The 59,169-nt window shown below is 38.4% G+C and overlaps 1 protein-coding gene across 1 annotated transcript; it reads right to left on the reverse strand.

Annotated features, from left to right (window-relative positions):
- Positions 1 to 24,676: 24,676 nt before the first annotated feature.
- Positions 24,677 to 31,397, reverse strand: spon1a (spondin 1a; the record flags this gene model as incomplete). Its single annotated transcript, XM_037693429.1, has 8 exons — positions 24,677 to 24,987; positions 25,112 to 25,378; positions 25,897 to 26,061; positions 26,266 to 26,433; positions 26,546 to 26,716; positions 28,316 to 28,498; positions 28,586 to 28,661; positions 31,332 to 31,397. Coding segments are annotated over 8 exons (1,260 nt in total), but the record flags the coding sequence as incomplete, so codon positions are not given.
- Positions 31,398 to 59,169: the final 27,772 nt, after the last annotated feature.

The following is a 59,169-nucleotide window of genomic DNA, read 5'->3' on the forward strand; positions in this document are numbered from 1 at the left end:
CTGTCTGTCTGTCTGTCTGTCTGTCTGTCTGTCTGTCTGTCTGTCTGGATGGATGGATGGATGGATGGATGGATGGATGGATGGATGGATGGATGGATGGATGGATGGATGGATGGATGGATGGATAGATTACAATAATAGTAATAATAACAAGGTGTTGTTGCATTTTATTGTTTTCAAGTAAAAAGGCTAGGTGCCGTTTTGAAGTTGAGACACTAGTGGATCTTAGGCAGTTATACTGCTTTCAGGTAAATTAGGAGGTTAAGGAGCATCAAATGTAGAACCACTAGGCTGAGGAAACAACTTCTACCCTGAGGATGTTAGACTCATAAATCTCTAACCAGAATAATCACTGTGAAAAACACATCATGTTGCTGATCTGTGTCATGTTGCTGTGTTCATGTTCGCTCATCTTCTCACACAGACTCATGTATGTGCTGCTGTTCAGCGTATTGTTATTGCTTTTATGATATTGGTGCTTAGTGTATATTTAGTTGATGTTTTTCTTAGTTCATAGTCTTAGATCTTATTACCGTTTTTCTTTTACATTTTATTGTTGGCTGTAACTGGGACCCTGTGTACATAATTTCGCTCCACCACATGTACCACATGAGGTGGGAACGACAATAAAGAATGTCTGAATCTGAGTTAGCTTTAAAAAGTTGAATGAAACTAAGCTTGAACATCAAATTTGCAGCATTCACAAATGAAATTGATGAGTATTAGTATTAATATGATGTATATAATATAATAAAATATTTTAAGGGAGTGGTGGAAAGAGGTTAGAGAAGGTGGGACTGTACTCCCAGTACCGAAAACATCAAAACGTGGGTGGGATAGGTGAAGCACCCAAATCTGTCTCCACCCACTGTGGGACCTTGAGCAAGACCCTTAACCCCCACCATCTGCTCATTCGGGCACCCTAGATAGCAGCTCTCTGCTCCACACAGAGGGCTGTGGTAGCTCGGTGGTCTGTGGTTGTGTCAGGAAGGGCATCTGGCGTAAATTAAAAAAAGATTGCTAGGTCATCATGCGAATTGGTTAACTGTGATGACCCCTGAAGAAGGGAGCAGCAGAAAGAAGAAGAAAATAATAATAATAATAATTATTATTATTATTATTATATATGCATTATTTTTCATGTTTGGTCAGTTATGACTGCTCACATTTCTGTGGGCTTATGTTGCAAAACATTGTGTGTGCATTCACATCCATCCATTATCTTTTACCCACTTCTTCCTCTTTTGGGGCACAGGGATCACTGGTGCCCATGTCCAGCCATCACTGTGTGAGAGGTGGGGGACACCATGGACAGGTTGCAAGTCCATCATAGGGACACATATAGACAAAACAACCACTAAAACTCTCACTCACACCTAGAGAGGATTCAGAGTTTCCAATCAGCTTAACATGCATGTTTTTGGTCTGTGGGAGGAAACCGGAGTACCTGGAGAAATCCCACGCATGCACAGAGAGAACATGCAAACTTCACCCAGAAGCTGCTTTCTGAGGAAGAAGTGGATAAAAGATAATGGATGGATGGACGGATGGGTGTGAATGCACACATAAAGTTTTGCAACATAAGCAGCTTTTACAATGTGTTGTACTTGTCACGATTTTTTATACATGTTCCATTTTATATCAACATTAATATTGTTTTTATTATGATAATGTTTAGGATAAAAAGCCTGTTTTTAATACACCATACATTGTGTGTACCGGTTTTTCCATAGTTAAAGAATAGCAAACATTTAAATGTTTTCTATTTTATTTGTATATTGCATTTTTTTTATCATGTACACTTGGTCTGATGTTTGTTTAAAATCAGACAAAAACTAGACATTTTATAACATAATTAAAAAAAAAGTTTCAATCTCAAAGGACGCCAAAGCATAATGAATGAATTATAGTGGAGCCTCCTTGTTTTGGAAAAAGATGCTAATTGTTGTTTATTACTTTGCATAAAACATGTTTTTTTTCTTCAGAAAAACAAATCAAACTATGTACAAAAGTGATAAAAATGTTACAACTTTGTTCAAGCTTGCAGGAAAATTGATGCATTATTTCCTGATCTCATGCAGAAAGTGATATTTTCCGGGGTTGAGTGAGACTCATTTGCCTGCCAATCATCTTCAGCTGCATTGATTGGCAGAGCTGCTACAGGATTGAGAGGCATTACTCAGATAGATTTAGTCTTCCCTCAGGAGGGAGCATCCCAAAGAGAGGTTAATACCTGCTAAAACTTCAGACTCATGGGAGAATGCATCCGCATGAAGCTCTCTATTGGTGAAATAGAAAGATGTGTGTACACGCACACACCAACACACACATACACACTGACTGTGCAAGATTACTAAAGTGCCAGCCAAAAACTAATTATAAGGAATACATATGAGACCAGAACATAAACATTAGGTTAGGCAGATTTTTAAATCTGTGCTTTTATTACCAAGGGTAACAATACACTGCAAACAATAAGCAAATTTATTTTGCATAATTTTGTCAATACATCTCTTTAGTTGGTCGGCTGTGGCTGAGTGGTTAGAGCAGTTTTCCTCCAATGCAAGAGTTGGAGGTTTGATTCTACCAGCAGTCACATGTCGAAGTGTCCCTGGGCAAGACACTGAACCCCTCATTTCCTCCAGTGTGTGTCCCATCGGTGTAAAGCACTGATTATTCTTTATATAGATCTAGTAGAGTGCTGTATGAATGGGTAAATGAAGGCACAGATTATAGTGTAAAGTGCTTTGAGTATCTTGATTAGATAGAAAAGTGCTACATAAGTGCAGTCCATTTACCATTAGTTGTATGTGAAAGTCAAATTTTGACAGCTTTCTTCTTTCAAGAGCAACAGTGTGAGCCTCAGAGTAATAAATATTGGATAATGCCTGTCAACAGTGTCAAGAAACTTAAACAAACACGGAAGCTTTCTAATCATTGCAAATAACTTAAACACCTAGAATCACCAATATGTTTGGTAGTCCTATAGTTTTTATTTTCATTCGGTAAATACATTTTGTTTAAAAGTAAGACAAAAAATGGTTTTAAAACCCGCTTGTAAACAATTTGGTCATAACTGCTGTGATTATCGTACCCATCATTGCACCCTGTTTTCACTGGTTAACTGGACATCATTAACTTCACGCAGACTCTTTCGCTGATACATTTTCATCTTTAAATCACTTCTTGGTCTGCTGCCTTCATACATCTCCTCCTATATGTCTCTGCGTGAGTGCAGCTACAGCGTGCGCTCTCGGGACATTATTACCTGCAGTGTTCCCTCAGTGCGGACTGAACTAGGCAAAAGGGCCTTCTCCTATGCCGCTCTTGTTTCCTGAAATATCTTACAAAAAGACCGGAAGCTCTCGACCTTGACCTCTCTAAGTGGCTTTAAAAATCTGTTGGACTCCTGGCAAGGACCAATACAGACATGTTCCTGTTTTTAGTTTTTTACATTTGCCTTAGAATCCAGCTGTTTTTGTTACTCTTTTTGACATCTTATTTGTAAAAAAAAAAAAATAATAATAATAATAATAATAATCTGTATGCCTTTTTATAACTGTCTATTGTTGTTGCTGTTGTCCATTGTTGTCATCATTCTTTGTTATAATCAGGTCTCTCTTGTAAATGAGTTCTCAAAGCTCAATGGGATTTACCTGTCTAAGTAAAGGTTGAATGTAAAAGAAGCAAGCAAGAATGTATAAAAAATTACAACAAATGGAAACTGTTGGATCTGATACGAGGGTGAATTGTTTATGAGCAAAGAAGCACGTCCATAAAACTCACTTAAAATGGTAATGATGCTGATTGTGTGTTGAAGCTTTGGGATGATTATGTTTGTGTGAGATGCTCCTGATGATGGCAATGGGAATGATGTCAGAGTTCAACATGTGTGTAGAACATCAGCAGCATCAATGCAGTGAGCTCTTTGAGAGAAAGCTGTACAGTAAGTAGACTCCGAAGAGCGGAGCGAGGCCAAGGTTTGCAATGCTTTGAACATATGTGTGTGTGTCAAGGTGACCACTTCCATGTTGCTGCATATTGCATGGTTTCTGAACTTGTTTGATATTGAGCACACAGTAGAGGTGCTTAGGGACCGGGAGAATGTTGTGCTTCTGAAAATACTTCAGTAATAATTTATCAGATAGACTCAATGAGGCTGAGCATGTATGTTACACATATTTTCTCTGGGGACGTTATCTTCAGTCTGTTCTACACATAGCTGTGAAAACAGAAGGCGCTCAACATCACATGACTGGTTTTAAAACACTTGAATGAATGTTACTGTTGAGGCTGTCATAAACTGTTTTATTTTTTTGTGCATGTTATGCTTAACTTGATAAACAAAAAAAAACATTAGATTTTTACACTGAAAGATTAGAAGGATGCTTTTTTTAACAAAACATTCTGACAGTTATAATGCAGCCTGATTAAAAAAAAAAATCAGTCTCTAAGTCATTTACAAGGCTTCAGTTAGTCATATCTACATTTTTCTTCCATTCTTGCATCATTAATCTGCTCAGTTTTCATTAGATCAAGGTACACTGGAAATTCAGAGTGAACCGTTGCACCAAAAGCACCAACAACCAATCTCAGCGAGCCAGCGCTGAAGCCTTCCCTACTGCTGCTACCCCCCTCCCCACACAGCCTGTTGCCATAGTAACAGTACAGCAAGTTCCTCTATAGCTCCTATATTCCTGGTTATGGCTGTCCATTTCCATTCTTAGGCAAGGGGATTGATCACTATTCTGCTCAAGTGTCGAATCATAGTGGCACTGGTGCAGAACAGTTAAAAATGGCCTCAACGGAGACTGACTACCTGCTTCTTACTCTTCAAACCACTTGGGAGGGGAGACCTTATACAACCGGGGTGTATTTGTTCTAGCCACCACTGATTCACTGAATATGCCTCTGATTGATGGCTTTATATGCGCACACAAATTAAAAAGAAATTTCATTTTAGATGCAAATGTATTTCCCTAATAAATACAGTAGCAGGAAATAAGTGCATCCTGAAGCATTTCACTGAATTTACTTGTTGCCATCTATTCTAACCAAAGAGTGAAAGGATTTGTTCTATGATTACAATGATTGCTTTGGCTTCTTCTCCTGCTGCTACAGTTGAAATTGCTTAGCAACACTGAAGCAAGCTAATTAAGAAATGATGTGTTTGGGGTATGGCTGTGAAGCACAATGTTATCATGTGATAACAGTGTTAGTCACAAGGGCAGCAGAACCTGCTAAAATGCAAATAGCTGTGGTAATCTGATATCAAAGAAAAATATATCTTACCAAGGGGGAAAAAAGAAGTAGTAATTTATCAATTTGTCCTTATGTCACATTCACAGAGCTGTGTTAACAACAGAGAAAATTATCTATTTATCAGTTCATTACAATATTGTTTTACAGAACTCTCAACCATCTGCAACTGACAGCAAATGAACACAGAAACATTTGGTGTGAAATTAAAAAAAAATGTTTTGTTGTTGTTTTAGTGATGCCCAACTGCTTTTTATTAAAATAAAATAAAATAAATAAAAAAAACCTAGAAAATATTTTTTAAACACCACTTACAGTCAAAACAATCTGTTGTTTGATTTGAGAATCATACTTCGTGGGGTCAGAAGATGTTTTGTTTCTAAATACAGTAATGTTCCACCAAGTCAGTTGAAACATGAAGATCTAAAATGCTGGTTTGCATCTGCACAATATTTTCTTTGGACTTTATTTACAAATGCACACTTATTAGTATCATCACTTTTTTTTCTTTTTTTTTCGAATATGTGAAATTTCAGAGGAAAAAAATAAAATTTAAGGAAAAATGGGTAAAGCAAGTGTCATTTATGAACAATAGCTTCTTACCTGTTGTCGGCAGCACACTGAACAAGTTCAATAAATATAATTAGAGTTTAAATCTGACTGAATTGATGTGGTAATAGCTAATCTAAAGTGAAGCCAAGAGCTGGATTGCTGATGTTTAAAACAAATCCAGTGAACACTGAACTGTAAAGCTTTACACTAAAATTGATTTCATCTTGTTAATATGGTATGAAAATTAAAAAAAAAAAACGGTTTCAGGCTGCAGCAAAAATAAAACAGCTAGCTGCAGACACAGCAATTTAAACTTCCAAGTATCAAACGTGTCTATCTTTCATTCAAAGAGATAATAAGAGATAATTATAGCTCGTACATTTTTTCACTAAACCCCACTTCAAACATTTTGAACTATTCCTTTAACCCCCACCCACCTCTCTTTAAATTTAACAGTAGTTTATCCCAAACACTGATGTGCGTCTCTCTCATTCAGTTCAAGAGAATTGGCATAACTATAAACAACAGACTTCTGTCATTCGACTGACATTTAATTTATTTTTTCATTTTTATTGAGTGTAGGGGGCGGATGTTTTATTGGACGGTTTAGAGGTTACAGATTTACTAGGGCTTGCTTGTTAATGAGTTTGTATTCCCCAGCTGCTTCTTCTATGTACATTAATTCAACCTTCAACAAATGCAGTGGTGTAAGACACATTCCCATCCAATAATTGACTAAAAGTATCAATGCATAGGTTCAAAAATGCATTTCAAAAAATGAACACTTGTATGTAAAAATCCTTAAAAAAATAAAGAAACGTTTTAGTTCCACTGAATGTTTGTAGGACCTAGAATGTAGAAATGTAATGAAAAATAATAATATGGATTTATATTCTTAGAACAGATGATATCCGAGAGCCCTGTGTAAAAGAGGGAAGAAGATAAATCAACATTCTCAATGACATAAACCTTGATTTTACACATGATCAAGCCATTCAAGCAAAGAACTTGGACTTCGGGAATTGCCATCATGGCATGGAGATTATCTTGAAAAATCTAAGACGGTGGTTTATGCTAATCAGGAGCCTGTTAGTGAACATCAGGAAGACAGTACGCAAACAAGTTAGAAAATTCCCTTACCTTGGGTGTTTGTTTATGTCAGAAGGCAACTCAGTTAAAGAGGTCAAGACAAGGATAGCCAAAGATGCCAGTACCTAAGCAAAACCTAAACTTGTTTGGAAGGACAGATCAGTGTTGCTGGCTACCACAGTTAAACTCCTATGCCCAATTTTTGTCAGTCCTTCTCTATGCTGCAGAACCATGGACTCTGAATGCTGAGATAGAGAAAAGTATATGCACATTTGAAATGACTGACATTTGCTTCAGGTCCACTTGTACTCATACTCCACCGCCAGAGTCCATGTCCTCATCGCAGATCATGCCTCTTTCTTAATGAAGATCAAGGAGAAGGAACTGAAATGGTTTGCCCACATAGTGAGGGCCAAAAGAACTCTATCCAATGTGATCTGGCAAGCCAAAGCTGAAAGAAGGATATCGCAAAAGGAAGTGCCCCCATTGTCAATGGGCAGATGGCTTCCATTGCTGAACAGGGCTCCTTTTCCATGTCCTCACCAGTTTCGCTGACTGGCTGAGGTGGAGGTTTCTGGTGAATGATGTTTGCACTGCTCCCATGACTCTAGGCTAACTGATGATGATGATTTTCATCTGTAAAACAGAATGTATACAAAGACAACTCCCGTAACATCAAAAGATACATCAAAATCATAGTGCTGTTTTTTTTTTTTCTTGCATTTGAATATACTGGTGTGTTAGAGAATTATTTTTCCTCTTGTGCAATAAAATGTTTCATGACTTTTCATCTCTAGTATGCTTGTTTTTTTGCGCCTGACACAAATCATTCAATCCATTAAAATAATCAATAAACACAATCATCACTGCAAATGCAAGAATATTTCATTGCCATCCATGGATTCATTAAAATGATGAAGAGGGTGTCAGAGTTTGCATTCAAGCTCTAGATTAGTTTTGCATAATGCCACTGCCTACACAAGCTGTAAGCCATGCTTCCCACATGCTGTGCTGGTCTAAATTGTAAAGACAAAACCAAGTCAATGACTGAGAAGGAGCCTTAAAGCTCTCAGTCATGATACCTGTTTTAAGATAAATAGGATTTGAAGGCGCAAGACTGATATTGCATGTGATAAAGAATTCCTTTAGAGAAAAGAAGGTGCTGGAAGAAAATCAGAGTGAGGAACAGATATTGAGATGGTTTAACTGATGCGAGCAAACATTAGTAAGAACCATTTCAAGCTCCGGCACTGCTCTGGGAGCCATTAACTTGTTTAAACAGATCGTTCTTCCTCAACACTCTCCTCCTTGGTTTACAGTCTCCCTTTGCTCTTTGTATTTTTACCAAAGTTGTGTGGCCGGTTTAAAGCTGAGGTTAAAATTAATCCCGGCAAATATGCTGTAGCTCACCTCCAGACAGTTTTAGTAGAACATAAGCAAGATACAAGTACAATTGCTCTTTTTTCTTGTATGACAGAAAGTCTGATGCTTATTTGTACTTCCATTACCATTTAAAAGGATGCATCGGACATTTCTATGATATTTATAAGACAATTTCCCCTTGCTACGCCAGTGCAACCCTTCTATTCCCAATTATTCATAACAGCTAGCTGTGTGATGCCTTTGTGCAGCTTTTCTTATTATAAGTGATGTAATGTGTCAAAACCAGTGCTTTAATCCACCTATCTCTTGCAAATCAGCAGAGACCGAAACAACAGTTAACAGGAGCTTATTTAAGGCTTTGTGTTGAGAGGTATAATCCAGGGCAAAATCATTTTATTCACTCAGGGAATGACACCGATAAACATGAGTTTATATTGATGCATATTATCATGTTGTATATATTCTGAAAGAAGAGAGGAAAGATGGGGCATTCCAGCAGCTACAATAACTAATCATACAAAAACATGAATTATTTTGATCAGTATGTTTTTTTTTTAGTAAGTCTCCAAATGCCTGCAAACTACAAGGCTTTTGAATTAAAACCTTACATAAACATCCATCCATCCATGCATCCATCTATGCTTCCATCCATCCATCTATCTATCCATCCATATATACATACATACTTACATAGATACATACATACGTGCATACATATTTACATACATGCATTTTCTTTAACTTGTTTTATTTCCTGGGTCACAGGGAGCTGGTGTCTATCTCCAGCTGTCACTGTTCAGGTCACTGGACAGAGAACACGTTCATCACAAGGCTACATTGAGGCAAATGAGACAAACAACCAATAACACTCTCACTCTACGGACAAGTTTTAGTTACCAATAAACCAACAAGGCTTTTTTAAAGCTAGGAGGAAAACTTACACGTGAACGGGGAAAGCGTTCAAACTTGACTCAGAAAGACAGGAGGCAAACCTGCAACCTATTTTGCTGTGAATTGACTGTGATAAACACTGCATCAACATGCCATCCTTTTACATTCCCTTATAATTATTAAACAAAATAAAATTGGCAAAATTATATTGCACAGTTGCTAGACTGGCATTGTTAGTTATCAAAGGGATGAGTTTGTTCCTACTGCAATATTTTAGTTTAATCAGCTCTGGAAACAATGCATAAATTATTACCAGACAAAATCATTCATATATAACTTGTAGCAACAGTTGAAAGTCTGAAGCGATGTTGTGAATAACCCTATGGAAAGGATTGTGATACTGTAAAGTGAATTACAGTATGCTGTATTTTTTTTCCTTCAAATTATATGTAATGAAAACCATTTAAGTTACTGAACTTTATCATTATTCTTTTTACCTGGAATTTTCTGAAGGATAGTGACATATTTTCTGCTTTTCAATCTTACATTCTTAAATAGACTAACAATTGTAACAGTGCCTTCAAACAAGGTTTTCCATCAAAGTAACACATTTTACTTAATAGTTTTCATTAATCATTGTTAAGTTTAAAATTTGAACCAAATCAACAGGGTTTTATTTTATCTTCAATTTGTTTAAACTTTAATCAGTTACTTCTTGTAACCCAAAACTATTTCAAAATTCAAAATCTAAAAAAAAAAAAACAGCAACCAAAAAAGCCAGTTCCCAGTGTAAGCAATTTAAAATAAAATAAAAAATAAAAAGTTTTCTTAAATAGAAATACTGATCACATGTTCTAGAGTCCATTTGCTGGTCTCACATTTTATAAAGCCAGAGTATTTTTGTTGTAATTTCTGGCTGACAAAATTGAGAAGAAAAATGAGAACAGATGGATGTCAGATAGATTTTTTTCTGTCTCCCTCTGAGTCACTGTGACCTGCAGCAATCTGGATGGAAAGGAAGAAAAATAGCTCAACAGACATACGGAGGTTCAATGTCTCTCACAAGGTAGAAACATATTGTAAACACACCTAGATATGGAAACACAAGCAATGACAATACTACCATTCAGAAGCAACATGTGAAGAGTAAATCAAAACAAATTAGGACCTATTATTAAATTCAATTGTGAATGTATTTATTTATTTTATTTTATTTTATGGTACTTATTAGTTTTTGTTTGTTTGTTTGTTTGTTTGTTTGAATCAGTCCATTTTGTTAGAACATACACAAATGTGATAACATCAAAACAATAATTTTTATTAGGTAAATTGACACTGTGAGCTCAGTTTAAAGATTGCCTGGAAATTTGCTTCTCTGTGTTTTATCTATGGAGATAGGTGTATGATTACATTAACAATGAGACGTACATTTGAAAATATTCTGGGAGCAGTATTGTAACAAGCAAACATTTTAAAGTAACAGACGGAATATTTTCTTGTTTAAAATGTGAATAATTGATCTTTAAAGAGGCAGCCGGCAGAGGAATAGAATTAAACAACTTCTGATTTATTTAAGTATGCATTACATGTGAGCGTATGAATACTGAAATACTCCAGTATACAAATGTACATAAGTAGAGTGACAAAACACACATTAATTTAGTCAGTGTGAAAAATACTGTAAAAAACATGTTTTACAATAAAGTATTTTATATAACATGGGGTTTCTGTGTTTTTTTTTTCTCCTGCACTCCCCTGTGTTTCTCTTCCTTGTGTTCTGCTCCTGTCTCACCTGTCTTCACTTCTAATCACCCCAGGTGTTTGTCATCATGTCTCGTCAGTGTCTGAATAAAGTCAGCATCTTTCTTGTCCTTCTGTGTCTGGCCATTATCCTTCCCAGGCTTCATGTTTCTGCTCCTCTGTCCTAAATGTAAATTTTGCTGTCCCATCAGCAGTGTGCTTTGTTTTGTAAAAACAAATGTCATTACTTCTATTTACCTTGGAGTCTCCAATGTCTGCTTGTACATGGGCATGTGGGTTCAACACTTTAAAGCTGAATTATGTCACTTGTGTAGTGATATGGTGTGTAAATATACTGATAATTATCAGTTATGAGTTGAGCTCATAAGACATGCATGCATTATGCAAATAACCTCGTTGTTTGGGCACCACCTCTCTTAGAGAGGGAAATCAGTCTCTATTTACCACAAAATAATGTGAATTGAACGTGAGCTCTTTTCTCGTGTTTAAAGAACATCCAATCAATTAATACATGCAGATATGCCAAAATAATCACAAAATCAGTTATGTATTTTATTATAAAAAATAATAATAATCTGTGACATACCTGTGTATATATGATGAAAATTATGCATGACAAAAGTTAACTGAACATCAAATGGCTTTGAATCAAAGGTTTAATTGAGGAGTAAAATTAGTGAAACTTAAAAGGCAGACTTAGGACTGGTTTATTTCTAAGCTGAACTCTGTTTAAGTTTTAATGTGCAATTACTGAGATGTAAGGTCACCAGCAAACAAATGGAACCACGAGAGTTATCCCCTGAACAGCCTGCAGAGATCCTAGGCAGGTGGGTGCAGATGGTAGCTCGTATGTTGAGAAATCTCCCAAGTTACTTTGACTGTAGTCCTCCTCTGGACTTGGTTCGATGGATAACTGTTCTAGATTGATTTACTCATAGTTCACTCTGGGAAGGTGCTGGATTTTGTGTCTTTTTGTTCCCTTCTCTCGTCTTGAGACGTCTGCAGAAAGGTGTTTTTCTCGCTCTGGGGTCAAGTGCTGAAGCTGTGTCTCTTCTCTCTCCAGTTCCGAGCTCCAGTGTGACGTCTCTGGAGTTTTTCTTAAAAGAGAAACTTAACTTTGTGTTAGAACATAGATGAAGGTCCACCTCTCAGGAAGAGGTGGTTCTAATCTTGGCTTTGTTTTATAAATCTAAAGTCCCTTTTTCTGCCCTAAAAGTTTTCTTTAAAAAGAGAAAATAAGACAAATGTATTATCTTAAAGAAAGATTACTTAACATACACATTTTCATGAATAAGCATTCAGTTATGACATATTTAAGATTAAACTTAAAACAATCAACGTTTTAACAGAGGTGTTGCTGCTGACTGTCCATCTCCTGGAAAAAGAATCACAAAGGAATGTGGAAAAAAAGGGGCAGATATAATAAGATTTTTTTTCTTCTTCTGCTGCCTTTCATTTTAAATATCTTGTATTTTTTATATTGTTATGAAATTGTTTTGTATTTTTTAAAATGAATAAACTTTATACCATACCATAGCATACAATTTGAACAAACAAAGGGTCTTTCTTATCATCTTCATGGGAGAAAGTCTGAGAAGTACTCTTTTTCAAAAAAGGGGAGATAACGTAGCAAGTTTGGATGTTTTAAAAACTCCGAGGTCAGTTGAACAAAAGCTTTCATTAAACAATCTGTCAGTTTCATGGGAAATGAGCTCATGTTGGTAATGAGGTAAACACAGTGACAGTTTTTTTTTTATTACACTATTGTCAACTTAAGTAGTTGGTGAGCTAAGCTGAATATTTGTAAAATGTGGTTTGTTTGTTTGTTTGTTCCCAAGGGAATAGAATAAAGTTATTTTAAACCGTTTAAAAAACAAAACACAGGACTGATGTATGTTTGAGTTGAGATTCAACCTTTTATTTAGACAGGTAAATCCCACTGAGCCTCGAGGACTCATTTACAAGAGAGACCTGATGATAAAGACGAGGTCACACCGAGAAACTACTCTTGGGATGAGGTGTTCCCTCTCTGAGGTGGTGTTCCCTTACACTTGTGAAACAAGTGTGTTTTTTTTTTTGTTTGTTTGTTTGTTTTTTTCCCTCTCTCAAAAGAAATGTTATTAAAAAAAAAAAAAAAAAATTATAGGTGCTGGTCATAAGATTAGAACGTCATGAAAAAGTTGTTTTTATTTCAATAATTCCATTTAAAAAGTGAAACTTGTATATTATATTAATTCATTGCGCACACACATATATTTCAAATGTTTTGTTTATTTTAATGTTGATGATTATAACTGGGGCAGCACGATGGCACAACTGGTAGAGCTGCTGCCTCTCAGTGAGCAGGTCCCTGGTTCAATTCCCGGTCCGGGGGCCTTTCTGGGTGGAGTTTGCAGGTTCTCTCCGTGCATGCGTGGGTTTCCTCTGGGTACTTCGGTTTCCTCCCACAGACCAAAAACATGCATGTTATGCTGATTGGTAACTCTAACATTGTCCCTAGGTGTGAGTGAATAGTAGTTGTCACCTTTGTGGCCCTGTGATGGACTTGCGACCCGTCCAGGGTGTACCCCGCCCCTCGCACAGTGATTGCCGGTACCGGCAACCCCCGTGATCAAAAAAATGGAAGAAGCGGGCAAAAGATAATGGATAGATGATTATAACTGACAACTACTGTAATGAAAACCCCAAATCCATCCATTTTCTTCCACTTTTCCGGGGTCGGGTTGCGGGGATAGCAGCCTAAGTAGGGAGGCCCAGACTTCCCTCTCCCCAGCCACTTGGTCCAGCTCCTCCGGGGGAAACCCGAGGCGTTCCCAGGCCAGCCGAGAAACATAGTCCCTTCAGCATGTCCTGGGTCTTCGTCTGGGTCTCCTCCTGGTGGGACGTGTCTGGAACACCTCACCAGGGAGGCGTCCAAGAGGCATCCTAACTATAAATTAGGGTAGGAACATAGATTGATCGGTAAATTGAGAGCTTCACCTTTTGATACAGCTCTCTCTTCACCATGACAGACCTGTACAGCGCCTGCTTCACTGCAGACGCTGCACCTATCCGCCTATCGATCTCACGTTCCATTTTTCCCTCATTCGTGAACAAGACACCAAGATACTTGAACTCCTCCACTTGGGGCAGGGCCTCCTCCCTAACCCGGAGAGGGCACTCTAACCTTTTCCGGCTCAAAACCATGGCCTCGGATTTGGAGGAACTGATCTTCATCCTGGCCGTGTCACACTCGACTGCAAACCACTCCAGCGAAAGCTGTAGATCACGATCTGATGAAGCCAACAGGACCATATCATCTGCGAAAAGCATAGACGCATTCCTAAGGTCACCAAAATGGATCCCCTCAACACCTTGGCTGCGCCTAGAAATTCTGTCCATAAAAGTTATGAACAGAATCGTTGACAAAGGACAACCTTGGCGGAGTCCAACTATCACCGGGAACAATCCCGACACTGCCGGTGATGCAGACCAGGCTCTGACACCGGTCATACAGGGACCTAATAGCCCGTATCAAAGGGCCCTGTACCCCCTCACAGGGTTCCCCAAGGGCTGCGGTCGAAAGCCTTCTCCAAGTCCACAAAGCACATGTAGACCGGTTGGGCAAACTCCCACGCACCCTCCAGGACCCTGTTGAGAGTGTAGAGCTGGTCCAGTGTTCCATGACCAGGATGAAAACCACACTGCTCTTCCTGAATCTGAGGTTCGACTATCCGACCAACCCTCCTCTCCAGAACCCCCAAATAGACCTTAGCAGGGAGGCTTAAGAGCGTGATTCCCCTGTAGTTGGAACACACTCTACGGTCCCCCTTTTTGAACAGGGGGACCAAAACCCCGGTCTGCCAATCCAAGGGAACTTCCCCCGATGTCCTCACAATATTGCAGAGTCGCATAAGCAAACACAACACTACAACATCCAGAGCCTTAAGGAACTCTGGGTGAATCTAATCCACCCCTGGGGCCCTGCCACCGAGGAGCTTTTTAACCACCTCGGTGACCTCAGCACCAGAGATTGAAGGGCCCGACCCAGAGACCCCAGGCTCCGCTTCCTTAGTGGAAGACTTGCCGGTGGGATTGAGGAGGTCTTCAAAGTATTCTGCCCACCGACCCATGACATCCCGAGTTGAGGTCAGCAGCACACCACCCCCACTATAAACAGTGTTGGTGGCATACCGCTTTCCCCCCTAGATGCCGGATGGTAGATCAGAATCATCTCGAAGCCGTGCGGAAGTCATTCTCCATGGCCTCTACAAACTCCTCCCATGCCCAAGTTTTTGCCTCAGCAACCACCCGAGCCACACGCCGCTTAGACTGCTGGTACTGCTTCAGGGGTCCCACAGGCCAAAAAGGCCCAATAGGACTCCTTCTTCAGCCTGACAGCATCCCTCACCAACAGTCTCCACCACCGGGTTTGAGGGTTGCCGCCGCGACAGGCACCAACAACCTTGCAGCCTCAGCTCCGGTAAACTACCTCGACAATAGAGGCATGGAACATGGCCCACTCAGACTCAATGTCCCCCACCTCCCCCGGAACATGTTTGAAGTTCTCCCGGAAGTGGGAGTTAAAGCTCTGTCTCACAGGAGACTCTGCCAGACGTTCCCAGAAAACACTCACAATACGTTTGGGCCTGCCAGGTCTGACCGGCATCCTCCCCCACCATCGGAGCAAACTCACCACCAGGTATTGGACAGCTCCGCCCTTCTCTTTACCCCAGTGTCCATGACATGTGGCCGCAGATCAGATGAGACAACGACAAAGTGGATCATTGAACTGCTGCCTTGTGTGTCCTGGTGCCAAGAGCACATATGGACACCCTTATGCTTGAACATGGTGTTTGTTATGGACAATCCATGACGAGCACAGAAGTCCAACAACAGAACGCCACTCGGGTTCAGATCAAGAGGGCTGTTCCTCCCAAACACACCCCTCCAGGTCTCACTGTCATTGCCCTTGTGAGCATTGAAGTCCCCCATCAGAACAAGGGAGTCCCCAGGAGGTGTACTTTCCAGTACCCCCTCCAAGGACTCCAAAAAGGGCGGCTAATCTGAACTGCCGTTTGGTGCATAAGCACAAACGACAGTCATAACCTGTCCCCCCACACGTAGGCAGAGGGAGGCCACCCTCTCATTCACTGGGGTGAACCCCAACACACAGGCACCAAGATGGGGGGCAATAAGTATGCACACTCCTGCTCGGCGCCTCTCACCAGGGGCAACTCCAGAGTGGAAGAGTGTCCAACCCCTCTCAAGGAAACTGGTTCCAGAGCCATGAGTAGAGGTGAGTCTGACTATTTCCAGCCGGAACCTCTCAACCTCACACACCAGCTCAGGCTCCTTCCCCACCAGTGAGATGGCATTCAACGTCCCAATAGCCAGCTTCTGTAGCCGAGGATCAGACCACCAGGGTCCTTGGCCACCACCCATCCCACATTGCACCCAACCCCTCGCCCACGTGCCCCACCTCCAGGCCTGGCTGCAGAGTGGGGCCCTGGTGACCCACATTCGGGCGAGGGAACATCAAGTCCATTTCTTTTACTCATCATAGGGGTGTTTGGATTCAGTATCTCAGAAAAATACAATATTGTGGAAAAGGTTCAATGTTGAAGACACCAGGTGCCACCCTCAAATCAGCTAATTAACTCAAAACACTTGCAGAGGCATTTAAATGGTAACAGTCTAATTATGTAGGCTACATGGAGAAGATTGCTGACTTGACAGTTCTCCAAAAGATGACCAGTAGCACTTTGCACAAGGAGGGCAAAACACAACAGGTCATTGTAAAAAAAAGCTGGCTGTTCACAGAGCTCTGTGTCCAAGCACAATAATAGATAGGCTAAGGGAAGGTGTGATGTAGTAGAAAAAAGTGTACAAGCAATAGGGATAACCACACCCTTGAGAGAATTGTGAAAAAAAAAAAAAAAAATTCCAAAATGTGGGGGGGATTCACAAACGGTGAACTGCAACTGACGTCAGTGCTTCAAGAACCACCACGCACAGACGTATGCAAGACAAGGAGTTCAGCTGTCACAGTCCTTGTGTAAAGCCACTGTTGAACAAGAGACAGTGTCAGAAGCGTCTCGCCTGGGCTAAAGACAGAAAGGACTGGGCTGCTGCTGAGAGGTCCAAATGTATGTTTTCTGATTAAAATAAATGTTGTGTTCCCTTTTGAAATCAAGGTCCCAGAGTCTGGAGGAAAAAAAGAGAAGCACAGAATCCACATTACTTGAGGTCCAGTGTCAAGTTTCCACAGTCAGTGATAGTTTGGGATGCCATGCCATCTGCTGGTGTTGGTCCATTGTATTTTCTGAGGTCCAAGGTCAATGCAGCCATTTACCAGGAAGTTTTAGAGCACTTCATGCTTTCTGCTGCTGACCAACTTTACAGAGATGCAGATTTAACTTTCTAGAAGGACTTGGCACCTGCACAGAGTGCCAAAGCTACCGTTACCTGATTTAAGGACAATGGTGTCCCTGTTCTTAATTGGACAGCAAACTCACCTGATATTAACCCCATAGAAAGTATAGGGGGTATTGTGAAGAGGAAGATGTGATACACCAGGCCCAACAATTCAAAAGAGCTCAAGGTCACTATCAGAGCAACCTGGGCTCTCACAACACCTGAGCAGTGCCACAGACTGATCGACTCCATGCCACACCACATTGCTACAGTAATCCAGTCAAAAGGAGCCCAAACTAAGTATTGAGTGCTGTACATGCTCATACTGTTCGTGTTCATACTTTTCAGTTGGCCAGCATTTCTAAAATATTTTTCTTTAATTGGTCTTAAGCAATATTCTAATTTTTTTGAGATACTGACTTTGAGGTTTTCATTAGTTGTCAGTTTTAATCATTAACATTAAAAAAATGAACATTTGAAATACATCAGTATGTGTATTGAATGAATTAATAAATGAATGAATGAATATAATATACAAGTTTCACCTTTGAATGGAATTGCTGAAATAAATTAACTTTTTCATGATATTCTAATTTTATGACCAGCACCTGTAATTGGGGGATAATAACATTTAACATATTAAGCATGAATAAATTGATAATACAACGTTCCCAGTTGTGTCTGTTTAGTCATATTCTAAAGTTTGAATTTACAATGACAATCAGAAATTACAGAAGCCTCAAGGGGAAGCTACAGCTTCAACATGAAATGTAAGACAATTTCACATTGTTGCTATGAGTCCTCGCAAAATGTGTTTCCCCAGCAACAGAATGATAACATGTCAGTGAAATCATTTTGTGCTATCTCTGAAAGTGTTTTTCTAGCCTTTGCTGGCATTACAGAGGTGACAGCGTTGAAAAAGAGGAGGGGTTGGGGGGTGGCGGGGAATGAGTGGGGCAATAAGGGGTATAGCCGTTTCAATTTTCAAATTAAACATGCATAACATTAGAGACAGATAATGAGCCAAACCCTGAGGGAGATTATCACTAGCCTGTGGCTGCAACTTCATACACCAAGGCCCTCATTTTGCCTCACTGACTATAATTATTTATTAAATGAAAGAATATGAATATGCACTAATGCTAATGGACATTTCTGACTTTCTGTTCCAATCTAACGAGTCATAAACTCAGAGTCTGTTGATTGTTGCAGAGCTCTATAAATCTGTAGAAAGGAGGCTTTGCGGGTTCACCACCTTATTGACTTTGCGTCCAAGGTTTATTAGTTTATGAAATTTTATATTTCCAGTGTGTCGACGAGGACACAAGTGGAACAGTTATGTTGTATCTCAGATTCCTTTTTCACTTAAAAAAGCAAAGCCTCTGTGGATGCTATCTTTTAACTATCTTTTTTGTATGTTTTTCAAGGAGTAAATGATGTAACCTTAACCAAAGTATTTACAAAGTAAATCAAATTAAAACAATCTGGCTGAAACAGTCACACACTATCCAGGTTTCACACTTTTTATTAATTCAATGAGTTCCTCCTGAATACAAAGCATTCCTAATAAAACAAGGAGTGTAATATATCCAAGAGATGGATGGATGGATGGATAGATTTGTTTTGATCATGTTACACAAATAGGAAACCAAAATCAGTGGGAAAAAATAAGAACACTGAAAAACTCTGTATAGTACGAATCATAAATAGGACATCTACTAAAAAGACTGTAGTGTTCAAATACAAGCTATTCTGATGGGGAAACACTCCAAGTGTCTGATCAAAATCTCATACTACAAGAGAAAAAGATCAGGAAAAAAAACAATTTTCTTCACAAGACATCAGAGCGTAATGTAAGTGAAATATCAAATCAAGTAGAACGCAGATATACCAAAATGATTTAGCTGTCGTGGTATGATGCATACCTCTCAGTTTAAAACAAGAGCATAAGCCTCTCAGAAAACGTGAACTTTTTTACATTTTATTTGTATTTATAAACCAACAAAACAGCGAGAAATGACATCAAATTCCTGTACAAAACTCCACATGTTTCCATGAAAACTCTAATAAAACTATCATAAATTTTCAGACATACACACATTAGAGAGACTGCACTGTCTAAGCAACTAGGTTTGAAAATGTATTTTAAAATGCATGTTATTTATAAAGGGCAGCACAGTGGCATAGTTGTTAGAGCTGTCACCTCTCAGCAAGCAGGTCATCCCGGTTCAAATCTCAGCCGAGGACCTTTCTGGGTGGAGTTTGCATGTTATCTCCATGCATGCGTGGGTTTTCCCCGAGTACTATGGTTTCCTCCCACAGACCAAAAACATGCATGTGAGGTTGATTGGTAACTCTAAATTGTCCCTAGGTGTGAGTGAGAGAGTGAATGGTTGTTTGTCTCTATGTGGCCCTGTAATGGACGTGCGACCTGTCCAGGTTGTACCCCACCTCTCGCACAGTGATAGCTGGACATGGGCACTAGTGACCTCCACGACCCAAAATGAATGAAGCAGGTAAAGATAATGGATGGATGGATGGATGTTATTTGTAAGTAATGTTGTCTCAAAGTTGTTAAACCTTCAAACAGAGATGTAAAAAATGCAATAAAATCAAAGAAACTGCACATGTTGAAAGGTCATAGACAGATGAGTAGGCAGCACAGGCACAGCTAATCCTGTTAGGGACTCTCTTGGGTTTGGCTACCAGGGGCAATCTGATGTGTAACAGAGTCATAAAGTCATTACAGTATTTTTTGTTTTCCTGTAGCAAACAAACCACAGCTGAATTAACTGTCTGTTGAAATCTAACATCAGCACTGGGGTAAAGCTGACAACAAGCTGAGAGGAAAGACGTGGACTTGGCTGGACACAGGTGGACATACGAGAAGCTCAGAAGGCAAATAGACACATGCACTGTGCATGTATGGGTTGTGTCTTGTTTATAGACCGTGTTGTGTTTTTTTTTTGTTTGTTTTTTTCCCCTCAGGACTAAAACATACATGCATAATGCCACTGATGCAGCATTGTGTTGTGGTATTAGGGTTATTTGCATCATGAGTCAAGATGTCTTGAATTTATACCCTAACACTCTACAGTGCCACATATGACACTGGTGTTGTGTTTCCAGAACATTGGTCCTTTCACAGTGTTCATCAGTGATAATGCAGATGGACCATTTATTACTGAGCAAGTCCAATAAGTGTGTGTGGATGGCAGATTTAAATGTCATACAGTTGCGTAATGCTTGGCGAACAATATAGTGATGCTTCATTTGCACGGTACATCCCTCATGCCAAGTAAAAGTACAATAAAACCGCTTGGTTTAAAAAAAATAAAAATCTACAAAACATCCCTTATTAAATTTTAGGTTCTGGTATTACCTGTACCTTTGATAGGAATAATAATAAAAAACATTCACCTCAGATAATTTTTTCAGGCGTTTACTCTTGTTGATTGACATAGTACTTACCTTGTTGCTGTATGTTCAACTGTTAAAATTTCTCATTTTTTTTAGCTTTAGTTAGGTATGGCATACCTAAAGGAAAAGTCATAAAAACATGATTGTGTGTGGGGTAGTAGAACTGGTAAAACACTACATCCCTACTGCACAGACTTTGGTTCCAAATATTCAAGGATTCAAGGCTCTTTATTTGTCATACGTACATGTGGTGGAATGAAATTGTGTACACGAGGTCCCAGTTACATCCAACAAAAGTATAAAACGTAAAAGAAAAACAGTAACACGATCTAAGATATGAACTAAGAAAAATGTTAACTAGAAATACGCTAAGCACTAGTAGTACAAAAATATGCCCAACAGCAGCACATATTGTTTTTGTATAATAATATACTGTACAACATAAAACAAGATGTCCTTGCTTTAATTATCAAAATTGAAAGAATGTACAATAGAAATAGGGTATATTATAGTCAAACACAGTCATTGTTTTAAAGCCATACACCTTTTGTCATCCTGTGGTCCCCCAGGCAATTTTGTTTAAACATCCCATTTGTGCTTATATTAGTTTCTCTCTATGCTTCCATGCTTGTGGAATGTGTAGGACTTCCCTGTGTGTGGTTGTGTTGGCATGGAAACAGGAATGGTATTGTTATGTGTGTTTTGAATTTTTTCACCTCGGTCCCTGAAGCTCCACAGTAAGGAAAGCCTAACACCACCCCTCCCCCCTTACTACACACGAGAGGAGAGGGGTAGAATCTCTCCAGAGCTCAGAAAACGCATGCACATAAAACTCTTCAACTTTATTGCTGCTGTAAAATGAAAATAAACTATATGCTAAAAAAATCACACACTAAATATTACTAAACCCTCAAAACATGTTCTCGTCACTTTACAGTACACACGTACCCCCTACCCCCCACATGCATGCATATATGTATATATAAAAATATATATATATATATACATACACACAGAGTGTGTGTGTATACGTATGTATGTATGTACACATTCATACAGTATATATACATACATACACACATGCATACAGTATATATACATACATATACACATGCATACAGTTTATATACATACATACACACATGCATACAGTATATATACATACATACATACATACATACATACATACATACATACATACATACATACATTTCCAGCTTTTGCAATGAACTTTTGACAATATCCCGTCAGATTTGTTCTGTCTCAAACTTGTCCTAAACACCAACAAAACCAAAGGGATGTTATTTTCAAACAGGAAGTTGGTGTTAGGATAATTTAATATTATCCCTTCCACTGATTAAATAAATATGCCACACAAGAAGGAGCAGATATTTTTCTTTACCCCAGGTTTAATCTTGAAAGATGGAACAGCGTTGAAAAACAAGCAGGCAATATGTTTACATGTCTCTTCTTCTCCAAGTCTGCTCAAAGAGAGCATAAAGAAATGTCTTTTTATAATGTTATCAGAGGTGCTGCCTTCCAGAGGGCCTTGAGTTTATCAGTTGAAAAGCTCCATGCTTCAGCTTCACTCTGTCCAGACAAAACATCTCTTAACACACACACACATGGTAATCAGATAAATAACATTGGACTTCAGTAGGTGAAAAACATCTGTGACCTTTCAAATCTCCATCAGTCGTCCCATCAGTTCTTCCCTTGATTTTATCTTCGAATGGTGCTCCTATTGAGTTTGTCAATTCTTACAAATATTGGGGTATCTTGGTCGATTCGCATCTCTCTTTTAAGCTCCACGTGGAAAACTTGGTAAGGAAACTGAAAGTTAATTTTTATTTATTTTTTTGTAACTGCAACTTTCCTTCCCTCCATTGACTACGGTGACATTATTTACATTGATAGATCATTTCTACCTTAAATAACCAAACAGACAACACAGTGTAAGGTCACAACCAAGCTTTTGCAAAAGGGGAGCCACAGCTTAAAACTAAAAGAGCTGACAGCTGAAGACTCCGAAGACCTCTTGTTTGGGCTTGCTTTTTTTATTGACAGCAGGGATGGGGGGTTGAGGAGTGTGAAAAACAAGATAAGACAAAGGCTTGTTCACGAAACTTGGCAGGTTCCCCTTTAATCATGGAGGAGCATCTTGACCTGGAACATTCTGTGGTTTTACAAAAATCAGTTCTCAGAAACTGCTGCATGGGTAAACTTTATCAGTTCCTGTCAGTTGGTTTAACTTAGCAAGTGCACAACTTTAAGGTCAAACAGGCACTCTAAGACAAAGAGTGATAAAGTTTATGATACGAAAACCCTAACATACATGAACGCCCCTACAAGCACCCTGCAGATGTTGGACGTTGTCTATCATGGTGCACTAAGATTTATAACTGGCTGTAACTACCGTACCTACCACTGCACCCTGTATTCACTGGTTAAGTGGTCATCATTAACTTTACGTAGACTCTTTCACTTGTACATTTTCATCTTTTTCATCTGTTGCCTTCTTATATCTCCTCCTACATGTCACTGTGTGAGTGCAGCTACAGCGTGCGCTCTCAGGACATTATCACCTGCAGTGTTCCCTCAGTGAGGACTGAACTAGGCAAAAGGGACTTCTACTCCGCCCGTTTCCTGGAATATCTTACAAAAAGATCTGAAGCTCTCGACCTTGACCTCTCCAAGTGGCTTCAAACAGCTGCTAAGTTCATGGCAAAAACCAATGCAGACATGTTCCTGTTTTAGTTTTCTACAATCTGTTTTTGTTTAGTTTTTTTTTTTTAATTATCATTTTCTTTCATTTATTCTTCTCAATTTATATGCTTTCTTTTATGATTGTCTACTGTTGTCATCACTCTTTGTTAAAAACAGGTCTTTCGTAAATGAGTCCCTGAGGCTGAATGAGATGAACCTGTATAAATAAAGGTTGAATAAATATGATTTTTTTGTTTGATTTGTTTAACTGGGTTCTTTTATCTACCTTGAGTCCTTTATGAAAATCTGATGATGTTTTAGGTCATTTATGCAGAAATAAAGAAAAAATAAAGAAAATTATAAAGTGTTCACAAACTTTAAAGCACCTGTGTGTGTGGGGGTGTGGGGGGGGGGGGGTGCATTTGTATGTTTTTCATAAACAGATATAGCCAGAAGTCAGCAATCGGTGAATAAAGCAGTTTTTTTTTTCTTTTTTTATATATAATATCAGCTTGATATCTCCATCTAGTGGTATCACAAGTATACACCAAAAGCCACCTGCATTTCATTTTCATCTTAATAAAATGACAAATCCATGTGACAAGTTGTCACATTTACTTTTATTGTAAAGGTAATATTCAAAATATTAATATGTTAGAGGGTCAGCAATGAAGAAACAGACAAACATACATCTAGAAAACGGTTACACAAGACTTTGGTAAGAATTTGAGCACATTCTAAAAAATATATATAAAATAGAAACACACAAAAACAACACTTTTTTTTTTTTGTTTAACAATGTTTCAAACCATAAAGATGTCAGTCTTGTTGCATTTATCTGGTCAATATTTTAGTGGCATACAAAAAGATAACAGAACATTACTCTATGATTCCTACAAACAACTGAAAGTGAAGGCATATAAAACATTGGAATTGTTGGCCCCCTGTGCTTCAAGGTCTGGAATATATTTAACAAATTATAGACAACACAAGATTTAATAGTTCTTTTTCTGATCAGTTTATCAGTTCATCATTCATAATTACATTTCTCAACACTTATTATACAACAAGTTTACAGTAACATTGCAAAAGATTTATATGTTGGTCAGCGCTAGATTAAAAGCACAGCAGGTTCAACCAAATTCGAATCCAGAGTTTTTCAAAGAGATTAAAAAGTTCATTTTCTTTTAACAGCTGACCTGAGCTCTGGATTTGCCCCATGATGATAAAAAAAAGGTATAATTTCAGCCCTAAACAGAGTGCATTGGATCATTGTGCGACAGTATGCCTTGTTCTGTTCCCAGTCCCACTGTCAATTCAACTTCCAGCTCTCTTCTTGTCAACCACCCTGTTTGCTATCGACTTCCTAGCAGGGGTGGACGTTACATGCCCTGATCTCCTTTCTGTCCTTGCAGCTGGACAGCTGGACAGTCTTAAACTTCTGCTTTACTGACATGAGTCGTTCTTGAATACCTCCACCGCATAGTTTGGTGCAATCTGTCCAGCTTGACCATGGTCTCATTCTACACCCTGAAGGTACAAAGAAAACAAAGAAAAAAGGTTTACAATAAGGACTATCTGTATTTCTTAAGGCAGCTGTGTGTTTTGAACTTCTGCTGTACAGTATTTCACTTGCAGGAGTGTCGATACCAACCTGGGTGCTCAGTGTTGCCCTCAGCCCTGCCTTGTTTGCTCCTTCGTTTTTCACGCTGTTCCTTGCGTCGTCTCTTCTCTTCACTATTGCCTTGCCCTCTACTGCACTTTCTAATCTTACATTTCTTCCTCTGGATAGTTTCCAAACAGGGGTCTCCTCCAAACTGGGGCTCCATCATCACAATGCGAGTCCGAATTGTGTGACCTTTCCCACAGGATTTGTTGCACTCAGACCACTCCGTCCACTCAGACATGTCACAGTCTACGGCTGAGGACAGAGACGGGTACAAAGGAAGACAAGAAACAATGACGTGTGTTTTCAAGTAATTTATAGCACAGAATCATAAACATTTTAATCTTGTTTTTTAATAATATACAGTATATTTGGTACTCCGGTTTCCTCACACAGACCAAAAACATGCATGTTAGGCTGCCTTCAGGCCCAGGCCTCCCTTGCAAAAGAGATCTGTGATCTCAGTGGCATTTGCCTTGTAAAGGTTAATAAATAAACAATATTTGAAGCAATTCAAACCAGATCATATATCCTAGAAATGGTTTTATTTTATTAATAATGACACCAATATTTACCAAATTGCAAAGAGGCAGGATTTGATAGAGGAGCTATCTAAACAAAATAGAGGGCTTGTAAGCAGACTACAAAACATGCATAAAGAAAACGGGTTTCATAACAAAAGTTCAAATTACTTTTAAGTACCAAACATTTTTTTGTGCATATAATTAATTGTTTTAATTGTGGGTTTGCAGATGAGAAAATGTCTAACTTACGACACTCAGGCAGCATGCACTTCTCCACCTGTTCCACATCTTCATTACAGTCTCCCAGCTCTGCAGGTGATTTGAACATGCGCTGTCGTGTCCTCAGACCCTTCCCGCATGTCACGCTGCAGTCACTCCACTCTGACCATGGAGTCAGCAAGCATGGGATTGTATCTGCTCATAACAGAATTCACCCAGTAAGATGTACGTCTGTTGTTAAGATTTGTAACTAATACAGTAATACAAAAATAAAATAAGTATCACGGAGAAAATATACAATAATCAGTTGCTGTATTTTCTTCCTGGGCCTTATTTTCTCCAGATGTATAGTATAAAATAATTTGAGACCGTTAAAGTACATAAACCATTGTTACTCACGACATTCCGGCATCATGCACTTCTCCACTTGTAAAACCTCTGTGCCACAAATGGAGCCATCTGCAGGAGGCATCTTCACCAAGCGCTCTCTCCTCTTCATGCCAAGACCACAAGTAGCACTACACGGGTCCCATTCACCCCACTCTGTAACCAGACAACTGCTGGGAGCTACGGTCAAGAAGAGAACACAAAGTAAAGTTAAAAGTAATTAAATAAAAACATACAAACTATGCATTTTTTATTAATGGAAGCGTTGTAAATAGACAAGCCCAAAACTCACAGCAGTCCTCGTTAACCACACAGTCTTCAGTCTCTTGGGTGGGCACAGTGCACACTGAACCTTCATCAGGGAACTGTTTCACATAACGTTCCCTGGAACGAGTGCCTGCCCCACAGGAAATACTACACGGCGACCATGTAATCCACTCTGACATCATGCAGGTGGAAGGATCTTAATAGAACAAGAAGAAACACAAAAATGTCACCAAATCCATACAACATTTTGGAATAAGAAACAATATTTGTTGACGGGGATAGAATAAAACATATTGTACTGAAATAACACTAAAAGCATACAAAATATATATTTTTTAATACAGTGTATTTAAAAAGAACAATCAAAGCTTTTTAACTGAATCTTATTAAAACGGATAATTACCTCCGAGTACAAATTAGTACTGTCATTATTTTTTTTCCTGCAGTTCTACGTTAAAACATCTGGCAAAATTAAAGATGCTGTTTCGATTTGCATGGTTTGAATGAGTTTAGGTGCATTTAAAGCTATGAAAACATATAATGTGTGCATGTCATAAGGTTAAAAATCCCCTATTACTATTCAACTCAGAAATGTTTATATCAGACAATAAAAAATCTAAATAAACTGGCGCATAAGGGCAATGTCATGTTTGTGGAATGGATAGAAACAACTTTGTACAGTTATCTGAACCATCCCAACATTTACATATGACAGCCATGTAATATATGTCACTCATTCATATAATAATTTTTCCTCAATCTACAAAGTAATAGATTAGAGGTTAAGCTTAGTTTCTTGTTCAGGCTTGAACATGTATTGTACTCTTGTGCTCTGAAAGGCATGTATAAAACTGTACATATTTTTAATTAAAATTTTATGTTAAATGTAGTAGATTAACCTTGGTAAAAGCTTTGAAACATGTTATAAAAAAACTTCATGCATAAAAGAGGATTAATAGAAAAGCATGTATGGGCAACAAAATAAAGTCACCATTGTTTTGAATGCTGCAAGTTTTTGTTATTGATTAATTGTGGTCTGTACATGTGGGACAGAAAAAAATGCTCACAAAACTATTGAAAACAAACAAAACAAACCTTTTGACTTTATTGTTAATTAAAACTGCACATATAATGACTCTATTTTTATTTAAATCATACTTAAATGTCATTCTCATTTTATTTAACTGCATTGTTTAAATAACTGTGTGTGGGGGTGTGGGGGGGGTTAACATTTGGGTATAGAATAATGAAAAATAAAATGCGTATTTAAATGCCAGATGTAAATTTAGAAAGCAAATATGCTCTGAAAATTGATACTGATGGTTTTCTCTGTCAACAAAATGTGCTTTTGTTTTTTTATAAACAACACACAGATGATTTATAACACACAGGTGATTTATGAGAAGACATTCTGTACACATTTCATCAGAGGGTTAAATTAGTCTTAGTTCAAAACAAAGAAACGCTTTGTTGGTACTTAGAATGAAGATTCTGTTTAAGTCAACCATGTTCACTGAGTTCTTGGAAATCAATAAAACACCATCTGTAAACTGTATTTAAAACAACATAATGTCACTGGCAACATGACATTGATGCTAAATGCTGTCACCAATGGACTACTTTAAGATGTTCAAGCTGAAGAGTTTAATGTTCAACACTGAATAACAGTTATTGAAAACAAATACACTTTCACCATTGATATTTGTCAAAAATGCTGAGTTTTTCAATTATCATCATATAGCACGTCTGTTTTTCAGCTAACAAACTGCCCTTTAGTTTTTAGAAAGATACCCACCTTCATCACTGCAGCCAGGCCCCATGCACGGCTCAAAGTCCTGAGTATGTGGACAGGGAACACTCAGGTCCAACTGAGCTTTCAGCATCCTCTGTCTCATTCGCTTACCCTTCTCACAAGTGGCTGAACTGCAGGCAGACCACGGAGACCAGTTGGAGTAGATACATGTTTCAGGAGTGTCATCTGCAACATGACAGAGAGAAGGGATGTTCTATGATGGTCTGCCACTAGTACGCATGATTTTAGAGAAAATAAGTACAAGGTTCTTACCTTCCTCCTTCTCCTCCTGGGCAATATCTGCTACAATGTCATCTACATTATCTGGCACAATGTTGCACTGTTCACCCTGAGGACACACAGAAACAGCAATTTTTGTACAGTAGTAAAAATGCTCTGTATGTTCCTGTACTGAATCCCAGTGTCATGCTCCCATAGCTGCCTCTAGATGCCACTGCAGGACTGCAACCTTTTTTATTTTGTTCTGTTTTGCCACTGGATTTCCTAAACTGTTTTACATCCCCATTAAAAAAGTCTAATTCAAAAACAGTTTGAATAAATGTATTTTGTATGACTTAATTTATGTACTTTATTACTTTGGAGTTCCTGGAAAAGTCATATCATGAGACATTTGAGGTATTTTATCATTTGCCATGCTTAATGTAGTGTGTCCCCCAAAAGTATTAAAGTGCAGTAGACTGAAACTATAATCACTTCAGGGTTTAAAATTTTACTTTTTAAAATGATAGCAATAAGAAAAACTGTAGAATAATTTCAGCTTTTGCTTTATGTATGCCTCCAAAACAATATATAAATACAGATTTTTAAATAGTTTGATCCTGGCAAAGATATTCATTTTACGCCCATTTGAATCCTTTGTGTATGCCACATCCTTCTCATCTTGCAGTAAGAAAGTTACACGTTTGGCACAGTTCCCATAGGTCAAAAACATGCATGTTAGTGTAACTAGTGACCCTAAATTGTCTGTGCTCTGTTGATTTTTATGAGGGTCTTAAATTTGTCATCATTTAAAATATTGTACTTTGATTGTACAAAGATCTAGTGAGTGAGTGATCCACTGAAAGATAGTCAACAAATGTACTTTAAAAAGCCTCTGAGCAAGTTTGAATGATGCTTTGAATCAATTACAGTCTGCACCATTTAATGTACCTCGAGTCAGTTTTGCTATATGTTGCTACATGTAAGCCAACATTACATCTGTACACGGAAGAATTTGTCACTTTTAAATAAACACTTGTGACCCAGTGGAACTGGAGGCTAAGTGATCAGTGCCATCACTCTGTCTCTGCAGGTTTTATAGAAAAGGAAGAAGTGGGTAAAGATAATGGATGAATGGATGGATGAATGTTGAATTTTGTGAATCATGAGGCATTTTGTGTTTTTTCCATGTTATTTATTGTTCCTTTGATCAATTTGAACTGACTTGGATCTTAGGTCTATCTGTCAAAATGTTTTTTATGGAACTGGTACATGTTATAAAAGTGGTATTTGGTTTAATTTTATCTGACCCTTTGGCTCATAAATTTTGAAACTGTGTGCATTTTGTGGCATACCTAACTTATTATTATTATTAATATTATTATTATTATTAGAGTCCATCCGATATGGAAATTTTGGCTATCATCCGATAATGGGAGGTGCAGGTTGGTGCCAACGAGTGATATAATGGCTGGAAATTTTTGAGCATTGTCCACCCCCAAGAATCTAAGTAAACAGCTACTTTTAAACCTGTTTTAACACTTGAAGTTATGAGTCTTCCTAACATGCATTCACATTTTCTATCGTCCACGCTTCACTATTAAGTGTGTCACAAAAATATAAATTAAACAAAAAAGTCCTTCCCTGTTCATTGTTTAAACAGTCAGCCACGTATGGTGAAGTCCTAATAAGTATTGACCGCAGCAGTGTTTATATATATATTTTTTTCTTTGCAGAGAAGCAAAGCTTTCAGATAAACAATGCATTTTATTGAGGATGACAAAGATAACATTACGAACTATATTTTACCTCTATGTTAAATTTATTGTTCTGGGTAATGCTTTACAAAGCAATAGCCTATGCTAGGTTATATAAATATTAGCTTGCTAATTTGAGAGGCTAATGACAAGCAGGTTGGAGGATTGAAGATAATTTATTATTGTTGTTGTTTTACAGATCAGTTACAATAAACTTACCTTGCTTTGTTCAGCTAAATATGCTACACAGTATTGTTCCCTGCTTTGGCTGTGCTGAAAGTGAAACTGAAACTTAATGTAGAAGGCCATGACTTGAAAGTAGTCTTCATGCGCCCTTTGCTGAATACATTGTACATTTACGGCTCGTTCCATACATTTTAGGAGTAAAAATTAGAAGTGTTTATATCGGCGCATAATGGGCCAATTATCACTGATACCGATATGTCCCCAAATGCCTATGTCTAAAATAATGGCCCCGCCAATATATCGGTTGGGATGTACTTATTATTGTATTTTTGCAGCATGATGATGTTTTGTTGTTTGATATCTGCTGAGACCTCATTTGTCTTTATGTTCAGAGTATGAAGCAATGACTTCAAAATTTGAACACAATAGATGTGTGTGATAACCTGGAGATAGTCTAAAAAATTATGTGTGGCAGCAAGCTTTTTTCTCATACTGTAATAACTTGTCAAGTGTTATTGAGATAATTTGAGTTAAAAATGTTCACAATTGCACATCCAAAAGGATACATCCTGCAAAATAAATTAATAAATGAATGAATAAAATCCAGCTTTGTTAAAAAAAAAAAAAAAAAAAAGAATATGTAACAAAAACATGTGCAGGGCCTCATTGGAAAACTTAGCTTTAGTACTGAAACGGTGGTATTTTGATGAAAGGATATTTATTTCTAAATAGAAGAAATGCATGAATCCTTACCATATGTAATTAAATATAGTATGTTGTTGCAACGTAACAAGTCGGCAATTACAAATAACCATTTTAATTTAGAATATTTTTTGCTGGTGGGAAGTCAAACACACCTTTCTGGCAATGCGTTCCACCACAACCCTGGCCACAGGAGTGATGGCGCCTCCCTCAGGGTCATAAAATGGGCTTTGAGGATGATCCAGACTGGTCAAGGGATGGATCTTGTCCTGGGGCACTGAAGGCTTGTTGGGAGACTAAAGCAAACAAAAATAAAGTTATTAACACAATAAGTATTTATTTTTACTGTGCTTTAAGTATTACTTTTTGCTCTTTATATTGTTGCTATTGTTGGGTGTAACTGGGACCCTGCGAACATAATTTCGTTCCACCTCATGTACCACATGTGATGAGAATGACAACAAAATTGACTTGAACTTGAAGTATGAAAATGTTAGAAAACGTGTGCAGCATGAAGCAATGGATCACACAGTCCGATTTTTGTTTTGTTTGGTTGTTTATTAGTTTTTAACAGACTTGTACCAGATATTCAAAATGACAAAACATATGTCCTGCTAAGTAGAGTTTTCAAAGTCAAAGAACGGCTGCAGAGAAGTTCTGTACTTTACAGGGGAGATTTTCTTATTAGTCAACAGTAAAGGTCTACCAGCATGGGGCTGATAGAAGCAATGCCAGAGGCAATCCAGAGGCAGAAGACCAGCCCATTCTTCACCCCCCAACCGAGACCACTCAGAGAGGAAAAAAAAAAGAGAGAAACTGCAGCATGTTTTCACTGTGTGTAACAGGGAAAGATAGAGAGCAAGGACAGTGAGTGGCCACTGACTAAATGAAACAGTACAAGTAATGGCACAAAGGGTAGATCTCATTACTCTGTTACAGGCCTGTGCTTTTAATGACTTTGTCCCTGAGAGTCAACGTCTCCACACTTTGTAATGACGAGTTTCCTTGTCTTCTGCTTTATTCAACAATTTTTGGATACAAGTTATTTTATTTTATTAATTTATTTTATTTTAAATTGTATGTATGGATATGAGTGATGTTAATCAGACAATCAAAGCAGAAACATAAGGGAGTACAGACAGGAGAAGGTCCACTAGATGGCGCCATCCCTACAGTGCCCCTCCCCCATCAAGGATGCCCCCTGGAGTCCCCAAGAACAACCCCCCCCCCCCCCCATTCACTCTCTCACTCACACCTAGGGACAATTTAGAGTTATCAGTCAGCCTAACATGCATGTTTTTGGTCTGTGGGAGGAAACCGGAGTACCCGGAGAAAACCCACGCATGCACAGAGAGAACATGCAGGCTCCACCCAGAGGGGCCCCCGGACCGGGGTTTGAGCCAGGGACCTGCTTGCTGAGAGGCAGCAGCTCTACCAGTTGTGCCACCGTGCTGCCTGACAGCTAGTGAAACTAATTTATCATTTAGCGGATTATCGTTGTTGCTGACTTTGGAAACCTAGTGAAATTAGCTTCCACTAAATTAGCGTTCACCATCTTTAAATCCACTTAACTTTCACAAGCTTGTTATTGTCTGTCGTGGACATGTCTCGAAGAGTCCGTTAGGCACACTGTTGGCTTACTGTGTGTACATGTGACAAGATGTGATTTGTCGAATATGGGTTAGCACAGGTGACATTTTGGTTAGCTGTACCCGCCACTGCTATGTATTATAGACACAATTCAATGCAGTTATTTTTCAGTTTATTTATTTAGCGCCAAGTCACAACAGAGGTTATCTCAGGGCACTGAACAAAAACATTCACTTACATTATAGATGCCATTTAGTAAAGTTATCTACCAAAGGAAGAAAGGATGCCAGCAGGCATGCTGAGTCATGGAGCTGAATATGCTTGTCAGTCCAAAGAGCCAGAGTGATTTAATTGTGTAAATGTAAAAGTCTTGAAGGACACCACAATGAAGGTGTTGACCCCTTCAAAAGAGATTCTAACAATGTTAAGTATCATTATTAGGGGTGTACTGGTACACGTGGATGTATTGAACCGCTTCGGTACGGCATGTTCGGTTCGGTCCACGTGTATACCGTTTCGGTTATTTTTTCACTCATTAAATTGTATTAACGAGAGATTATGTGCCACGGAACTAAAGTTCCTAAGCGTGTTTCATCATGGCACTATAGTCTTGCAGCATGCGTAGCATTAGCATTCTAGCATCTCGTTGATGTCTCTTGTTTGGGAACATTATGGGAACTGAGGAACAGCTTCTACCCTGAGGCTGTTAGACTCATGAATCTCTAACTAGAATAATCACTGTGAAAAACCATATCATGTTGCTGCTGATCTGTTTCATGTTGCTGCTGATCTGTTTCAATGTTGATGTGTTCATGCGTGCACATCTGCTCACAGACTCATGTTCATGTTTGTGGTGTTGTTCAATGTTTTATGTTATGAGTGCTTAGTGTATATTTAGTTGATGTTTTTCTTAGTTCATATCTTAGATGTTATTACTGTTTTTCTTATACATTTTATTGTTGGATGTAACTGGGACCCTGCGTACATAATTTCGCTCCACCACATGTACCACATGAGGTGCGAATGACAATAAAGAAACTCTGACTCTGACTCTGATTATGGCTTTCTTGTTAAAAGACAAGTGAACAAATCCAAAGCTGTGTGTCAACGTTGTTTCACAGAGATTGGATCTGCAGCAGGCAACACGTCTAACTTGTTAACGCGCTTGAAACAACAAAATCCGAATGTGAACATCTCTTCTACAGAATAGCTGCCCTGGTGCAATGACTGATAACAGCAGCATTTAAACAACCTTTATCAGGTAATTCAGATTGGTCCAAAGCAATAACACAATCTGTAGGAGTTTTTAAAGCTATGGATTTATGTCCATATTCTGTTGTTGCTGCACCGGTTTTAAAGTTATTGAACCCCGCTACAACATCATAGCAACACTTCAGCCAAAAAGTTGAAGCAGCACTTTATGAAAAAGCTAAAACTGATATTGTCAACAAGCCCTGGAGCCCAGATTTAAAACTCTGCCACATGATGATGAGTGAGAGCATATTCAACCACCTCATAACAAATGATGACCGTTCAAGAATAGGTATTGTCATTTTATTATTATTATCTAGTTAACTTTTTTTTTTTTTTTTTTTTTTTAATTATAGTCTCATTAACTCTTTTTTTTTTTTTTTTGACCTTTTTGTGTTTTATTTTCAGTCTGGGATAGAGATAGCAGCTGAGTCTTGTTCCTATTCAGGGAAATCCACCAGAGATCACCTCCAGTTAAGAAGTCTGTGATGACTGAACTCTGAACTTTTCCAGGGACAGATGGGAGCAGGTCCAAGAGGTTGTGAGTAATGAGGCCAAATACAGCCACACTGCAAAATTAGCAAAGCTCTACCTCTTTATTCCTGCTACCTGTTGCTAGTGAGAGGATTTTCTCAACCGCTGAGATAATGTCACTGCAACTAGATCTGAGCTTTTGGCAGAAAATGTGGACAAGTTGGTCTTTTTGGCCAAAAACTTAAAACTTTATTAGTTAGATTGTAAACGGTCTGATGCTCTTATTGTTCTGGTTCTGACTGTTATTGTATTTATTAAGATTTTTATTATTGTTAGTATAGTTCATTTATTGTAAAGAGTGCCATTTGTTTAAAATATCATCCAAATGGGTTGCTGTCATTTATTTTTATACAAACGTATTGTTTACTTAGTATATTTTCTAAATAAACATTTTGTAAGTTTTCATTTTGGTCTTTTTTGTACCGAAAATTAACCGGACCGAGTCCTCCTTGAAATTGAACTGAAACAAAAAGTGATTTTAGCGTTCCGTTACACCCCACATTATCATACATCTGACAATAGAAAAATTAGGTTCAAAATTAGTTTGATTCTGAGACTGTAAATTTGTGAATGAATCACTATTTATTTATTGTTTTACATGGTTTATTTATTTTTTTAACATTGATAAATGGCTAAATGAAGACATGTGCGCAAGTCACAATTTAACAGTTCTTCATTAAGTACAACTAGAACCAAGGACCACAAATACTGATTCATTAAAAAAAAAAAAAAAATCTAAATGAGAGTCTAAATAAATTTGTGTAAATTTCACAAAACACACAGGCTCATCTGTTAGTGCTGACTGGAGTTTAGAAATAGGTGCATGTGAGGGAGGGCAGTGGGGCAAAATTGTTGCTCATAGGAATGCACACGACAGTGACACTTTAGTTTTTGTAGCCTTGAAAGTTTACAAAAAGAAGAGGCAGTGGATCTAGTCAGGCAAGCTGAACAAAAAGAGTGGCAAATTTGTATTTAAAATTTGTATTTATATGTACGTGTGTATGTATGTATGTATGTATGTATGTATGTATGTATGTATGTATGTATGTATGTATGTATGTATGTATGTATGTATATATTAGCTTTTATGTATGTATTTACTTATTTAATGGGGGTGGGGGGTTACTCCAAAATTTACAGAGAATAGTCAAGTCTTACCCTAGTAAGGTTCTTGTCTCGTGATTTCAATTGTTTTCACATGCAAACATCACTCAGTTTTTTTTTTTTAACACTACCCTGCACAGCATCTGCCTGGCTAACAAGAACCATGTGGCATATTACAAACACCCCACGCAGGGATGTTCCAGTTTTTATTGCTTCCTGCTACCGATTTCACAGAACAGAAGCTGAGATCCGCCTACTGTGAAGAGGAAATAATTAATTTTACAATGTGGCACTGCCAAGTGTGTGTCCTCAAAGTCACTAGATTTCTTCCTAGGTGTGTTTAAAAAATTAAAGCCCATATTGGAGTTAAAAAAACAAACAACTCTAAATCCATGGAATCAAAGTTGAAAGCTCACAAGCACAGATCATGTCTACTACTTTAAACTAAAATACAAAAGAAAACACGCAATAAAACTCCTGAGTCCAAGAATTAAAATGTGGTTTCCAACACAGACATAAATACGTAGACGCCTCGTTACGTGCTGGAGTGCATCCTGCATCGCCGCCATTTGGGTTTCTCCTCTCTGTAAGAGCCAACGGGAGTAAACGCAAAGCGAGCAGCTATGCAGTAAGACTGAACAATAATTTTGTTTTTTTGACCATTTATAATATTATGTCATTGTAGCTAACATTATTTGGCAATCAACAAAATCCTAACAGGAGGAACTGGTACTCTCTCTCATTAGCTCTTGCTGTTTTTTTTTTTTGTTTTTTTTCTATCTTCACATTTTGAAGGTTTCCCATTAACACAGAATTAAGGTTGCAATGGGAAGTTTCAATAAGAAGGGAGGGTTTTGTTGTTTCAGAGTCGTCCAAGATCTGTAGCCCGAGGACTTTGACCAAACAGGCCAGGTTGTCAGGCTTGGTGTGACCCCATCAGTCTTCTTTCCATCTCATCTCCAAAGAGTGTTTTTTGTTTTTGTTTGTTTTTTTACAGAAATGTCTATGATTCATATGTAAAACAAAAGTTAATATTATGGCATGCTAATCCTGTTATTACAATACACTGTGGGATGCTAACACCTTTTTAAGTTGTTTTTAAGTATTATGTGTCTTTTATTTTAGCCTGTAGCAACAAAGAAAACAACTTCAAGGTGTCACTCACAGTGCTGGCAGTGATAGTACAAGTATGAAAAGAAGAATGTGTGCCTGCACATATGCTATGCACCAAGCAACTGTGAGTGGTATGATATGCAGTAAATGTCACTGAAAACATTTTCATCCTTCTTTCCACAAGGACCACTCCTATGCATTTCCCATGTTTGCTCACTTGTCTAAAGGCCAGACTCAGTGAAGCTTTGCGTAGAGTGAAGAGTCTAGACCGGGAGAAGCTGAATGCAAAGGCCCAAGAACGGAGAGCAAAGAAGAGCGTAAAGAGTCTTTGGGAAGATCTGAAGAGAAAGAACCTTATAAATGAGGAGCTGAAAGAAAGGCTTGGACTTCCACTCAGGTAAAATAAATTGATAATCCAACTTTGTTATGTTATCTTTAAAATATTTGTCAGACTTTATAAAGGTGTTATTTCAAGGGAACTTACAAACTAGTTTGTATTAACTGAATTTCAAATCTTAAGAGATCTTTTCAAAGTGGGGCCATGAATGGACCAGAGAGTTTGCCCACACACTGCACCTCCATGGTCCCAAAGCCTGCTATTCTCTGCATCTTCCCCTCCCACATCCATTGCAAATGTGTAGTACATGTTTTGTTTTTTTTATTACACTTTTTAAACATATTTGTTAAAATACTTAAAACACTTCAGCCCAAGTTATTATGTCGTACAACAAACAGAACTGATGTACAAATGTTGAGCTTGTATGTGCTATTTTTTGGTATTTTGGAAAGTCTTTGAAAAAAAGAACAGTCTTTTAAATACTGAAAGAAAGATTAAGTGCCAAAAATAGGGATCCAAGGGTTAAAGCACTTAAATAGCTTTTTTTTTTTCTTTTTTTTTTTGTAAAGGTGGATGCAATCAGTGGATGCCAAGCCAGGGCTCAATACAATGATGTTGGACATGTTGAAGAGAAGACGTGAAGATGACCCTGCTAAATGTAACTCTGTGTGCCAGCACACACAAGAAGCTGTGCAAAACAGTTATTTTTCAAGGGTTTTAGCTCGCCAGCCCCAGTTTCAAGTTTTGTGTGTGCATTCACTCGTCACGAGTGAGTGTGAGGTAACCCCGACCATTCACAGCACACATATGAATTAAAGTGAACAATCAAACGTGTTTTTATTTTTTATATATACACTGTACCAATATTCCTTTAGACATGTACTAATATGCCATTCCATATGCCTGTCTTTGTTAAAGAGCATAAAACAAAGTATTTCAGCATGAAAGCACATATTTTTAATGTGTGAAAGCATCCTGTATCATAACTACATCTCTGCCGTTTGTAACAAACCAAGCTGTGGGAAAATTGGGTAAAAATTTGGGGAGTTATACTTATTTTAGTTAGGCATACAGCTTTCTCAGTACAAAGAAATGCACAGGGGGCACGAGAGAGACCCTTCCAAGATGGCGGCCATGCTGATACGTCAGCTCTAATAGGCCCTTTTCACAATGACGTTATGTTAAGTTACGTTACGTTACGTTACGTTTCCAGACATGTCTCCCAAGGGAGAATAGACCCGGAAGTAATGATCCACAGCATCGAGTCAAAAAGGAAGTTGTCTGACGTCATATGAAAAGGGCCTATAGGCAGTGCCAGTCTTTGAGGGGTCTGCATATATAATGTCTACGGTTGCCAATCGACAACATATATGCAAATGATAGAAATGTTTTCATCTAACCCTAGTTCACATGACAATAGCTCAACTATTCAAGGATTCAAGGTTTCAAGGCTCTTTAGTTCTCATTCACACCACATGTGTTACATGTGGTGGAACAAAATTGTGTACACAGGGTCTCAGTTACATTCAACAAAATATTAAAATGTAAAATAAAAACCGTAATAAGATCTAAGATATGGACTAAGGAAAACATTAACTAAAAACACACTAGTAGCATAAAAACAATACGCCGAACAGCAGCACGAACATGAGTCTGCGTGAGTACGAATGAACAGAGTAACATGAAATAGATCTAGAACTATCCTAGCAAGTATGTAATATTAACAATCTTACAATACTAAAAGTTCCCAAACTATATCAGTCATGGTACATAACACTAGCAAATTATGAAGCAACACTTTGTTTTTGTGTCACTTTGCAAATTCAGGGTTAATTGTGTTAAAAAAAAAGCTTTACTCTTTCAGTTTTGCAGCAGAGAATGTCAATGTTTCTATGTTTGCACTGACCTCATACGACACCCCGCTGTCAGTACCAGCATCCCATGGGATTAAGTCCTGGACCACCTTCTGGGCCCAACCACACTCTTTGGTGCACAAGTCTTCTGCTGACAGGCCCACATTCCAGTCTGGACTGGGTCCCATCATGGTCAAGAAGGACATAAGGTGGCGGGTTCGGTCAACAGAAAACTCAGCTGAGGGGGCGGCACGCCTGAGGAAAAGAATGAACATGAGTTCTATTTTAATCAGTGCCATTTGTAACTGTGCAGAAGAAAAAAAAAGTGCAGCAGTTATCTGTGACTCAAATGAGATTTGGAAACCCTCCAAAGGATGTGACATACAAATGTTCTGTTCCATATTCAACCGGAGGCTAATCTGTAATTCGTCTGCTAAAACAAAGGTCAGATGCATGGCTCAAACAAAACCAAACACAATGATGAATTTCATTAAACCCAGTGAACTTGAAATGACACATTTCTAAACTAGTTGCAAGCAAGTTGTTCTCATCTAGAGAGTTTTATAGAGGTTTTCTATAAAGCTGTTTGAATATAAAGAGCATCCTACATGGATAATAATTCATCATTGTGGGATTGGTCTTTATTTTTGTTATAGTTGTTTTGTATTACGGTGTGGTTTTTATTTTGTTTTATTGTGAGTTTTTCATACAGTTGAGTTATGTTCTTGGTTTTGTTCTTATCAACCACAGTTTTTCAGTTCCTCACCAACCACCTGTCTTTCATTATCAATCAAGAAACTCTCTTTTTTTTTTGCTGTACTGTCTTTATTTATGTACTTTTGAATCCATGATATCTATGGATTCTTTGGTTTAACTTATTACAGTCTTGCTTTTTGTTGATTTGCCCACTATATGCCTACAACTAATGTGACAATAGGATTTGGCTATTATGGACCCTGGCACATGGTATTTCCATCATTATTACCCTGCTGAAAGACTTACCCATTCTGGATCCAGTGGTATGAATACATTTGCTACATGTAGGCTATTTTTTTTTTTACTATTCCACATTAGCTTGTATTGAATTTGGAACACATATCTTAAGCAAATGGTTTCAGATACTGCATGTTTGGTAAATAACTGTCAAGCTTTGTCTGTGTAGGGATTGTGTTTTCCTGGTGTCTGGCCCCCTCTTGTGTGGTGTTACTGTCCTGCTCTCCCTTTTGTGATTAATCCCTGCTTCCCACACCTCTGATGCTTCACAGGTGTTTTGTGTTTAGGTCTTGTTAGTACTTGTATACAAGTCTACATCTATTGTCCCTCGTCTGCTGGTCATAGTCTATTCAGGCCTACCTCACCCCCTGTGTTTCCCAGGATCTCCTGTTAATGTGAGTTTTTGTTGTCATGTCAGTGTATTTGTTGACTGAAAAGAAAAATACTTATTGTACATCCTGGAATCTTCAGTGTCCTGCCTGTGCCATTGGGTTCAACCTTAAACCCTCAGCTTATGACAAGCTGTTCATCATATCACAATAATGGAACTAATGGAATGCAATTCCTAAAATCACCAATACACATTTATTTCTCAGAGCTCAGCAGCATTACTTGATGTCAAAGTGTACTGCACATTCTCAGGGTTGTCCAATTAAAGACTTTTTGTCCAGGAGATAATTTTATTTAGATTCAGCAGTTTTATTCAGCTGTATCCTCTTTGCATCTAATAGAAGCAAAATTATGAAATTACTAAATATATATAGAACTACATAACCCATTGAATTTAAAATGTGGCATTGTAGCAATAAAGACCAAAAAAATGACACATATTGTACATACTCACATTGCCAGACCCCATCTATCCCAATGTTTCATTTGCATTCCAGCATCATACACATATGCACCCGGCATTGCTTCTTATGGAGCCATCCATCCATTAACTTTTACCCACTTCTTCCTTTTTGGGTCATGGGGGTTACTGGTGCCCATGTCCAGCCATCACTGTGAGAGAGGCGGGGTACACCCTGGACAGGTCACAAGTCCATCACAGGGCCACATAGAGACAAATGAGACAACCATTCACTCTCACTCACACCTAGGGAAATTTAGAGTTGCCAGTTAGCCTAAAATGCATGTTTTTGGTCTGTGGTAGGAAACATGAATACCTGGAGAAAACCCTCGCATGCACGGAGAGAACATGCAAACTCCACCCAGAATGGCCCCGGACCGGGATATGATCCAGGGTAACCTGCTCACTGAGAGGTATCAGCTCTACTAGTTGTCTCTCTCTGTCTCTCTCTCTCTCGCTCGTACAGCTCTAAGGCCGTCTGTCTTGACCAATGATTGACAGATAAACTAATTACAAGAAATGTCTCAGCCAATAACATATTAATTAGATATGGCAAGCTTCTTCTTACAACATAGACTATTAGCAAATGATTCATCTTCTGTTGTCATTATGCCCATGAAAATCCATTTGACTCCAGCCAACTCAGTCCTGCCCTTTTAATTCTGCTAATGATGAAATGGTTCATATTTCTTTGGGACACACATCTTGACTCCACTTTCCCATGCCTTTGCTCTGAGAAAATTTAAGGTCTAAGGTTGACAGTAAAAAGCTGTCCTTCTTTTTATGCATATATAAATTATAATTGACAGAAAAAATAGGAAGACAGAATAGTAACTCCAGATAAGGTGCTTCAAAATTATTAATAATGAGAATAAAGATTTAGAAACAGGATGTATTGTTTTTGAGAGTGTTAACATGGATGTTAGGAATGTAATATTGCTACATTTATATTTCTAGTTTCGATAAAATCTAATCTGGGTTTTTAACGTGGCAACCCAATTTTCAAAAGGAACCTTTTGTCATACCCAGATGTAACCACAGACCGAAACAGAAGTTGATACCTCACTTCCTATTTTCCAAGTTATCATGCTCGTCACATGTACAGACAACCCCAAAGTTCTGAACGCTTCTCATTAATGGCAGGATTCTACATGTCAAAGAAACTTCTTACTTCCCACAGATGACAGCTAACCTTTTTTTTTCTTCTTCTTTTCAGCTGCTAATCAGAAGTAAGCCACACAATACCAAAGTACTTGTTGGATTCTTAGAAAAATCTCTGACAAAATGAGGAGTTAAAGTGAGTGCCAAAGAAACACAGAGACTGTCTGGAAACTATTTTAACTCTCACAAACATACGAGCCAACATAATTAGAGCAGGTGGACTAATAAAAAGTGTAGTGATGAAAGGATAGGAAGTAAACTGTTGGAAAAAAGGTACCGGTAGTCCATTTTTTGTATCATCAGATTTTATTTTCAGTTGATATTTTCACACTTGGCATGTTTCATTACTGTTTTGTTAACAGTTATTTGCCAATTGAAGCTTTTGAAAAGGTATTTATGTTACCTTTTTTTAAAACTGCATTCTCCAATTTGGAGGAAACTGTCACATCCCAAAGGCCCTTTCCACCTCCCCCCTCTTACCTACTTTACCTGGCACCTGGAAGGAACTTTCACCTACTTTCACTTCCTGCTGCGTCTGCAAAAACTCACAGATGACCCTGTTTTGATCATCTCAATGGAGAGAAAAGGTGTTTCTTAGTTCACATAGGATTCTCAGGAAGAAACAGACCTTGCATTACCAGCCCGGACATTAAAGTACAAAAGGATGTTGATTAAATGGGCGGCCGTGGTGCAGTGGTAGTGGCAGCCGACCTCTGATCGGAAGGTTGGAGGTTCGAATCCCGACTTCCCACACCATGTGCCGTTGTGTCCCTGGGCAAGACACTTAACCCCGAGTTGCTCCCGGTGGGACTGGATGGCGCCTTGCATGGCAGCCTACCGCCACCGGTGTATGAATGTGCGTGTGAATGGGTGGATGGCTGGTACTGTAAAGCGCCTTGGGGCCCCTCATAGGGGGCTGGAAGGCGCTATAGAAGTAAGCTCCATTTACCATTTAAAAACATTTGTTAACAGCTCTGATGGGTGCAGTCGGAAATCTGCTTCTTCATGCAAAGCTGTTAAAAACACCAGGTGTTGCTTTAAACCTGGTCTGGTCTGCTTAACACTTTTACACAGGTTGAGAAATTGATCCACAGTTCCTCCTGCTGGTGACGTGAAGTAGCCAAAAGGATGCATAACCTATTGGTTTTATTTTAAAACAAAATGCTGTTATGTTGAATTAATCTACTGAAAAAGAAAAATGTGTGTCTTGAACTGCAAACCAACTTGTCTGACTGGAGGAGGGGTTGACTTACACCCCTCCTGAAATCTTACAACCAAACACTTGACGTGGGTTTGTTATCATTTTTTGTTTCGTTCTTCATTTGTTTGTTTTGCTTAGTTCTTAGTTGTTCATTTTTTTCTGCCAAGTCCATGTTTTAAGTTTGTACATCCAAGCAAGTTTATCTTTGCGTTTCGCTGTGCAATTACCGGTAGTTAAGTTCTTAAAAGTTTAGTCGACTTATTGAGTACGAACTAGAATGTTAGGCTTGCTGAGTAAGCAATAGTGGAAAGACAGTCAGAACTTCTTAGCTCCTTCACTCATGAACGCATCCTTTTTTGCTGGACCAGACCGAAGCCACAGAACCATCTGAGATCTGAGACGGGCCTCTGGTGCCCAGATAATCGGTGGTCCTAGATTCTGCACATCAAACGATCTCTAAACAAGGGCTGACTCCTGGTCCGCCCTGGAGGCAAATCCAAATCATCCCTGCCTGGCATCGCCACAAAGCTTGAAACTCCATTCTGTTAAAATGATCTCTCGTTTTGTTCTGGCTGATTGATTGCTGGTGTCTGAGAGTGTTTTAATGAGACTCTGTCTGGTTCTGCCCTGTTTTGGTCCTTACGCCTTTAAACCTCCTCCTCTGCTAACTTCACAATCCAAATCCATTACAATTCCACCGTGTGCCTCCAATTACATTATATGTGTAACTCTTTCCAGATTGTTCTTTTCTTTCACCTGAATCAAACATTTGTTCTCATTTTAATTGTAAATTTTGAATACATTAAATCAATTTAGAAATATCAGCCATCCACAATGAGCAATAAATGCTCTAAAATTTGAATGAGTAAGTAAAAATAACCCAAAACATATATATATATGTGTAAAATTATAAAAATCTTGAAGGTGTTCTGTGATCACTTCCGATGAAAATAGCTCATATATTTTAGGAGTTATTGTGATTGATTATAAGTATTTGATAATTGTCCCCTTTTAATGGGGGTGGAGCCAAAATCTGTGCTGAATTTATGAAAAGATAAATAAATCATTAATTGATAATATATTATGTACTTTCCTTCACATCTACTATTATCAGATGGAGAGGTAACAGTTGTCCAAATGATAGAATTCAGGGAGGCACTGATTATTCCTGTACCTGCTGTGTAGTGTGTGCATACAATGACAATTATTTTTGTTTGTTTGTTTTTGTTTTTGTTTTGATTTTCAATACATGTATATAGAGCTGCAGCCTATCAGCAAGGAGGTTAACGGATCAATTCCCGGCCAGGGACCTTTGTGGCAGAAGTTTGCATGTTCTCTCCGTGCATGCGTGGGTTTTCTCCAGGTATTCCAGTTTCCACCCACAGAACAAAAACATGTATGTTAGGCTGATTGGTAACTCTAAATTGCCCCTAGATGTGAGTGACAGAGTGAATGTTTGACTGTCTCATTTGTCTCTATGTCCCTGTGATGGACTGGAGACCTGTCCAGGGTGTCCCCTGTCTCTCACACAGTAACTGCTGGATGTGGGCACCTTTGACCCCTGAGATCCAAAAAGGAAGAAGCTGGTAAAAGCTAATGGATGGATGGAAGACGTTTATTATCTTGATAAGTAGAATAAATGTGTACAGTGTGAGTGAAAATACTATGAGTTTAATTTCTTTAACATCCATTAAAAAGCTGCAAATATGGTTTATGATTTAAAGAGTAATTGAGATAATTCCAGACTTTAGGGCATCCTGTTTTTTTTCCTCACTCGTTCTTGAGCAAGAAAGATGTTTTTTCTTCCCTCTCCTGCCTTCCTCCTGTTTTTTTTTTTGCTCTCTGTCCTGTGTATTGGAGCTTCTATTTACACATATTCTGAATTGTAAATTACTGTCATGGATTTGGTCAGCTGGACTTTCAACGCAATTGATATATATATATATTTTTTTAACTAAGCAACATGGTCTTGGAAAACGCTCATGCCCCGCTGAGATGTACATGGTAGGATACATCATGGATATGTTGTGCCTTTCTGTGTTGTCTTAGGAGAATGCTGAATATCACTGGATTTATGATAGCAGGGTTTCTGCTTTTTGGCACCATGTGAGATACATATGTTATCTGCTATTAAGGAAGATGGCGGCAGCAGTTTCGACCACGGCAAAGCTGCCGACCTTATGTGAAGGATTAGTTCATGCTTCGAGCACTCAGACTCAGCTGATTTACGAGCTCAACCATAAAATGGAAGCGATTTATGAACATCGCAGGACACTTGCGCTTCTGGAACTTGCCAGCATGTTGGGAATAACCTTGGAGGAAGCTAATTAGCAGACCAGCAGAAAGCCCACAAATCTGGCCATTTTGGATATTGAATGTACCAGCAAACTCAAGGCTGCAAAAAAAAACAACTGTGGCTTATCTGAATCTGGCTCCCATGTTCAGCCTTGAAGCTGGCCAACTTATCAAATATCTCCTGGGATGTGTGCAAACTAAGAAGACTCTGCTTTATCCATCCCCCGCACAACCCCCACCCCCGAGAACTTCTGTGAACGTTTATCAGAGCTGTACCGGCTGACATCAATATCTTATCAGCACTATGGTGCTATCATGAAGTGCTTCATGGACAAATCTCACCGTCTTGTCGTCAAATGCATATGTAAAATGTCTATGAATGTATGACAGAGTTTTTTGATGTCTTAAATCGTGTCCTGACAAGGACAAGGTGTGAAGAGTTCTTTTTTAATACTACTATCCTTTCCTCATGGTTTTTCCCCTTTTCTATCTAAAGAATAAGGGGCCCTGGCGCTCCTAGGAGCTGCTGCCACGTGCACTCTGCCCATCTTTTGGACGACTGTACAGAATATTATCTCGCTGTACTTCAGTGCAATGATAATAAAGCTGATTCTGATAATCCACCAGAGTGTAAAAAGTTTCTATAGTTAGTGGCCAGCTAGAAGTTGTTGTTTTTTTCCGTCTTCATTCAATAGTTAAAAAAATGATACAAGTTTTTGGCATTGATCTAGTTTTGTTATTCAGGTTGAAGATGAATAAGCCAAGTAACCCAGAAAAAATTTAGTTTTCCAAAAAAATATGCACAGGATGACTTCCATTAAATAAAAAGTAAAAATGGATGACCATATCATCAAATCAAATGCCTGGCATCCGTTAGTTGTGGAATTTGTTTTTATTTCGTTAAGACGTCACGACAAATAGGATTTGTCTTTTAACTCTTTGTTGCTGTTGTACTTTGTAAAAATATGTGTAACTGAAATAGCTGTACTAAACACATGCAGTTTAAAAACTTGCTGACATGAACAAGCATCAGTGCTTTTAAATGCTGCACAAATAAATAATAAAGTCTTTAACGCTCCTGAAACACAACACAATTATTTTCTTATGTGTATAAACCTAACCTTTTCAAAAGCGTTTTGCCAACACAGGAGTTACTGTATATAATTATTACTAGAAAAAATGGTTTGCTTTGCTTGCTCCAATGTATTTGACACCTGCATATTGCTGCACACAGCCTCCAAAGGAAATTATTAATGGATTGTATATACGGCACATAGTCACCTTGTTAGCTTTGCTGGATTTCATCGCTTGTTTAAAAGGCTTTTTTTTTTTTTGTTTGTAGAATAATTTCATGACCCTCAAAAAGCTCAAGCAGTTTATTTAGCAGCTTCTCACTGCTAGCCTTTATGCACTTTTTTCTGTACAAGCCATTTGTTTTTTTGTTTGTATTTTTAAATTGTTTTTCTGATAATTATTAAAATAAATGGCTCCAATGAGGCAGAGAACAAACGAGTGTGTGCACGTGTTTTTTGCATTCCAGATGGAATGATAATTTCAGCCTCAAAAGCTTCAGTGTATTTTAGTAGTGATAAATATACTGTAAACACTATTATTTGAGATGATTTTCTTGCACACATGGCCTCTCAGTTGTTTCTGTTTGTGCTGTCATCAGTTTCACTATAAATGTCTAAATCCTTATGACATCAAATCTTATCAAACATCTTTAACTAAATTAAAATAAGGCAAAATATGAATCTAAATTACTGAACTCTTGTATGCTACATACCACAATGTTTTGCATACAGTCACTCAGTTTTATGCAAATACCACAGTAATTTGAGGAAAACAATGATGAATTCATATATAAAGAAAAATAGCCATCACTTACAGGTGTGTATCTTACCTTGATAAATGTTAAATGCCATAGACCAGTCCTTTCTAGATCTTAGTATTGATTTGTCTTTTCAGTCAATCAGTCCAACCCTAAAGAACACTATGTTTGTTTTCTTTAAAATACTAATTGTAAAGAAGTTCATTATTTTTAAATTATTTATTCATATAAATGTTAGTATGGTAAAGAAAAGTCCTGTAGAAGAGAACAATTTCTTTCAAAGAATTAGATGACTGAGAGACACTATAAAATCAAGGCATTATGTTTTACTTACACATTCAAGGGCTGCCACGCTGGCCACTGAGCTTTCATTTTGATGACTGTTAGAACGTCATCACCCTTCAGTGAGAAAGACACAGAAGTTAAATATTAGTTCATTCAAATAACTCATCCATCACTCTTGAACAACTCCGTTTTGGCAGTAAATGTTCAAAAACCACAAGTGGAAGGCTTTTCCAAAAATACACTAAAGTGATATGCAGTATGTGCAGTAAAAGGGGTATTATCTATGTTTTTTTTTTTTTTGTATAAACATGAAAATAAATTGTAAATGCTTTTTTTTCATTTAGCCTTTATTTAAACAGGTAGTCTACTTGAATACTAATACTTTAAATAATGCAATCAAATTAACAATTGCTTTTGCATTTGCTATAAAACTTTGAAACGTAACGTAAATTTGACACAAACGAGGACAATTTTCCGATATTCTCTGAAAATACAGTTGACAAAAAAAAAAATAGCTTCATGTCCGACATATCACTGACACATAATAATAATGTGTTATGTATTGTCATCATATGTTCCCATACAATGGTGAAATTGGCTCTCTGCATTTAGCCCATCCACCACCAGGCAGGGTGGTGGGCAGCTATGGAGGGTGTCCGGGGAGCCACTGGGGATAGGGTGTCCTGCTCAGAGACACCATGAGATGTGAAATGACCAAGGATCAAGCCGGGGACCTTCGGGTCTCAAGTCGGCTGCCCTGCCCCTACACCATCTCGGCGCCCCAAGTGCTGGTTAATTTTCTCTCCACAAAGCCTTACCCTAACTTCAAACCCAGCAGTTGCCATTTCATATCTACCAGTTTGATATTTTGTACCAATTGAATACAGAATGTTTATCAGTTTGCACTGATGCACTTAAAGGCATCCCAATTTGCACAAATGAATGTATGATGTGCACACTTCCCTGTAAGCATTGAACCTCAACAGAGGGATATGTTAACCTGACATGACGCCGTCATGCTTTTGTACAATAATCAAACATCAAATAGGATGATTTTTTAAATAATTCTATAGAAAGACGAGACATTAAATAGTGTGTGTACTTACTTTAGCACCCCCATTTAATGCCACAGTTAAGAATTAGGACATGTTTTACAATATAATTTTGTAAAAGTGGGGACTCTGTCAGACAGAAAAATTGTAATAACTAGGTAATATGAAGTATTAACATGGTTATATGAAGATTTGTTCAACCAGAGTCATTTATTGATAATACTGTGGGAAAAAGTATTGCATTGTATTTCAGAATCAGGAAACGCAGGCATACTAGCAGTACTGTCTCCTGTGACAAGCACACATTATGTGAGACATAATTTTGATGTCTCAGCACTCTCTCATTTTACTTTTTGTTTATTTTGCATTTGAGTACAAATATGTATTTAAAAATATATACCTTACAACAATTTAGGAGTGTTGACATCAGTCTATTAAAGCATAATAAATCCCTAAATCATGCAAAGTTTTACTCTTGACACTGTTAAACAGCTACGCTATGAGCTGGAAGTGAAACCATTGTCAGAGTACTCTGAAGCCACAAGGCCAAGTCTTTCATGCTGGGGTTGAATTGACCTGTCGTATCCCCTCACACTGAAGATATCAGCCGTGAAATTGGCTCACATTGAACTGAGGGGCAAGGCTTTAAATACTACCTCAGTGAGGTAATAGACAAATAGTGCATGGTTCTCAAACTGGTACAGAAAATCTTAGCAACCCTCCAATGAGTTCACGAAACATCTTCTGTTACAAATAAAGTCCAGTTGTTTTTGTCTTGGACTATTTTGAATTTACCAGGTCCTGGATGACTGTAAATCTTTACCAAACTTAGCAACTTTCACATTTCCTTTGGTCGCCTTTGTTGTCAGGACAACTGTGCAGGGTGGTTGTAAACCAACCATATACCATATCAAAACAACATATGTTGTGTAGGCTCCACTCATTCTGCCAATAAAGCTTTTATATCCTGAGATGTACACAGACCTACAGCCTCAATACTACTAAAGAAGTTCCTTTGAACCTTGTAGGCTTATTTATTTTTCTTGCTAAGCACTTCTGGATAGATGCAAACTGCATTTCGTTGCTTTGTACCTGTGACATGTGCAATGACAATAAAGTTGAATTCTATTCTATTCTTAGTCCTCCTACTACTCTTGGGAAAAAATGCCCACTGATAAAGATCATAATTTCCAGATCTTAATAGCAATTTAACACATTTCCAGTAACTGCAAATGTAAACACTTTATCTAAACACAGTAAACACTTTGAATTTTGTCATCCAAAGTGTTGTTGGATGGTACAAATAAAAGTTAGGATTCATGTTGGGGTTGAAGCAATTCAACATGATTAGTGTTCCATCCATCATCTTAACAAGCTTCTTCCTTTGTTGGTTGCAGGATTCACAGTTGCACATATTCAGCTGTCACTGTATGAGAGGCCGAGTACACCCATGACAGGTCGCAAGTCCATCACAGGGCCACAAACAACCATTCGCTCTTTCACTCACACATAGAGACAATTTATTTACCAATCAGCCTAATATGTACGTTTTTGGTTGGTGGGAAGAACCCAGAGTATCCAGAGAAAACCCACGCATGCACAGAGAGAACATTCAAACTCTACCCAGAAAGGTCCCCCACCAGGATTCAATCCAGCAACCTTTTCACTGAGAGGCAACAGCTCTACCAACTGATCCACCGTGCTGCCATGTTCAATTCAGTACAATTCAGTTTATTTATATAGTGCTATATGACAACAAAGTTGTCTCAGCGTACTTTACAGGAACATTCACATACAAAGAAAAGCCAATTAGTAAAGTTCTCTATCTAAGGAAGCCAGCAGAATTGTTGAATCTTCATTTTGTAGCTGTCTCTAATCCTGAGCAAGAACAATGGCAACAGTGGAAAGGAAAAACTCCTTTTAAAAAGAAAGAAACCTCCAGCTTAGTAACTAATGTCTTACTAACTTCAATTTTCATTGTATTCATGCTTGCACATTTGCTCACATAATCCCCTCTGGGATGTATTTCCTTGTGTATATTTTGCTGCATATTAACCATTTTGTCACGATTGGGTTTAGGATTCAGAGTAAGCCTGACACAGGAGTGAAAAAACAAGAACAGTTTTTATTAACTAGTCTGCTGGTTGCTGGGGTCAGGGTTCAAGGCCCAGGAGTCCAAACTTTCCAGTCTGAATGTGGCAGGTGAAATCCAGAGGCGTGGTCCAGTGGCCGTAGCAGGGGTCAAGCACGTAGAAGCAGAGAAACAAGAATAGGGCCGAGTCGTGATCCAAAAGAGTAGTCAAAGGGAGAGCAAGAGTCGTTACCGTGGTCAGATATGCAGACAAATCCAGAGAGGGGCAAAGCAAGGCGAGGAGTCAAAAAACAGGCGAAGGTTCAAGGCAAGATGAGGCAAAAGACATAACTATGGAACAGGATACTATGACTGAAGGCTTCACTATCAGGGACCATGGGAGGTTTAATAATTCAGCCTGGTGGAGAGGTAGAATGGAGTTTATAAAGGGTGCAGAGCAGGTGAACTAGATGAGCTGAGCAGGTGAGTGTAATCAGGGCTGATGAGCTGAAAGTGCAGAGGGGGGTGTGGCTAACGACAGAAGAAAAACAGCATGATGACAAAGAGGAGCAGAAACATGACATGATGGGGCTGTGAGTGTGAGACAGGAGCTGATGGGTGGTCAGCGGGGGCCGCTGATCATGACAATTTATTGGTAGACTGGTTATTACATGGCTGCTTACACATCAACAGGCTTGATCAAATAATGAGTGACTGATCGTGTCAGTGGCAGCACAGTGGCACAACTGGTAGAGCTGCTGCCTCTCAGCGAGAAGGTCCTTGGTTCAAACCCCGGTCCAGGGGCCTTTCTGGGTGGGATTTGCATGTTCTTTCCTTGCATGCGTGGGTTTTCTCCGCGTACTCCGGTTTCCTCCCACAGACCAAAAACATGCATGTTAGGCTGATTGGTAACTCTAAATTGTCCCTAGGTGAGAGTGAGAGAGTGAATAGTTGTTTGTCTTGTTTGTCTCTATGTGTCCCGGTGATAGACTTGCGACCCGTCCAGGGTGTACCCCGCCCCTCGCACAGTGATTGCTGGACATGGGCACCAGCGACCCCCGTGACCCAAAATGGAACAAGCGGGTAAAGAAAATGGATGGATGGGTAAACAGACAAACAAATAAAAAGTATGGTAAATGCATTGACCAATTCTATAGAAACCACAGCTAGTTTGAATTATTTCTAAAATATGATACTATGTAATCCAACATTTTTCAGTCAGGTCATCTGGACAGTTTCTTTTTTTCTGCTGAAACGTTTCGCCTTCGATCCAGAAGGCTTCATCAGTCAAGGAAACACACAACACAAAACTGATTCTTCCCCCAACAGCTTACTCCAAAGTGGAACAAACCAATAATGTTGGTGCTAAGATAGTCTCTTTGGCAACGCCCCCTCCTCCATTGCCGGCCCTCTTCTTTGTTGACAGTCGTGTCAAACTGGTTTAAGTTTGGTGGAAGAATCAGTTTTGTGTTGTGTTTGAAACGTTATTGAGCATGGACTTTGTTGTTTTCAACCAGTTTGACAAGACTGGAAGAACAAGAACAAGGAAGAAGGCTGGCAATGGAGGAGGGGGCGTACCAAAGAGACCATCTTAGCACAAGCAGAACTGGTTTGTTCCACTTTGGAGTAAGCTGTTGGGAGAAGAATCAGTTTTGTTGTGTGTTTCCTTGACTGATGAAGTCTTCCGGACCGAAGGCGAAACGTTTCAGCACAAAAAAAAAGAAACTGTCCAGATGAACTGACTGAAAAATGTTGGATTGTACACCTGGATTATTGAGCATGGACCGTTCTTTTGGATAAAATACAAAACGTTTCAACAAAGAAGAATCTGTCCAGACGACCTGACTTAACCTTATTAGACTTGAAAAATACATTTAAAAGTCTGCTTTAAAGTGAGGGTTTAGAAAGGAAAATATTTTTATGAGCACAACTTACCATATCAGTTGTGGTATATAAACAGCTGATGAAATAAAATAAAAACTTAGTGAAATCATTTTAGGAACAGAAAACTACTTGTGCCTATTTGAGAAGAAACATCCTAAACTGCAAATGACATTCACTCTCGTTCTGGAAGGAACAAATTTATATTGCATGAATAATTTCCATCTAGTCCTGACAAGCGCAATGAACCTTCATTTGTGATGCTTGATTTAACATTTGTAATTCCCTGTTAGGCAAGAAATCACATTTAAAATGACATAAGAAATAAGAAACAGGAACAGAGATGTATTGTTAATAAAGTTTAAAATGGTCTGTATGTTCCACTGGCATGTGTAACAGTTTATTATGAATATGCCTGGGAAGGCGCAGTTTATACGGTTTCACACTACTGAGTAACAACCAAATATCTGCTACAATAAATATTTTGACTCAAATGTAAAGAAGTTTGGAAGAGAAATCCACCATTTCCTTTATGGTGCACACATTAATATTCCCAAGTAAAAACATAGCAAAAAAAAAAAAACACAGTACAAAAAAATTCTGCCAGGCAGAAGGAGAAATCCTACACAAAACAGGCTCTAGAGCAATGTGGATATCCTAACTGGGCCTTCCTGAAAGCAGAGAAGAAACCCAAACAGGACTCCAGTCAGCCATCAGGTGAAAAGGAGGAACCCAGACCCAGACCAGTGGTCATTCCGTATGTTGAGGGAGTATCAGAGAAACTGAGACGTTTATTTTCTAAACATAATGTCCCAGTGGCTTTTAAACCCCAAAATACATTACGGCAAAGACTGGTTCATCCCAAAGATCCAGTCCTCCGGCACAAACAGAGTAATGTTGTGTATGCTGTTCAGTGTCAGGAGGGCTGTGATCAGTCTTACATCGGGGAAACAAAACAGCCACTGGCCAAAAGGATGGACCAGCACAGAAGATCAACATCATCAGGCCAGGACTCTGCGGTCTACACTCATCTCCAGGCCAGCGGTCACTCTTTCAAGGATGAAGATGTTCACATCCTGGACAGAGAGGAACGATGGTTTGAGAAAGGAGTAAAGGAGGCCATCTTTGTGAAAAGAAACCGTCCATCATTAAACAGGGGTGGAGGCCTCCGGGTTCAAATGTCCCCCTCTTACAATGCTGTTATTGCTGGTATCACTCAACCCCCTTTGAATAGTAAACAGCCATCAGTGTGCTAATGATCCTTAGTTAGGCTGATGGTCCTTCTTGAGCATGTGATCAGTTGGTTTTGGTTGTCAGCAGCAAAACTGGCTGATCCACCCTGAGAAGGTGCTATTTAAGAGACTGAGCTGAAAACAGCAGCTCAGACTGAGGAAGTCTCTTGGATGAGAGACGAAACGTTTCTACATTTTTTTTTTGCTTTGTTTTGTTTTTTGTTTTTTTGAATGTCCAGAGGACCAGATTGAACTTTCTTGGATTTTTCTACCTGGATTATTGAGCATGTATCAGGATAGTACAAAAAACAGTTGTAAGAAAATAAGTTTTTGCAGAAGATACATACATTTTAGAGTTTTATTTGAGATATGGGCAATTCAACATGAAGTAATGGTTCTTCTATTTTTGTAATGTTATAAGTAAGTTTCTTTTGGCTGATCCCTTCTTCAGAGGTTGCTGCAGCGAGCGAACTTGCATGAAAGATTTGGCAATTGTTTTATGCCAAATGCCCTTCCTGACACAACCTGGGCTTGAACCCACAACCTCAGGGTTACAACAGCATGGCACTGACCACCTAGCTGCTGCAGCCCCCACTCTCCCCCTTCTCTATTTGTAATGATCAACCTCAAAAATATAGCTTTTATTGCATTTTTGTTTCCTTTACTTCAGATAAAATACAAGTAAGATTTTTTTTTTTTCAAAATCCCCATCCACTGTTGCTGTGCATCATTTATTCATAAATGTTGATCAGTTAAACATACAATAACCTGTCCAGAGACAACGACAAATATTGCACTGTTTACAAACAAGATTGCCTTCACTTGATTTGCATATTTTGTTCATGTTTGTTAGCTTTGTACATCATCAAAAGAAAACATTTTTGTAATAAAAAAAATGACAACTAGTCCATTTTGTTTAATCTATTAATGTTCTGTAACTTATCTAGGACAGGACTTTAGGGCCACAGCTTGAGCAGAGCTCACCAGACCTCTGTGGCCCCAGCTCCATTGTTCATTTTATTCAGGACCCCAAGACTTTCCCAAGCCAGCCAAAGCCCTCCACCATGATATTATGGTAATGCATGGAAGCACATAATAACTCTAAATAACACATTGTTTAATAGGATAACTTGTTAGTGTGTTATCTTTAGTGAGGTTTCACATAGGCTGATATAAAACTCAATCCATCTATTGTATTTACCCACTAGACTGAGGAGGGGGCTGGTGCCTAATTCTAGCAGCCATTGTGTGAAACACAGGGGTGTCCCTGAACAGGTCAAAACTCCACCAGTATTGTATTTATTACGTTACTGCTTCATATTATCCTTATAAATTTTGTTTCAAAGATGATTTGAGGTCTTCATCTTAGAATAATCTCTAAATATTTTTTCCAGCTGGTTTAAAAAAAATATTTGAAATTGCATCCATCTAGTTTTATTTCAAAGAAAAGCATCCCATAAAATATCCAGATTTACATTTAGGAACTGTAAAAAATACATTTAGGTATTTATTATTATTAGTATTATTATTTATGTATTTGTTATTTCTAAGGTTTAAATTCAAGTTTGTTTGTTTTTCCTCAGTGTTGCTTAGGAAAACAGATGAGGCAGTGCGGACATACAGGCTCCCAATGCTTATAAAACCAGATTAGCATCTTTCATGCCAGTGAAGGCAAAAAGTCACCAAAGCAGAGGCAGTTAGGAGACTGCTGTGGAAAATGCCCATATAATTCAGCCAATCTCTAAGAAAAATTATACGAATGGCAATAGCTCCTAGTGGCTATGCTGAAATGAGGGAGTTGACATCCTTTAACTCACTGAAACAGAAGCAAAAACTACATTTCAGATATCCTCTGATTTTTAAAATACATCACGTGCTTGTGTAATCGTCACACTGAAATTATTGTTAGCGCTAATCATCATAAAAATAATAATGTCATTTTTTTCACATCATCAATATATACGAGAAAGCTTAATTTTGGCTACGCAAAACATTATGCAGAAAGCTTTTTTAATATATTTTGCTACCCTTCCATTAAATCAGTGTAGGGAAATGAGCACCTATAAGTTTTATCTCCTGCTAATGTAATGTGAAATTGCAATATCCCAGCTTCAAGATTTATGCTAAAATGCAACATACCGGTACTCTCATTTGTAAAACATTGCATGTAATCAAGGGTCAAAGTGGTAAAAGACGGCTAGATATTTCATTTTGTATTAAAAGTTGGAGTATTCCCTAGAACAGAAAATATATGTAAAATTATAAATTGTTTTCTGCCCATGAGCCAAAGCTCCACTTGGTCCACAGCAGCCTTTTCTCATGGAGCGATAGCATCGTTTTTGATGTTATGATGTAATCAAAGTTCTCCACAAGAATCTCTGATATGTGTGTCCCAGCACATCCAAACTATTAATAGGCATAGGAAATTGATTAAAAATTCCAATTGGATGTAAGCTGGCTGTTATCAGCACACACCGTGAAAGGCTTACACAGCCTTCAGGTGTTAATTAAATCTCTACTGACATTCCCATATCCTGCCCCACAAAATAAGCTGCAGTTCAGATATTGTGTAGTGTGTGAAGTCACTTCAGTTAAATGAGCCTCGGACGAAAGAAGACGTGTGACCATCCTACAAGCAGGGGGAGAGAGTGTTGACAAGAGATTTGCCCATGTTGAAGATGAGTTTGCAAGCAGTGACAACTTCTCCAGAGAGCTGTGAATTTATTTGCTGACTGTGGTTGTCCTCGGTGGTAATCTCTGAACCTAGCAGTGAAGTCTCAAAGGCTACAGTTCGGTCTGGCACACTCATTCATCAAGTAGCCTGAGTCGTCATACAAGCAGCTTTCAGCAGACCTGGTCCAAAGCGTTGAAGATATTATTAAAGATAAATTGAAATAACTGCAGTTGTTGACCCAGTTCGTTGTGTCCTTTGCTTTCTATGTGTTTCTTCCTTTAACTTTGATTCTTATTTTTGTAACTTTTTTCCCAATAAAGAGGTCAGTGGTCTTTTTTTTTTTTTATGTTCCATGCTATTTAATACTGGATGATTCTGAAACTTGTGTGTTTTTAAACTAAAACCACTTACATTTTATTCTAAAACAAATATTCACTATGTCACATAATCCATCAATTTTCTTTTAATATATTTTCCTTGCTGGAAAATAGGAGTGGTGGCACAGAGGTCAGAGAAGGGGGGCCTGTGATCGGAAGATCGCCGGTTCAAGCCCCGGTACCGACAACATCAAAAATGTGTGCGAGACAGGTGCACCTTAGATAGTAGCTATCTGCTCCACACAGAGGGCTGTGGTAGCTCAGTGGTCTGTGGTTGTGTCAGGAAGTGCATCTGGCGTAAAAACAATTGCCAAGTATTCGTGTGACAATTTGCTGTGGCGACCCCTGAGAAGGGAACAGCCAAAAGAAGAAAATAATCTATCTATCTATTTATCTATATATCTCTAGATATAGATATATATATGTGTGTGTTTTTTTTTTCCCTTTCTGGGTAACGAGGAGGGCAGCACGGTGGCACAACTGGTAGAGCTGCTGCCTCTCACGAGCAGGTCCTTGGTTCAAACCCCGGTCCAGGGGCCTTTCTGGGTGGAGTTTGCATGTTCTCTCCATGCATGCGTGGGTTTTCTCCGGGTACTCCGGTTTCCTCCCACAGACCAAAAGCATGCATGTTAGGCTGATTGGTAACTCTAAATTGTCCCTAGGTGTGAATAAGAGAGTGAATGGTTGTTTGTCTCGTTTGTCTCTATGTGTCCCTGTGATGGACTTGCGACCCGTCCAGGGTGTACCCCGCCCCTCGCACTGTGATTGCTGGACATGGGCACCAGCGACCCCCGTGACCCAAAATGGAATAAACGGGCAAAGATAATGGATGGATGGATGGATAACAAAGAAGCATGTACTTTCTCTATATAAGTCCATCACAGACCCACAAAAAGCCAGTTGAGGCCAACACATTCTCACATTTAGTAACAATTTAGGGTTACTAATTAATCTATCATGCATGCTTTTGGAAACCGGAGTACCAGAGAGAACTCAACACAAAAAGGCATTCTAGCTGTGAGGCAACAGCTCTAACCACTGCATCACCGTGCTGCCTAAACCACATCAACTACTTCCCTTTCTTTTTTGAACCATTCTATCACAAGACAATTTCCATTGTCCAGTTGCAAGGTATAACAGTGTTAAAAAGCCATAGTTAAAAACCAAAACTATTTAAAATCATACCACGTTTGTGGTTTAAACTGTTTTTATATGCCAGAGATTTTTTTCTCCAGTTTTTTTTTTTTTTTTTTTTTTTGGGTGGGTTGGGGGGAAACACTGTCACTAGTGCCCATGTCCAGACGTCACTGTGCAAGAGGCGGGGCTGGACAGGTCCCCAGTCATCACAGGGCCACAGACAAACAAGACAAACATTCACTCTCTCACTCACACCTAGTGACAATTTAGAGATACCAATCAGTCTAATATGCATGTTGTTAATCTGTGGGAAGAAACCGGAGTACCCGGAAAAAACACACGCATGCACACCTTGATTTTTGTGAAAACCTAAAAATGTTAAGGAGGCTCTTGCTTTTATTCAAGATTTTATTTTATTTTATTTTATGTGAATTAAGCCCCTAAATGTGCCACTGGGACTGACTTGGCAATATGTTGTCTTGATTAGCAATTACACAAAGCCTTAGATTTAAAATTTTATTGAATGAGTTGCAAATGACCAAAACAAAAAATTAAGCACATTTAACAATAAATTACACTGGCTTAAGTCTATGGGAATAAAACATGACCATTTATTGTTGAATAAGCATGAGTGAGTATGTGAAAGGCAAATGGCCTCATAAATATTTTATCATAAACACTAAGCTGCAATGCAATAATACAGATTTTATACTATATATTCCTTATACTTAATCTTTTTTACTTTGTTTTTCCATCACACGATACACTTGTGTCAGCTGACTAAAATATATATTAGGATTAACAAAAATGAACTGTAATTTTTCAAAGTTAAATTAAAGTTCAGGCTAAACCCACCCATAACAATAAATAAACAACTATATAAATTGCTGAAACAGTTTTGATTAATAACAAATAACAGAAGGGATGATTTCCACAGGAAAACAAGCTAAGTTAAAAACCTTCCAATATTAAGCATATATTATAATTTAAATGTCTCTAAACTGTGCCATCTCACATTTATAAAAACAGACATATAGTCACTGAAATGTTCTGACACATATGAATGGAACATATGGGAAAAAAAAAAAAAAAAAAAAAATTAATATATAAATATATATATATAGAAATATATATATTTTGATATACAAAGGTGAACAAAGACAGGGTGTTG

The sequence above is a fragment of the Nematolebias whitei genome, chromosome 2 (genome assembly GCF_014905685.2).
Source record: "Nematolebias whitei isolate Nwh7 chromosome 2, NemWhi1, whole genome shotgun sequence".
NCBI classification, from domain to species: domain Eukaryota; kingdom Metazoa; phylum Chordata; class Actinopteri; order Cyprinodontiformes; family Rivulidae; genus Nematolebias; species Nematolebias whitei.